A 69,064-nucleotide genomic window follows, 5' to 3' on the forward strand; every position below is an offset into this window, starting at 1 on the left:
ACGTAGATCTCCTGGGACCGGTATTTTCTTGACTTGAGCTGTGCTGGTCTCTCGCTTGACTGTTCTCATGTTCACATGCACTCTTCCACTGCCTCTGGTTTACCTGGCAGACAGAGGGATGCTTTGAAATAGAAATCATTACATATCTCTTCCTTGCTTAAAACCCTTCAGTGGGCTCATGCCCATTCCTGGCACTGTGGGTGGCCCAACTCTGCCCAATTTTGGCTCCGCATCTTAGCAATTTCTCTCTCTTCAGCCCCTGAGGGCTCTTTTCTGCCCCAGGGCCTTTGCATATGCTCTGCTCACAACTAACCATTGCAATTCTACTTGTTTATTTCACATCTGGTTCCCTCTTGGGATGTGAGGGAAGCGGAGACACCGTGTCTGTGTGCTCCTGTCCCTGGGCCCAGCACCGTGCAGGGCACAGAGGGCCCTCGGCTCTTGGCATGGGAAGCTTCTGGCCTTCTTCCCTGTGCTAGGCAGCACTGCCCACACCAGAGCCGCTGCGCCTCAGGCATGGTGCCAGTCCTGGTTCCCATGTACCGCTCACCCTCTGGTGCCATCCACTTCCAGGCACGGGGGCCTCCATTGCTTCCTTCATGAAAAGAGGAGGGGCTGGCTGATGCCAGGAATGGGGATGGGGTTGGTAGGCATGGAGACTGTCCTCCGCAATGCTGTTCACCATGTGCATGAGTCTATGTGTGTGTGAGTGTATGTGTGCACGTGTGCATGTGTGTGCATGTGCATGCATAACTGTGTGCACATGCACAAGCAGGTTGGTATTGGGGCTTGAACTCTTGACTTTTTTTTGTTGTCGGTCCTGGGGCTTGAACTCTGGGCCTGGGTGCTGTCCCTCAGCCTCTTCAGCTCAAGTCGAGCGCTCGACCACTGGAGCCACAGCGCCACTTCCAGTTTTCTGGTGGTTCACTGGAGATAAGAGGCTCGCAGATGTTCCTGCCCAGGCTGGCTTTGAACTGCGATCCTCAGATCTCCGCCACCTGAGTAGCTAGGATGACAGGCGTGAGCCACCAGCGCCCAGCTTAACACTTGACTCTGGCTTGGCGTTGCACTCAAAGCTCAAAGCTGGCACGCTGCCCCTCCAGCCACACCTCCAGAGCCTCCTCCCCGCTCCTTCCCAGCGTCCTTGGTTCCTACGTTCAGGTGGGACCACGGAGGGCCAGACACGTTCAGCCGTCTGCCGAGAACTCGGTGGCTCAGCTGGCCACGGCATCGTGTGCAGAGCTTGTGTCTGTGGCAGGAGCAGCAGGGGTGTCGCCCAGGCCCGGCCTGAGACCTGATAGGGTAGAGAGCTGAGAAGCTCCCGCCTTGGCCTCCAGAAGTGAAGACGCGCTGGCCCTGGCCCGGGTCCTGGTCCGGGTCCTGGTCTGGGTCGCCCAGGCGGCAGCCGCCCGTAGAGCTGGCCCCAGAGGACAGGCGCTCCTGCACGGGGGCCGGCAGGGACTGACCTACATTCCTTGCCTGTGCGATTCGCTGTCCTGGTCCCCCCACCCCACAAACACCTCCATCCAGCCAAGGACGTTGTAAAAATAAAATAACGGCAAGCGGGCCCTCCCCTCTGGGACCCTCCGCCCTCCAGCCGTCCTGCTCGAGGTGAGCCAGGGATGGTGGGGACTGAGAGGCCCAGATTGAAGAAGGGAAGTGGCGGGCGCGGGGGAGACAGGGAGGAGGGAGGGGAGAGGGAGGCAGGGGCTGCCAAGACACAGGAAGGGGTGCAGGTGAATGAGGGGAGATGAGAGTTCAGCAGAGGAGAGGGAGAAGAACTAGCAGGAGGGTTGGGGGTGGGGTGGGGATGATCATTCAAGAGAGAAGAAAATTCGAGAAAGAGCAAGTGAAAGAATAATAGATGGGCCGGGAGCCTGTAATCCTCACTACTCAGGAAGCTGAGATCGGAGGCTCAAAGCTTGAAGCCAGCCTTAATCTCCAATTAGTCAGGAAAAAGCCTGAAGTAGAGCTGTGGCTCAAGTGGTAGAGTGCCAGCCTTGAGCAAAAAAGCTCAGGAACAATGGCCAGGCCCTGAGTTCAAGCCTCAGGACACACACATACACAGACACACAGACACAGACACATACATAGACACACAGACACACACAGACACACACACACACACACACACACACACACACACACCAATTAGATGGTCCCAGGGCAAGAAGATTGGGTCATGGAGACAATGGTAAGAGGAGGGAGATGGGGACAGTAAACAGTCAGATGACAAGAACTGTCCCCAAATAGGTCAGGGCTGCTTGTCGAAAACAGAAATAAAGAAAGCGGAAGGCGAGATTCTGGCAGCAGGCTCTGCCTGGACAGGGAGCATCAGCCTACAGAGGCCTGACTTGAAGAGGGCCTTTCCCTTCCTCCACACCTGCCCTACCTGGGGGCATTTGGTCCTGGGACCCTGCTGCTCAAGATCAAAGACCCTCCAGGGCCAAGACCACTGTCTGCCTCCCTCCCCAGCCTGGCACATGGGGACTGTGGGCAGACCATGCTGTCTGGGCAACCTGAGTCTTTCTTAGGTTCATCCTGAACTCTGTCTCCAAATGGGCAGTGAGACCTTCAGCGTGCCTGGTTGGGCTCTCCTGGTGGTTGCGTTTTCTCACCGCACGATGAGGGCCTCTGCAAAGCTGTGTCACCTTCTAGGGAAGCAGACGTCACTGCCGCTGTCCTCCACCGGCCATTCTGCTCCACTCAGCGCTATCATAGATCCATCCAGGCTCAAGAGAAGGGCAGTAGACACCCTGTTTCTCTTTGGTGGTGCTGAGGATCAAACCCATGTCCTCATGAATGCTAGGCAAAGCCCTCTACCATCTGGGCCATGCCCCAGTCTTTCTATGTTTAATTTCTTCCAATAGGGTCTCATGCTTTTGCCCTAACTGGACTTGAACCCTGATTTTCTTACTTGCACATCCAAAGTAACTAGGAATATAGGTATGAAACTACCAGCCCAGTTCAGAAAGTGTTTTCAACCTATGCTTAGAAGTTCTTGGTACGTATAGAAGAGTCTAGATGACACCACAATAGATCTTTCTGAGGTCTCTCCCCAAACCTTTAGAATCATGCTTTAGGGGTCAACTGTTTTCTTAGTTGTGATCCCAGCTTTGTTCTTTGCTTGAAGTCATTTCTTCAAACCTTTCTCCAAAGTCAGTTCTTTTCAGAATTCTTCCTCATGTGAGAGACTAAGAATGAAATAAAAAATAGAAGTTTCCAAGCTCAGCAAACTTGGACTCCTACATGTGAACCTAGGCTGCCTCAAAGCTTGTACTCTTTCTGGGAAGCTCTGTTACCTTTGCTCAGTGGAACAAGAGGGATTTCATGAAGTGCCCAAAGAAGGGTGGGACTTAAGCAGGTGTGAGAGTGAAGGGCGTGCCAGCCAGTGAGGGGCTCTTGGACTCCACCGCCCCCGGCAGAGAAATGGAGGGAAATGCAAGGTTTATCGGTAGGCAGCCGGGCAGCCAGCGAATGGTTCCTTTTTAGTCTCCCTTTCCTATGTTAGTCAAACTTTCAGTTCCTAGATTCCATTTCCTAGAGACCCCTTTACGTGTTCCTTTTGCAGCCCAGCCCATCTTTCTGTTCTTCGGAATACAAGGCTTCTACCTTTCCCAGATATTCCTTTCCTCCACTGCCTATGGGCACAGCCACTCCCCAGCTTACAAGTTGGGCTAGGCTACCTGCTAGAAATAAAAATGCTCCTCCAAGTCTCAGTGTCGTAACACAACTAAGGTTTCTCACCCAGGACTGAATGAAAGTTGGCTAGGGTATGGCTGGTGGGGTTCATTCCACAAAGATATTGGGGAGGGAGGGACATTCCTTCCACCCAGTGGCTCCCCCATCATCTAGGTTGAAGGCTGGCAATTCATGGTTTGTAAATAAAGTTTTATTGAGACCCAGTCATATTATTCAGTTACATTCTGTCAATGACTGTCTTAGCACCACAATGACAGGGACAGTGTGGTCCAGAGAACCTAAAATGTTTGTCTTCTGGTCTCTATAGTGAAGGTTTTGCAGACCCTTGCTTTGGTAGGCCTGTGAAGAGACAGAGTAGAGGACCCTGAGGGAGGATTCTGTGGGATGGACAGGAAGTACCATTTATTACTTCCTCCCTCATTCTATTGGCCACCGCATGCTACAAGGAGACTGGGAAATGTAGTCTTCCTGGGTTCCCAATAGGACACACAGCCTTGTCCCTCTACACATCTCTTCCTGGGCTTTGCTTTTGGGCTCCATCTTCTTCTACCCTACCTCCAGAACTTAGGGTTCAGGAACTGTCCCTTAGCTTTGTCTGGTTGGTCATGGGGCTTGAATTCAGGGTCTGGGCACTGTCCCTGAGCTCTTTTTGTTCAAGGCTAGCCCTCTACAACTTTGTGCCACATCACCACAACTGGTTTTCTGGTGGTTTATTGGAGATAAGAATCTCACACATTCTCTTGCCTGGACTGGCTTTGAACAGCAATCCTCAGATCTCAGCCTTCTGAGTAGCTAGGATTACAGGTGTGAGCCACCAGCACCAGGCTCCCTTAGCTGTTTTTGCTTACTAATAACACTACTACTTGAGCCACAGCTACATTTCTGGCTTTTTGCAGGTTAATTGGAGATACCAATCTTACAGACTTTCCTGGCCGGGCAGGGCCTTGAACTTCAAGCCTCAGATCTCAGCCTCCTGAGTAGTTAGGATTACAGGCATAAGCTCCTGACACCTGCCTTACAGTTTTAATTCTTGCTGGAAGCTTTTTGTTATGCTGCTGGCCTGTAAGACCCATGCTGGAAGAAGTGGAGGTGCATGCTTCCCTTCCATCCCTCACCACTGCGTGGGAGCTCAGGGACAAATATTCCAGCTTTCACGCCCCTTGATGTGTAATTCTAGGTATGCCCCCCAATACTACCTCCCAGAGACCCTGGCAATGAAGGCCCTGGAGAAGGGATGGCCCCCATCCTCTGGGTCTCATGGTCTCCCCTCCCTTCAGTGCTGCTTGGATCACGTCCTAAAGCAATCACTTGGCTCTGAGCCCCTGTCTCCCTGGAGGAACCAAAAGGAAGTTACTGCTACGTATCCATTCACTAGGTGGGGAAACTGAGGCATGACGAGTACAGAGGAAAGGTTGCACTGAAAGGTCTTTGAAAGGAAAACAGTTAACGTGTGGATGAGCTGGTGAGAGGAACTCAGCAGAGACTCAGCAGGGTAGGGCCGAGGACCCCAGCTAGAGACACCAAGTAGGTCAGAGAGTGTCTAGCATGAGGGCCTCTCCTTCCCCCCCTCCCCCACATACTCCTCTTTCTAAGGAGAAAACACCTGTGCCTCTGTCCACTCCCACCCACCCCATCCCACTTGCCCTCTTAGGCCAGAGACCCCATACCCCACCTGGGATATGGGAGAGGGTCTTTGCCAGGAGCTGACTCCCTCTGTGGCCTGGTCTGGAAATGGTGGCAGGCGGCCAGCCAGGCCTCTGACCGGCCTCATGAGCCCAGAAGCAGCACGTGGCTGGCCGGGTGCTGCCATTTCTGCCCCAGTGCCCTGCCTGAGCAGATGGTCTTGGAAGCCAGTGCCCTCAAAAGGGGTCAGGAGGGTCTGCCAGCCACACCTTCGCTCCCCTGCCTCGTCTGGCCTCAGCCGCCCTTGCTGCTGTCATGGAGGGGCCCAGGGGCTCAGCTGGCCAGCTGTGAGGGGTGGGGGAGGGGGGCTGGGTGATGGATCTAGGGGCTCCGTGCAACAGTGGCGGGTAGAAGAGGCAGTGGCGAGGGGCTGGCCTGCCCTGTGCATGTGACGAAGCCCCTGGCTGCACACTGACCCTCACGGGTGGCTCACCGTGGGGGTGGCAGGACCTTCACAGCACCCCATAATCCCTCTTTGGGGTGGGAACCCCACCTGTGTCTAAGCAAGGAGGGGTGAATGGAAGCCCCTGGGAGAGGCACTTCACCGACACTGGCCGGCCCCTCCCCCTTTCATATGGTGGCCTTTGCCACCCTCCTAGTGACTTCACCCAGGAGACAGGGCCTGAGATTCAAAGCAAAGTCATCCCTACGGAGGCCACATAAGGCCCATGGACTCCAGGGTGGCAGGGCAGCACAAATAAGACCTATTCCGGGGGGCGTGGCAAGACGGACAGGGCGTGTCCTGGTGGGCGTGGCAACGCGGGAGGGTGGGGCGGCTTGGGGGCGTGTCCGCGGTGGGCAAGGCAACACAAACGTGTGTTCCCCAGGTGGGCGTGGCAACAAGGAGAGGGCGTGTCTGAGTGGGCGGGGCCTCGTGGAGCATCTTCTCTACAGATCAGAGATCCACCGGGCCCAGGCCACAAAGCCAGTGGACACAGCCCCTCTATTGGTGTGTGCAGAGCCAGACCTCAAGCATATACTTTAGTTTTATCTACTCTTCTCAAGCTTGAAATAAAGTTTAGTATTTAAGCTACAGCAAGGAAGAAAAGCTGGGCAGGGGGGTGGGAGGGTAGGGGGAGGAGACTGGGAGGAGAAAGCCGGGAGGAGGCAGCCAGGAGCAAAGCAGGTCAGCCCTGTCCACCTTTCCCTGCCCTTAGCCAGGCTCAGGATCGGTGAGCCTTTGACCTTGGCCATTCAGACTCTGTACCCCCCCCCCCCGGAAGAGTGGGCTCCTGCATGGTGGAGGAGCTCTGTGGACCAGCTCTGGAGCTCCCAGCACCGCTGGGCTGCAGCAATTTGGTTTTTTTTTTTTTTTCTTTTTGCTGTCAGCCGTGGCAGCCTGCTCCCGATTTCTCTGGAAAAGCAGCTCCTAATTAGAATGGATCGAAGAGGCTTTGCTTTGACTTTGTTCTTGGCCTTGATTGCATTGCTGCTTTAGGGTTTAATCTACCTTCAGCCACCAGTGGGACTGCACCCCTGGACTCTACTTACACCCCACTGCCCTGACAAGTGGACAGTTGTTTGGGGGTGCAGAAGGCTCCATGGGGCCACGTGCTTCTCTCATCCCAGGCCTCTCTTCCAGGTCCTTTTCTGCCCCTTCAATCCCTTTCATTAGTAACTGCAGGCTGTCCAGGGAGCCACTCCCTGCTGGTTCAAGTGTGAATAGGTACCACTTTTTATGGAGGGCGATTAAAACTTTAGAAAGAGTCCTAGGCTTTAACCTAGAAAGTTCCTGTCTCCACTTCTATCCTGAAGAAATAACTGGACAGGTTCCATAACAAGGTACAGAAGGGCAATGCTCACTCAAGAGCTCTTCTTGGGCAACACCTAGTGACCTGTGACCTGTGACCTTCAACAGATGATCATTTAAAATGGCTTACTAGCCAACTGGGAAGACCCTCCTGGAAGTGACCATGAAGACAGGAATATGGATTGCTTAGAACCTGACCAGAGGACTTACTGTTCATTTTATTAGCAACAATTTGGCAACAGATTTGTTTGTTCATTGTGCCAGTCCTGGGTCTTGAATTCAGGGCCTCATGATCTTGTTTGGCTTCTTAGCACAAGGCTGGTGCTTTGCCACTTGAGCCACACCTCTACTTCTGGCTTTTTGGTGATTAATTGGAAATAAGAGTCTCAAAAACTTTTCTTCCCAGGCTGGCTTTGCACAGAGATCCTCAGATCTCAGCCTCTTGAGTAGCTAGGATTAAAGGTGAGAGTCACCAGCATCCAGCTCATGTTTGGTTTAAACCAGGGATAGGAAACGTTTTGTTCCCTAGCTCTGTCAGGTTACATAAGGCCCGCAAAATCACTCGATTCATGTTAAGACAGATCTGCATGGGCTTTTGGTCAGCTGCCCGTGGCTGACTGCCTGCGTTTGTAATTGTGTAGAGCCCATGAATTGTGTCATGAGTATCCAAATGCAGAGCCAGATGCTGGCGGGTTATGCCTGTAATCTTAGCGACTCAGGAGGCTAAGATCCAGAAGATCATCATTCACAGTCAACCTGGGCAGAAAAGTCTTGTGTGATTCATTTCCAATTAACCAGCAAAAAGCTGGGCTGGAGGCATGGCTCAAGTGGTAGACTGCTAGCTGAACAAGCAACCTGAACAAGTATGAGGCGCTAAGTTCCAACCCCAGTACTGGCCAAAAAAAAAAAAAAGTTCAAATGGACCTTTACAGAAAAATCTTCTCATAGTTTAAACTATGAGCCAATAACAGTAACAGACATAGAACAGGACAAGCACATGGGCCCAAATCCCACAACTTCTATTGTGCTCATGGTGGGTGCTGTGCTGTCCTCTTTATAAAACAAGGCCACTTCCATGATTATAAAAGAATTCAGTAAGCAGAGCACCTGTGGCACAACACCTGTAATCCTAGATACACAGGAGGCCGAGATCCGAGGATCACACTTGGAGGCCAGTGCAGGCTGACAGATCCTTGAGACTCTTATCTCCAGTTAACTATCAGAAAGGCCAAAGTGGAGGTGTGACTCAAGGGGTGGAACACCAGCCTTGAGTGAAAAAGCTCAGGGACAGCGCCCAGGCCCTGAGTTCAAGCCCCACCATTGATCAAAACACAACGAACTCCAAACACTACCACAAGACATGAAGTTAGGAGAAAGAGATAGGATGCTAATAGTAAGGAAAGCTTCCTCAGATTTTTTTTTTTTTTTTTTTTTTGGCTTTGAAAACTGCACTTCTGTACAGAGATGGCGGGAGAGAACCATCTGCCCAGGGACACGGCGACTGTCCTTGGGATTGGGATCATTTTCCGATTTGCACTCGCGTTCCTTTTCCCCTCCCCCTCCTTTTCTTCTGGCTCCCCTCCTTTCTTCCCTTCCTTGTGTTTTCTTTCTTTCTTTCTTTTCTTTTCCTTTTTTTCTCTCTCGCTCTCTTCTTTTTTAAAATTAAGCATGTAATTCAGCATACTTATAGAAAATAGGGACATCAGCTCCTATGCATTGAGCCTCGTGAAAGGTTTTTTTTTTTTTTTTTTTTTTGCCAGTCATGGGCCTTGAACTCTGGGCCTGGGTGCTGTCCCTCAGCTCTTCAGCTCAAGGCTAGCACTCTACCACTTGAGCCACAGCACCACTTCTGGCTTTTTTCTGCTTATGTGGTGCTGAGGAATCGAACCCAGGGCCTCATGCATGCAAGGCAAGCACTCTACCACTGAGCCACCTTCCCAGCCCCCTCGTGAAAGGTTTTATATTGAAAAAATCAGTCGGGCTGGTAACACTCTCACTTGAAGCACCAGAGAGGCCAAGGGTCTTGCCTAAGCACACACAGTTGCACGTGGACTGTGATCTTTTGATCAGAAGCTGGCATTTTCCCACAAACTCCTGTCTCTCTGGATGATCCGAGAAAGGATCCCATAGAGGCCCATGCTCCAGAGACCCACCAGATTGGGCTCCCCGCCCTGCCCCCAGCCCGGGTCCCACCTGAGCCAATCCCCTCCACCCCAAAGCTGTTTCATAATGACTAACCCACACGTTCCCCTCCCAGCACGGTGAGACCTAAAACCAGCTCGATCAATATTTTCTCCTATTGAGCTTGGGTGCTCTTGCCTTTTTGAGATGGAATGGAGCTCTCCACCAGGGTCCTGTTCAAATTCATCAGCTCTGCTTACCTGTGGAGAGGACAGTACAGGCAGCCGATCCACAACTACCATGAGTCCACCGCTTCATCCTGGCCCTGTCACTAACCATTTGCAACCTGAAGTGTCTCTCTCTCTCTCTCTCTCTCTCTGTTTTCCGCCTCTGAAATAAAGGACAACGCACTTAAAAAGTCAATCAGTGCTCTGGAGAAAAAGGATGTGTGTGTGTGTGTGTGTGTGTGTGTATTAGGGAGCGCAAAACTCTAATTTGGGATGAAAAAGGAAACAACTCCCAAGTGTGGAGCCCCAGGGCCTTTGCATTTGCTGCCTAGGGCACAGGAGGTAGGCATTTTGTCCTACTTTCTAGGACGTTTACCCCAGATGGTCACATGGCTGTCAGATTTCAGATGTCACTTCTCTTCAAAGTCCTTCCTGCCCACTGACTCAATGGCTCCACTTAGCTTTCTGTACCATCAGAAATGCTCTCAGCTGTTTATCTACTTGTTGAGGCAGCTTACTGAGTGAATTGCAAAACAGTGAGCTCCAAACCCAAGCCATTTCCTTCCTTCCTTCCTTCCTTCCTTCCTTCCTTCCTTCCTTCCTTCCTTCCTTCCTTCCTTCCTTCCTTCCTTCCTTCCTTCCTTCCTCTCTCCTCTTTTTATATGGTGGCTGTGGTGGGAGGAGACTGGGTTTGAACTCAGGGCTTTGTTTAGCTAGGTAGGTGCTATGCCGCTTGAGTTATGCCTGCAGCCCTTTTGGCCTTGTTTTTCACGTAGAGTCTCATTTGTTTTTGCCAGAGCTAGCCTCGGATCCCAATCCTTCTACCTCTGCCTCCCGAGCATCTAACGTGACAGGCATGTACCCAGCTTGTTTTGTTGAGATGGGAGTCTTGCTAACTCCTTACCCCAGCTAGACTTAAACTGTGATCCTACAGATCTCCACTTCCTGAGTAGCTGGGATTGTAAGCTTGAGCTACAGTGCCCAACCCACTTCATGCCAGACTGCTCTGCCTTCCCGCGGGTTTCACAGCAGCCTGACCTGGTCTATCTGAGCCTCTCAAGTCCTTACAACTCGGACCAGCCTGTTCAAAAATTGAGTCTTTTGTTCAAATCTCATCTCCCCTCTTCTTTCTGGGGTGCCTTGGACTGCACAGCACATCTCCCTCTCCCCTGCCCCACCCCCCACGTTTACAGTCTGACGCTATTGGCTGCAATCTCTGAGGACTTGGGGTTGGGTCTCCCCAGGAGACAGGCAGTGTCCTCTTTAGTTCTGCCAGAGGACCAGGCCCCCTTCCCCCCCCCCCCCCCCCCCCCGCCCGGTTCTCCAGGCGGGAGGCAGCTCTTGCCTGGTTCTGGCCACAGGATTCCCCTCCCCGCGAGTCCCTGTCAGAGCCCACTGCATGCCACCTGCTCCCTTTCCCGACAGGCATCCCCAGCCTCCCTGCGGCAGCACCAGTGCCACCTGGACGTCCCTGCTGAGGGCCTGTCCAGGCTCCCTCAAGGCGGCCTTCTCCCTGGCCGGCAACAGCGTGCGCTGGCTCTGAAGCCCCGCCAGCGTCCAGCAGGGGAGCGTGGCGCCAGCCGCCTCTTCCTGGCAGTGTCCAGTTGCAGGATTCTCTGGGGGCTTCCTTGCAGAGTTCAGCGGGGTGGGGGGAGGGGGAGGAGGGCAGGGATAGTGGCTGCGGCCACTGCGGCTCCTCATAGACAGGAAGATGGGAGCTGAGAGACCACGGTGCTCACGGGCTCCTCTGTACTTCCTGATCCATTCTGGGGAACAGAAACCCCCCCCCCCCAGCCCCACCACGTTCCTTGGCTGTCTGCTGAAGGCCTTGTGTGGCAGCCTGGTGTCCTGTGTGCCCAGACACACGTCCTGCGGGGGTAGCTTTGTGATGGAGTGCAGTGAGGAGCCTGCCACGAGTGCAGGATGGGGGTCTGTGGGGGCCTGGCGCCGGCGGGCACCCCGGACGCCCCACTCACAGAGACCCTGGCTCAAGGGTAGGACTGCCATGGGCTCCTGCCAAGGCAGAGGTGGCGGGAACAGGCTGGGCTGGGCCTGGATGCCCTTTGGGGCCTCATTTTTTTGGAGGGGAGGGGGCTGGTACAAGGGCTTGAACTCAGGACCTTTTGGTCTTGCTTCAGCTTTTCCCACTCACGGCTGGTGCTCTACCACTTGAGCCACACTTCTACTTGTAGCTTTTCACTGGTTAACTGGAGATGAGTCACATGGGACTGTTCTGCTCAGGCTGGCTTTGAACCGTGATCCTCAGACCTCAGCCTCCTGAGAAGCTAGGATCACAGGCGTGAGCCACGGGTGTGAAGCATGGCCCTTCATTATTATTATTATTAACAGGGATGCCAGCAGACTTCACGCAGTAGAGGTGGGACTCGCCTGGCTCAGCCCCGTGGACCACGGTTATAAATGGTGACCAGAGCAACTCCCGTTACTGCTACCACCGCTGGCGTGCGCCCAGCAGTCGCCCCAAAGCTAGTGTTCTTGGCACAACACCCCCTTCCCACCTTGCATAGGGGCATGGTGAAGCCCTGGGGGGCGCTGAGGCTGAGGAAGTGGGGCGCCCGGGGGGAGGTGATGGTCCCAGGAGCCCTTGGGTCGCTGCCAGCTCGGTGCGCCTGCTGTCCGAGGAGAGACAGGACTAAAGGGGTGCTTTACAAGATTAATCTGGCAATGGATGCAGGATGCAAAACAGCAGAGCTGGGCATGCAGCTGGCTTGAGGCGGCCACTGCAGGCAGAGGTTGACTGGGCTCTTTGGTGGGGAAGAGGCTGGCCGGGCTTGGGGCCCTTCTGCAGCCTGCAGGGTGGACAGGAGGCCCCCATCCCCGAGTGTTTGGAGGTGTAGGGGGGAGGGAAGGGGAGGGTGCAGGCAGAGTCCCACCTCCTTCCAGGCCAATGGCGCTGCTGTGGCTACAGTCAAGATGCAGAATGGAACCAGATGCCCAGGGCCAAGGACAGGAGGGGGCGTGGCCACTACGTTCTGCTCTCATTTTATTTACAGCGGTCAGGACACAGGGGGAGCGTGGAGACATCTCACCCTCCAGTGCCGGGGCGGGCCTGGGAGCTGGGGGCAGCCCCGAGCTGGGGCAGCGGAGGCTGGGGCCCTCAGACCAGGGCGTGGAAGCTGTCCACCCTCTCCCGGTACAGGTGGTGGAACTGCTTGGCCAGGCAGTGGAAAGGGGCTTCGTAGTGGTCCATCTCCTTCTGGAAGACAAGAGAAAGCCTGGTTCTTTCCCATCCACGGGAGCCAGCGCCCATGCTGGGTCCCTTGCTTGGCCTCTGCCCACATCTGGGCCCCTTTCAGAAGGTGCTGGGTTACAGGAGGAAACTGAGAGCCAGAGATGACCAGGAATGGGAAGACAGCCACAGGCTGTGTGGCAGGATGTTCAAAAGAGACCCCTTCTTGGCTCAGCTGACAGGTAGATTGGGGCCACCCTGCCTGGAGGGTGGGAGTGAAGAAGGGGGACCAGGAGAAGCAGGGAAACCACATGGCTGCACAGGAGCCTTCCTGACCCCCAGACCACGGGAGGTATCAAGAGGGACCAGGCAGCCCAGGCCAGGAGGCCCGGGCAGGAGCCAGCACTGACGCCAGCCACGGTTCCCTTACTCTGAGTACGCCTGGGAGCTTTTTTTTTTCTTCTGTGGGGGAAGAGGGCAGTCCTGGGGCTTGAACTCAGGGCCTGGGCACTGTTCCTTAGCTTTTATGCTTAAGGCTGGTGCTCTACCACCTGAACCACAGCTCCAAGTCCAGCTTTTATGTGGCTAATTGGAAATAGGATTTCCTTGGATGTTTGCCTAGCTGGCTTCCAATCACAATCCTCAGATCTCAGCTCCTAAGTAGTTAGGATTACAGGTATGGACAATGAGGAGAACCAGGGGCCTGGGTCTCTTTCTATACAGCCACCTTTCCTGCGACGTGAGACCCTTTTTGGGATTAGCTGAGAGAGGACGGAGGCCCCTCCTAGGAGCTTTTTGGTTCTTCCTTTGTCGTCTTGAAGACAGGATCTCACGATGTGAGTCAGGCTGACCTGGAATTGATGATCCTCCTATCTCAGACCCCGAGAGCTGGGATTACAGGCACGAACAACTACACTCAGCTGCCTATTTGTTTTCTTCAGAAGTCGGCACAGAGCTCACCACAGTCCTGACGGTGGGAACCTGGAGGCATCATTGCTGAGCGGCTGGCCAAGGCGTGCCCTGAGCAGAGGCTGTGAAGTGTCCCCAACGAGACGGGGATGCCGCAGATGCATCATGTGCATTTCACAGATGAGTAGACCAGGCCCCGGCAGGTGCAGAGCCCAGCTGGCTGGTGAGGAACCCAGCCTGTCCCAGACCCTGGAGCGGAGCAGCCAGCCTTCCCAGGATGCAGTGGGAGGCTCAAGTGCACCGAGCGATGAGGGCCGGGCAGAAAGTCCCAGGGACCTTCCAGCCAGGGCCACCAAGTGGAGCCGAGGGGGGGGGGAGGGGTTGGGGGGATGGCAGAGGGAACTGGGGAAGGGGCAGAAAGATAGACTGCGTGAGCAGAAGGGCTCAGACCCTTGCTGTGCGGAGTCTCCCATCACTCAGTGTAGCTCGCCATGGCTCTGAGCAGAGCGGAGGCCCATGTGGTGCACAGCAGAATGGACTTGGGTCTCCCAGCAAAAGGAGTAAGGTGGGCAGGCCTCAACAGACACCCCGGGTCCTCCTGATGGAAATGGAGTTGCTTTCCAAACACTCCTGACTGTGGCGGGAGTCCTTGTGTCACATGACTAATCATAATCTCATGTACATAGTCTGGATGCCGATAGATAGGCCTATTTAAAGCCAGCATCCCTTACAGTGAGCCCAGATTAGCCCTCAATCTAGTTTAGGATTCTGGCCTCAAGAGCCCTAAGGCAGTTAAATCGACAATGGATGTCTGGCAACCGGAGGCAGAGTTGAAGGGACTATAATTCAAGGCCAGCCTAGGGGGAAGGAAGTGAGACCCTATCTCAAATACAAGCTGTGAGTGGTAGTTCATGCCTGTGATCGCAGCGGCAGGAGAGCTAGAAAAGGAAGGAGCATGAGGCTAGGAGGCCAGCATGGAGGAAAGCAGTAGATTCTCTAAACAACAAAAGAAAACAAGAGGGCTAGGGGTGTAGCTCAAGTGCACAAGCTTGAGGCCCTACGTTCAAACCCCAGTCACCCCCAAACAAACAAAATGATAACATGCGCAAAATACCTACCACATAGTAGACCCCCCACAAATGTTGCCGACCGCTAGAGGTTGGGGGAGGGGGCAGTCACCCCCAGGGAGTGAATGTGAATGCTTGTCGATTTGATACTGTCCTAACAGTGACCAACAAGGGATTTAAAATTTTCCCCTCACTTCTGTTGTAAGAAAATCTTTTTGTCTGTTTTGGCCCAAAAATGTCAAACACTGAAGGGCACGAGGAAGCCAGAGAATCACTGAGGACCCTCCTCTGGGCCCCACGTGTAAGAACAGGCCAGGTCGGAGAATGCCTGGCACTGCGGCCTGGCTGTATCTCAGACAGCGTGTGGTTACGTTTCCTTTTTAATTACAGCTTTCTGCACTGAGCTGCTGCTAGTACCAACTCAGGGGGGAGGAGTTAGCTGGCAGTCAGTACTGAGTACTTAGCCCGGCCTCCTCCAGCTCCATTCATCTCTGCCCACTGCAGCACCTGAGGAGCGTGGAACCCGCAGCCTGGGGGCTCTGGGTGAGGAACATGTGGGGCGGCTCTTCATTTCCGAGGCTGGAGACACGGGGGGCTCTTTGGGGGGCTCTCAAGAGTTGTGGGTGCAAACCCCCCCCAAGGTGGGCTCGACGGATGGGGACGGCCCTGCCCAGCACACGCTCCATTAATTTAACATTTGTGATCACGGGGCCAGAGGCATCGGTGGCATTTGTCTCTGTAGTAACAGTAAAAGCAAGATACTGGGGAGGCGTCTGCGCTAGACAGACAGCCGCCGTCTCCTGTGTGCTGTGCGTTGGATATTGCTAAGTGCTCTTGCCCTTCCCTTCCTAGGCTAGCGCTTTGCCGGGAGCTGGTCTTACGTCCTCGGCCTGCAGGGGGCGCCCGAGGCACCGTGCTGTCCATCACAAGCCAAGGGCTGCAGCTACTTCTGACTCCTGGTCCTTCTGAGGGCGGGCAGGCAGCACTGACTGCCACATTTCTTCCTTCCGGAAGTGGCCACATGGGACACTGAGGAAGCGCCTGTCTACATGGCCACTGGCTGTGGCCTCAATGGGTCCGGGGCAGAGGCCGCAGCAGAAGGAGGCCGAGAAGATGAGCCACTCCTGGAGGCCCAGACAGGGCATCTGGTGGCCCCACACTGAGCCACACTTCTGATCACGGCTGTGCCAGGCCTCCAGGCCTCTGGGCCACGCTGTCCAGGGCCACCCTTGTTCCCACAGGGCAAAGCTCACCCTGGGCACCTGACTAGTGCAGCCAGTGTCAACTGTTGGGCCTTGGCTGCAGGAAGTTGTGAGTCTAGAACCGCCCCCCCCAACACAGGAGGGGGTTCCGTGGTGCGGGGCAGCCTAGATCAGATCATGGTAGGAGTATGATAGCTGGTGATTGTCCGGCTTTGGGGGCTCCTGCTCAAGTGTGCTGGGCACTTTATGAGGTGGGGGCCTCCAGGGGGCTGCAGCAGGGAGGGACGAGAAGGAGCAGGAGGCCACGTGTTGCGGGTGGCTGGCTCTCGGCAGAGAGGAGGCCGCTATCCCGCACGAACTGGACGAGTGAGTCACTTTACCGCAGGACTGACTTGGGAAAGACCCCCAAAATACCACCGGGCCCACACTACCTCTCCCTCCCACATCTCCTGACAGAGACGCAGCTGTCCCCTGGGCGGGCCGCCTACGGCTTCAGTCAATCTTGCTCCACTGAGTGACGATCTGGAGCTGGAAGGTCAACGCCAGCTCCAGAGCGACTCTGCCAGGCTGCCTGGCATGTGTGAGGTCACCTGAGGGCCCTTCCTCAGACGCCCACTCCAGCTGGGGTACTCACCACGGACGTCTCAAACCATTCCAGCCCTTGGCCCAGCGCCCACGCCTGTGCCTGGTCTGCATCCACTGTGCGTCTGCTGGCTAGGTCCGTCTTATTCCCCACCAAGACACCTGCTCAGAAGAGAGAGCCCCAGTGTCGCACTGACCAGCGGCCGGCCATGAAGGCGGCTGGCAGAAGACAGGAGCCAGCTCGCTGCTTCTGACTGGGTGGGGAGGACCAGCAGGGTCCCTCCAGCTGCACCCCTCCCCCTCCCCCAAGGTCCGCAGAGGACAGGTGGCTGTTGCTTCTTTAATGGGCAGCTTTCTGCTTAGCCTTTTCTCAGGGCTTCATGTGTATCTGGGTCTTGACTTCTTGAGGCGAGGGCTACGATTTCTGTGAGCATTTGTGGTTAATTCCTGGCACATGGGACAAACTTACAAAATGGTCATTAGTGCTAATCTCGGGGCTGGGCTCAGAGTCAGGGACGCGGAGGTAAGCTGGCTGAGACCAGCTGTGTGGGCTGTGGTGAATGTCTTAGCCTGCTGTCCGGCCCGCTAATGAGAATCTGTTGATCTCACATAGGGATGAAAAATGAACTGCTTGAAAGCATTCAGAAGTGACATCATGACTGGACCCCCACATACAGGAAAAAATGAGGCTCTTTCAAGGAGCCTTCTGGAAGTATCAATCCATGTTACAGCACCCCCCGTCTTAGGATCCAGGGCCTCATCCCAGCCCTGCCAGGTGAGTAGCATGGTTCCTGCCATACCGAGCGATCTGAGAGGGCTAGGGTCTCACGCATGGCCCCCACAGAGCACAGCCAGGCCCAGTGCCCAGGCTCACGACTGTAATCCTAGCTACTCAGGAGGCTGAGATCTGAGGATTGCAGTTCCAAGCCAACCCAGGCAGGAAAGTCTGTGAGACTCTTATCTCCAATTAACCAGCAAAAGGCTGGAAAACAGAACCATGGCTCAAGAGGTACAGTGCCAGCCTTGAGCAAAAAAGGTAGGGAACAGCATCCAAGCCCTAAGTTCAAGCTCCAGGACTGGCACATGCACGAGTGTACACACACACACACACACACACACACACACACACACACGCAGAGCAGAGCTCAGGCTGCACTCGCCACCATGTAGGCCATGACCCTGTGCCACCTGCTCAGGGGCTGGCACTCCTACCTGGGAGTGTCATGCCTGGGATCTGGGACCGGGCTTTCTCCAGCCACTTGCCACAGTTGCTGAAGGATGTCTGGCTTGTCACATCGTAGACCAGGCACAGCACGTTGGGGTTCTCCCACTGTGCAGGGCCAGAGGACACGTCAGGAGCATGCAAGGGACTCCTTCCTGCGGCCGCGTGAGCAGGGGACATTTGGCTTCTGGGTTAGGGGTTGGAGTCAAGAAAGGTCACCCCAGGGGTGCCACAGCTCACCCCGGGGACACTTGGCAGCCAGGCTTGGTGGCAGGCAGGGGAGGAGTGGGAGGGCTCCTGTCTGGTGTCCATGTGGAGGTGCTGGGCAGTGTCTGGCCCAGCCAGCAGGCTTCAGAACAGCTGAGTGGAGAGGCTGAGGCTGCGCTCTGCCACCATGAAACCATCAACAGTGGCGAAACCTCCACCCTCAGCTCTGCCGCAGATAACAAAGGGGAAGGCCATTTCTATAAAATGTGGCTGTCCTTTGAAAGGGAGAGAAAAGCGGGGCGCCGGTGGCTCACACCTGTCATCCTAGCTACTCAGGAGGCTGAGATCTGAGGATCGAGATTCAAAGCCAGCCCAGGCAGGAAAGTCCGTGAGACTCTTATCTCCAATAAACCACTAGAAAAAACGGAAGTGGCGCTGTGGCTCAAGCAGTAGAGCGCTCGCCTTGAGCTGAAGAGCGTAGGGACAGCGCCCAGGCCCAGAGCTCAAGCCCCACGCCCCACAAACAACAACAACAACAACAATGGTGGGGGGGGGGGAGGAAGAGAAGGCTTTAGAAACTCAGGTCTTTCTCATGAGCTCTCTGGCTGGGGTTAGGGAGTATCACCGTGGAAGGCTCGCTAGTGGGACAGGATAGTGGCTGGTGGGCACAGTAGAGAGGTACTCAGCAAACCCAGGAGAGGGCATGATGGGAAGAGAGTCTGGGCCACTCTGGACAGGGAGGGCAGGGACACGTGGCGCCGCCTGGAAAGCCTGAGATAGGGACCTGAAAGGGATCTTCAGGATGGGGCTGGGAGGATCTAACCTGCAGCTTGGGGGTGGGTGTTCCCCGGAGGAGCTGGTTCTTTCAGTGACTTTCTGGGGAGCTCCATCACGGGGCACCTCTGGGTATGGGGGGGGCAGGGCAGGGGTTTAGGATGGGAGCTTGCTACTTGCCAGTCTGTCCAGCATTTCAGAAAACAGCTCCTTGCCCGCCGAGTCGAATATGAAGAGCTCCTGGAGAGAGAAGCAGGTCCCAGGAAAGACTGGGGGGGGGGGGTGGCACCCCGCTGTAAATCCTCCCCGCTCCCCGGCAGGAGACACGTATGTCCACGACCATGTGGAGAAAATGGAGTTCCCGTAGGGGTGGCACTGTGGCTCCTGCCTCACCCTGCGTGCGACACCCCGCCTGGAGAACAGGGAACTAAACAGCAGGCACAGGTGACCCTCCATTCCAAAAGGCCCTTCTGTACTTTCTCCACCAAATTGGTTTTCCAGTCTTAATAGTTCTTTTGAAAAGAGGTCACGGGGGGGGGGGGGGGGGGGGGGAGGTGCTGGGGGACTGAAGGCATTCAGCACCCATCTGAGGATGCAAAGGAAGGTGTAATGCTCCTTCCCACCAGTGTCAGCCTTCCCTAGCCCTGGGAGCCCCCCAGCCCACACTGCAGGACCCCCACCCCCCTGCATGGACACTGCCAGGCCAGCTTCTGGCCCTGGCTGTCTGTGCTGGCCACTTGTCAGCATCAGGGTCCGCCCTGAGTGCGGCTGCCTGGGCCTGGCCTAGGCCTTTTCTCACCTTTCCCCCGCTCCCTTGCTCATGGACTCTGGGATCGCCTCACGGGAGAAGGCCATACAGACACAGCATCCTCCAAGGTCAAGTTCAAGAGCTCCCCATTCACAGAGAGGGGAACCCACTCTCCTTCCTTCCCCTGGATCCCCTCGTGTGCTCAGACCATCTAGGCCTGGGCCTACCACTGTGGACACATCCCTCCCCCCGCCCCCCGCCCCCACGTGAGAGACCAGACCCAAGGAGCAGCTCACCACACTGTCGCCCGTGTCGGGAACCGGCACTGTCTTCACCACCAAATCCACCCCTGTGGTCTGTGGGATACCAAGAACACGGGCGTCAGGGGCCATAGTGGGGGAGACCCTGGCTCCCTGGGGTACCCCAAGCCTTCGTGTTTATGCTGTGACAAAAGTGCACAAGCCGGAGGCCTCCCTGGCGGCCACGGGGTGTCCCGTCATCGGCAGATTCTAGCGTGTCTTCTAGGAATTCTGCAGAGCCCCTCCCTCAGGGCCAGCCACTTTCTTTTTCCTTTTCTTCTGTGGCCGGCACAAGGGCTTGAGCACAGGCAAAGAGCCTGTCCTGCAGCTCTCTCACTCCAGGCCAGTGCTCTACCACTTGAGCTGCCACAGCTCTACTTTTGGCTTTTTGGTGGTTCATTGGAGATAAAAGTCTTCTGGACTTTCCAGCCCCGGCTGGCTTCCAACTGTGACCCTCAGCTCTCAGCCTCCTGAGAAGTTGAGGGTTACAGGTGTGAAGGCCAGGTGCCTGGCATCCCACTTCTTTTTAAGCCAGGGGTTGGAGAAACTTTTTTCTGCCAAAGGCCATAACTGTCATTGAAGGCCACACAAAACTGTTGGTGCTGGCGGACGTCCATCCGGGGCAGAGGCCGGGCAGCCGTGTCCATCTGGTACCAAGTGATTTCTCAGTCCTCACATGGCCTGCCCCTGCCCCGATGCCCCTCCCCCTGCCGCTCCCCGCACAGCCAGGCCTGGGCCCGCAGCTTACCAGAGTGTAGTTCTTCTGGAAATGCGCTCCGTCGCTGCGGAAGATCTGTGCCAGGGCAGTCTTGCCCACCGTTGGGTCTCCTGAGGAAAAAAAAAAAATGTCACTTTGGAGCCATCAGACTTGGGAACCGCCTGGCCCAGGGCATTGGTCTAGAAACCAAAAACCAGTTAGAGTTCAAAGCCGTGGTCCTCGGCTTTTCTGGGCGCAGGGAGGTCGCAGGCAGGGCCCTCCTGAGAGCCAGCTTCAAAGCTCTGAAGGCCAGAGCACATCTCGACATGTCCCACACGCCTTCCACCCAGGAAAGGATCCAGAGGGGAGCAGAGGTTCAGGAGGGTCCCGGAGCCCCCACAAAAGCAGCCACCGTGAGACACATCCCTTGGGGGAAGCAGTCACCTGACACTGGATGTTACTCGGGAGTCTGGATGGGAGAGAGGAGGGGGTGGGCTGGCGGGTGGCCTTGCTTGGCTGAGCCCACCTGAGTCGGCGCTGTCATCAGCTGTCATCAAGTATCTGCGGGCAGGGACTTCACATCTGGAAATCCACCGCCAAGTGACACGGTCTGTCTCCACCTTGGTGTGCATGTTTACAGCCGGGGAGCTGAGGGGAGCTGAGGGCCTCGCCAGGTTCATCTCCTGCCTGCTGGGTGTGCTGGCTCCCCTTGCCAGCCCCAGAGACCCACGCCTCAACACTAAAGATCTGCGGGGCGCCGGTGCCTCACACCTGTAATCCTAACTACGCAGGAGGCTGAGATCTGAGGAACGTGGTTCAAAGTCAGCCTGGGCAGAAAAGTCTGTGAGACTCTTATCCACTGAACCATCAAAAAGCTGGAAGTGGAGGTGTGGCTCCAGTGGTAGAGCTCCAGCCTTAGGTGAAAAAGTTAAAGAACAGTACCCAGGCCCTGAGTTCAAGTCCCAGTACAGGCACAAAACCAACCAACCAAACAAACAAACAATCAACCAACCAAACAAACCGAAAGATCTACAGGATTTATCTGAACCCTTCCTGAGACTTTGAGGGCAACTGAGCCTGGAGCTCCTCCCCTGCCTGACCTCCACAGAGACTTGCTTTGATTTGTCGATCTTTCCTACCTTGTCTTACCCATCACCCTGCCCCGCGCCCCCAGCACGTTTTCTTTTTTTTTTTTTTGTCTGTCGTGGGGCTTGAACTCTGGGCCTGGGCGCTGTCCTTCAGCTCTTCAGCTCAAGGCGAGCGCTCTACCACTTGAGCTACAGCGCCACTTCCGGTTTTCTGGTGGTTTATTGGAGATAGGAGTCTCACGGTCTCTCCTGCCCGGGCTGGCTTTGAACCGCGATCCTTAGATCTCAGCCTCCTGAGTAGCTAGGATTACAGGCGTGAGCCACCAGCGCCCGGCTATAATGCTATGACTTTTTTTTGGTCGGTTGTGGGGCTTGAACCCCAGCACGTTTTCTGCTCCACGATTACTTGGCCCTGGGAGGGGGTCTCTGAGTCGCTCCCTATTTCACCAATCATAACGTGCTGCTCCATGCATGACTTCTTGTCTGCCGCTCTGTTCGTGGCTCCATTTTTACTTTTCCCACCTATAATTTTCTCTTGTGAGATGATTACTTGACTACAGGTAGGATTTCGTTGTATGTGACTCCTCCAGGCTGGAGAGGGCCAGTCAGGACTTTTCTACCTGCTACCAGCTTCCTGGGAGGAAGCCAAGGTGTGCCCCCACCATGAACCGGTTAACTCCGGCCATGCCCCACTGCCACGCCCCCTCCTGTCAGCCCCATCCCCCACAGCCACTCAAACACCGTTTCTAGCCCATGCCAGACACGGCCCTCCAGGCCTTCACCACTGGAGCCCTCAGGGGTCCCAGACATTTCCCCTCCTCTGCCCCTTGACTGGACCCACCTCCCAATTCCAACTGGATCCAGTCAGACCTGGGCTCTTCCTGCCTGTGAAATCTCCTGGATTGGCTCTTTCCCTGCCTGCCGGGCCCGGAGGGGCGAGAGCCTGGGGAGGCGGCGGCATTGCTGATAAGCACATCCGTAAGAGGGACTGGGGGACAAGACGGGGTCCAACCAGTGCATCGTGTGGCCCACCCTCCAGGTGTCCTCGCAAGGCGGGGCAGCAGTTCTTAGTGGCCTCAGCATCCTGCGCTCGCCGGGCGTTCCTCCACCCCCCTGCCACCACTTTTCCATCCTCTGCCTCCCCAAAGGTGGACCTTCCTGTCTCTGTCCAGGCCTTCTTTGTTGTTGTTGTTGTTTTTTGGCCAGTCCTGGGGCTTGAACTCAGGGCCTGGGCACTGTCTCTGAACTTCTTTTGACTCAAGGCTAGCACTCTACCACTTGAGCCACAGCACCACTTTTTCTGTGTATGTGGTACTGAGGAATCGAACCCAGGGCTTCGTGCATGCCAGGCAAGCAATCTGCCACCAAGCCACCTTCCCAGCCCTATCCAGGCCTTCTTGCGCCTGCACCTGCCCCGGCCCCCTGCTCCTGGCATCATTTCTTGGCTGTCATGCTCAAGGCAGGATCCCCCTTCCACGCTGGCTGGATTGCTGGTGACTGTGGAAGCCTCCGAGGGAGGGGTGGGCTCAGGCCACGCCCCAGTCCCCCACCCATCTCAGCAGATGCCACCACCTTCCCCCCCGGCAGTCCCCAGACGCAACCATCACCTCCTCCTGCGTCCACATCCCCTCCTTCCTCTGCCTGTCCTTGGCTGTCCCCGCAAAACCTGCACACACCCCCTTCCCCAGGCCCCCTGCTGCTATGCTCCACCCTGCCCTGCTGGGATTGGGGCTCTCCTGCTTTCCTGCTGTCACCCCAGTGCCATCCGGGCCGCAGCCTCTGGCTGCGGTAGCGGCTGGTTCCCGTCCCTGGTTCCGGTTCCACATTCTATGCACTCCCAGCTGGCCCCATCCCACTCTTACAGGGCCGGCGCGGTGCGCAGCGCCCTTCTTAGGGCTCTGCCCTCTGCTCCCAGCACCCTCCTGGAACTTCTGGTTCTGATGATCCCACCCTCTTCCCTGTCCCCAGCCAAGAGACGGTGCTCGTTCTTGTGGTCATGCCCACGCTGCCTCAGTGGTCTGTCTTCTCTGATCCGTTTAATTTCCATCCTATGGGAGTGCGCGCTGTTCAGCCTGGCTCCCACCTCCCTCCTGAACTCTGATATGTGTGCTCAGGACAGGCCTCAAAACACAGGCCCCAAGCTGGGGTTGGGCTCCATGATGGGGCGGTGTAAGGGACAGCAGGCAGTGCCCCTCCTCAGAGGTGGGCACTTGGCTCTGTGGGGTCCCTGTTCCTCCTTCGTGCTCTTCAGGCTCCCCCAAGCCTCCGAAGCCCGTGACTGAACACTTCCCTGCAGCAATGCCCAAAGCACAAGTTAGCTTTGTTTTGCGGGTGCGGTGCTGGGACTGGAACCCAGGGCCTCAGCACGCGAGGCCAGTGCTCTGGCATGGAGCTAAGCCCTTCGCATTCTCCTGACAGGGCCTTGCCTGCGCACGCCAAGCCAGCAGCCCTCTGGCTTTGATTCTCTCCTAGCACTACCTGGCCCAGCCCAGCATCAACAGAGGGGCCCTCACACAACAGAACTGCGCTATGGCACCTTTCCGTGTGTGTATGTGTGTGTGTGTGTGTGTGTGTGTGTGTGTGTGTCCTGGGGCTGGAACTCAGGGCCTGGGTGCTGACAAGGCTGGTGCTTTACTGCTTGAGCCCCAGCTCCACTTACGGTTTTTGTGTGTTTAATTAGAGAGAAGAGTTTTACAAACTTTCCTGTCCGGGCTGGCTTTGAACCCTGACCCTCTGACCTCAGGCTCCTGAGTGGCTAGGATGACAGGCGTGCGCCACCGGCGCCTGCCTGTGGTTTCTCCTTTCAAGTCAACCCCTCACCACCTTGCGACACAAACCCCGGATTCTGCGCCTGTCCTCTCTCAGCCCCCTGGACTTGTTCGCAGCCACCTCCTTCCGGGCTGCCCGCTCTGGCCAATAAAGCCAATCAGCTTTTCTCTGTGCCACCAGAGGGCGCCCTGCCCTCTTTTGTCTCTGCCCGGGTGTCCGTTGCAATCCTGCTGCTAGTATGAGATCTAAACTCAAAACCACCCTGCAGGGTGGCACACCTATTATTATTATCCTTGCATGCATAGATTCAGCATGTTACAGAACCCAAGGAGACTCAGGAGCCAGTGCCAGCTCTACCACTCACTTGGCTGTGCAGCATCAAGTCAGTTACTTAGTCTCTCTGGGCTTCAGTTATTATGTGTATAAAATAGTAGCAAAACCGCTCCTGCTTCCCAGGAATATGGGCATCTGAGTTACTATGCGAAGTGCTGGGCACGATCAGGATGACTGATGTACTTTTAAAGTAAATAGAACACAGAGCAATGCCCACCATGGCTTTTCTCCTCATCTGACAGCACAAGTGGCAGCTGGTCCCTTGGGTGCTCCATGGAATGTGACTCCTGGGAGGCACTGGGACGTGTGGTGGCCTCACTCTAGCTTGTCACACACATGGAGTGGGGGCAGGGCTGACTCACCCATCACCCCTGGCACAAAGGCTCACAAATAGTAGATGCTCAAGAAACAAACACACCTGTCACTGAACATCAGGTTCCCTGATGACGAGTTATGCCACAGAGAAAAGAACTACAGGCCTCCAACGGGTGAGAGGAATCAGAACTAGCAAGTGTGCATACATGCTTGTGTGAGCACGTGTGTGTGTGTGTGTGTGTGTGTGTGTGTGTAGGGGGGGGGCTGTTTTACTGGGCTGGGGTCTTTCTGGAGACATCCAAGGGGAGAGGTCCTTGAGGCTTAGAAAGGAGGCTGAAGATGGAGGTGGAGGGCCAGGCTGGAGGTCAGGGGCCTCTGGTGGAGGCTGGACCAGTCCTATGGGGCAAGGAGGAAGGAAGAGCAAAAGGCGGGGGGCTTGACAGACACTAAGCTGTGTGACCAGGACAAGTATCCTCACTGCTCTGGGCCTCATGTGCTATCTGTACACAAGGATGACTGTCACACAAGGAGGGAGTAACAGTCTGTCCTGTCATGTGCTGGCACGCAGAAGTGCCAGGGGAGAGCTCCATCACACAGGCTGAACTAAAAAGGAAACAAGAGGAAGAGCTGGCACACAGGGGAGCCTACCTGAGTGAAAAATGGGACCTTGGGAAATGCAACAGGTGGGAAGAACAGCAGGCAGAATTTGGCAACAAAACACGGTGCTCTGCCATCTTGCCAGAGCCTTCATTTTCTGCTCTACCAAGGCAAGAGTTATGACTGTCAGCCATCTTTTCTGTGTGACCCTTTCTTCTTTCAAACTTGAAAAGTCACTTTAATACCATCTCTACCCTCAGTCTGTACAACAGGAATGACAATAAAATCTCCCCCCCCACCCCCCCCAATACAACTTCTTGCTGCTTCTTGGACCTTCATCTTCTTACTTTGGCCTCTCTACTACTGGGATTACAAATATAATGAGTGTCATCATGCCTAGCTCGTTGGTTGAGGTGAGGGTCTTGCTAACTTTTCCCCAGGCTGGCCTCAAAAGAGGATCCTCCTGTCTCTGCCTTCCCCAGTGGCTAGGATTACAAGTATGTAAGACCCAACCCAGACCTCATTCTACAAGTTGGGACCGCGCACCTACTATATTCCAGGCGTTGTTGTGGGTGTTGGGTGTGTCGGTCAATAAAACAAGGTTCCTGTTTGGCAAGGCTGGGTGTTTTCTGAGAATGGACATTGCAGTAACCTGGGGTCTTAACCAACCAACAGGGGCCTCTCGGAACTCACTTCCATCAATCACTGCTCCTACATCTATCATCAGAGGGGGCCGGTCAGGAAAAGAATCCTTATAAGACTACCGAGTGGCTGTTGCCTAACCTCGGGTGCTGCAGGCGTCCCCGCTGATGCCCGTCGGGCCTCCAGCCGGCTGCACGCGGGGAGGCGGCTGCGGGGGGCCGGGGAGCGGGGACCCGAACCTGCAGCGCTGGAGCAGCTCATTCTGCCCGCCTGATGCAATGTACTCCGTGGGATTTTGCAGCAGATCGCCTTCGGGACGAAGGAGGGGAATTTACTTCAACAAAAAGCTCGCGGGGCGCGCGGACCGCCGCACTCAAGACTCACCGGCCAGGATGCACTTGGCGGCCAGCTTCACCATGGCAACCGGCCCCTCCCCGGACCAGGCCGAGGCAGGCGGCGGCGGCGGGCTCCGCGGGGACGCAGGACCCCCGGATCGACCGCGGGGGACGCCGAACCCTGGACTCCCGGTGGGTCGGGGCTCCGCCGACTGCGAAGCTGGGAAGGAACAACCCGATCAACCTCACACCCCAAAGCGTCCCGCCAGACACGCAAGCTTTGCAACTCTTGCCCCGCCCTTCCCTCCTGCTATACCTCAAGTGGCTACTGCCCAAAGCTCCCGCCCACCGCAGGCACGCATAGACCTATTAGGATCAGGGGGCGGGACTAATAGACGTCGCACGCGAGACAACTGGAAACAGTGTCTGCTTTTCGATTTCACCCCGCTTGGCAAATGGTCTGAGATGATGTCAATCATTCTTATCTCCCGCCCCCACCCCCTCAGGAGAATCGGGGGAGGGAGGGAGGGAAAGAGTAACTCCATGGAGGCGGTGTTAAAAGAAGCTTTCTGATTGGCCAGAGGATGGTTTGTACCATCTTGGAGAGAAATGGGGATTCGGCTCATCCCTACTTCTCTCGGAAGTGGGTTGGCCCTCATGAGGGGGGGGTGAGGTTCCGGGAAGTCTAGCGCCGCGCCTGCGCAGTAGACGAAACCGCCGTGGCGGGAACGGCGCTGTCTGTGGAGTCGCTGCGCCGTCCTGCTCTCCCAGGTGCGGCTAAGAGCGCGGCTCTAGAATTCTTCTTCCTCTTCTTCTTCTTGTCATTATTAGTTTATTTCAGAGACAGAGAGAGAGGCGGGGGCGGCTGAGAAGGCCGGGGCGCGGGGCGCACAGGGGAGTCGCAGTGCCGGGAAGTGGGGAGGTGGACGCGCGTGGCGGGGGACACGCGCGCGGGGGGGGACACGCGCGCGGGGGGGGACACGCGCGCGGCGGCGGACACGCGCGCGGGGGGGACACGCGCGCGGCGGGGGACACGCGCGCGGGGGGGACACGCGCGCGGCGGGGGACACGCGCGCGGCGGGGGACACGCGCGCGGGGGGGACACGCGCGCGGCGGGGGACACGCGCGCGGCGGCGGACACGCGCGCGCCGGCTTCGCAGCTTACAGGGAGGAAGCTTACAGACGAGGGCCTCAGAGCCAGTACTGCACTGTACCTGCCCCAGCCACGGCGGGCCGGGCCCCTGCTGGGCCTAGGGGTGGGAAGTGCTCTCCAGCCATCTCCAAAGCCAAATGCTGCCCACTGGCACCCTAGAGGGGTCCACTTGTGAGCTCCAGAAAGTGTCTTTGTAACAGATACTTAAACATGTTGTTTTTTGCTACCAATTACCTAAAAACAAATGAAGCTTGACATCCCCGGAGTCCATTTCGTATATGCTTTGGCCTAAGCCATTATCTCCACTTTGCCATCACCTTGGGTTCCAGAAAAGTCAGGACTGAGCAATAGCATCTTTGATGACAAAGTGCTGCGCCCCCCCCCTCCATAATGAATAGCACAGAGCCTTGCAGGACAGACACCCCCCAAATGAGGATAATCACCTGTGGTGATCAGGCTGCACCCTGGAACTGGAGGAGTCATCTCCTGGGAACCAGATTTCTCTCCTAAAGTGACGTCTCCAGAATCCAGGAAAATCAGAACCAACACAATGACCAGTCTGGCCACACCTGTAACAGGGACTCCAACTATGTGTGTCTTTGTCCTCTGCCCCTTATTCTTTCTTTCTAAGCCTAACACTCATATCAGTACCGTGAAGACAGCTAGTGGTGAATGGAATCCATCTTCTTGTGGCAGCATGCCACATAAATATTTATTTATTTTTTTATTTAGTGCCAGTATTGGGGCTTAAACTCAGGACCTGGGCACTGGCCCTTAGCTTTTTCACTCTGGCTGGCACTCTGCTACGTGAGGCACACCTCCACTTCCAGCTTTTTGTGGTTAATTGGAGGTAAGAGTATTTTTCTCTCTGGGCTGGACTTGAACTATGATCCTCAGATCTCAACCTCCTGAGTAGCTATTATGGTATGAACCACTGGTACCTGGCTCTCATATTTCTTTTCTAATCAACTTTTCTATCATTTAGACTATGTCTCATGTCTTGCCCGACTTCTCTACTCATGGTAGATGGCTGTGCTTATTTTCTGGTAACATATTCATTACTCATAAATAAATTGAAAGAATAAAGAAAACTGTGGAAATAGTTGAGGTAATGTCTAAATGGAAGGGAAGAAAATAAACATGCCCTGGGGGATGATGGGAAGTCATCCTTTCTTCTCAGCCTACTTCCTCTGATTTGAAATGTACCATGCGTCCTAGCCTATGTATAGTATGATAGCATGCAGGCCAACTCTGCTTCTCCCTCTGGAAGGTTCTGGAAACACCAGCTGACTTCCTGGGGAACCTCTGGTTTTGCCATCAGAGGCCAGGGCCAAACCATTGCCATCTTCCTGGCCTGGACTCTAAAGCTAGAACCTACCTTATGTGAGGAACTGAGGAAGAAAGGGAACCATGACAGCACCCACTCCTAGTCAGCTCTGTGTGGCTATTACAAAATACCAGAGAGAAACGATTTACAGAGAAAAGATTTCTTTACAGAGAAAAGTTTCAGAAGTTTCAACCCAAGGTTGGCTGGATCCATTGCTTTGGACCTACGGTAAGGCAGAATATTACAGAAGCAGGAGCAAGGGGCAGAGGCTGCTCATTTCACGGCAGCCAGGGAGCAGAGAGGCGGGGAGGGGAAGGGGATAGAGAGAAAGGCAGGGGTCAGACCTCAAGGATACCTGCCCTATCCAAAACCAGGATAGTCTGGACACTGGTGAGCAACAAGTGACGCTGAGTGAGGGATGAGAAGGATTTGCATAGGCAGATTCCACTGATCATCACTGCCATACGTTGGCCACATTCTGCCTGCTCTCACTCTAGCTGGACTGGGACTGGGGGAGCCATCACACAACAGAAAGGGCCTCCCCTCTAAGATGCCTGTGCTAAGCGGCCACCTGCCCTGAAGGGGGCTTCCCACAGCTGCTTGGTGCCTTAGAGTGGTTGCCAGCCTCGTGCAGGGGACACACACACACCACACATACTGTATAGATAGCTGTCAAGTTTCCAGCTCTAAATGCAGAGTAAGACAATGTAGCCTTCGCTTGTGATTCATGACTAGCATCTCAGTAAAGGCCTCTTCTTCATGGCTCCTTCCTGCTTCTCCTCTGTCTCCCTCTTAGAGTCCTTCTCCAGGATAGCCTGTCCACTCTGACTGACCTCATTCCCCTGTACCTATCAGACTTCAGGCCACTGTAAGAGAATATATAATATAAATGACTTCAGAGGAAGGAGGTGTTTATATGAGTTAACTCACAGTTAGAGAGGCTTCAGTCCCCAGTCTCTGGCTCTGTTAGTTCTGAGACACCATGGTGGCGGGGGAGGGTGGCTGTGGTAGAGGCTGCTCACTTCATGGTAGCCAGGAAGCAGAGAGGAAAGAGAGAAAGAGGGCCCTGGGACCAGAGAGAGCCCCCACGATACACTCAGTGACCTACTTTCCCTGGCGAGGCTCCACCTGCTGAAGTTCCCAGAACTTCCCAAAATAACACCACCAGCTGGGGACCAAACCCTGAGCCAAACCAAAAATATATGAGCATTTTTGGAGGATATTTTCTACCCAAACTATCACACTCCTTAAAGGACCCCTTTAGTGAGCCATAGGAGCTCCACAGAGCCACAGCCCTGGGTCACATCCTCTTGGAGCCTTGTTTGTCCCTCCTCTTGAGGGAGGGCCTTGAGGGGCTATGTTTCTTCTTCCCAGGGCCATACCCTCCCTTCTGTGAGACTTTTCTGTGTGGTTCTAATCAGCCCATCAGGGGAGCATTTTTGGATCTTTCCAGAGAGATGAAAAATCCTTTTATAGTGAATTCTGCCTCCTCCCCCACAGCCTTTCCCCCCCCCCCTTTTGGTACTGGTTATTTTATTTTACTCTTTTCCTTAATCATGGGACTTGAACTCAGTGCCTGGGCACTGTCTCTGAGCTTTTTTGCTCAAAGCTAGCACTCTACCACTTTGAGCTACAGCTCCATTTCTGGTTTTCTGGTGGTTAATTAGAGATAAGAGTCTCATGGACTTTCCTGCCCAGGCTGGCTTCGAACCTTAATCCTCAGATTTCAGCCACCTGAGTAGCTAGGATTACAGGTGTGAGTCACCAGCACCCAGCTTGTATAGTTATTTTTGAGGCAAGGCCTTGCTTCCGGCCTGCGTTTCGATCTGTCTATTTGAGTTCCCGTTGTAGCCGAGAGGAGTGGCACAGGCCGCCACGCCCAGCTGCTTTCTGTTGGGAAGAAGTCTCGCAGGTCTTTTGCCTGGGCCGATCTGCGTTGTGCTCCTTTCACTCAGCCTCCCAGCTAGCTGAGGAAGGATAGGCGTACCCACCGATGGGTTGGGAAAGGGTCTGTCCATTCTTCTGCCTGTGTTGGTCTGCCTTCTGACTAATGGGTTGCAGGTGTGTCACCTGGGCCCACAGGCTTATGTGTCCTCAAGTTTTGGTAATGGTTTTTAATGAATTAATTAGTGTCAGTACTGGTGCTTGAACCCAGGGCCTAGCTGCTGTCTGTTAGCTTTTTCACTCAAGGTTGGTACTTTAGCTCTTGAACCCCAGCTCCGCTTCTGGTTTGTAGTGATTAATTTGAAGATGAATCTCACAGGCTTTCCTGCCCTGGATGCTGGCTTCGAACCTTAATCCTCAGATTCCAGCCACCTGAGTAGCTAGGATTACAGGTATGAGTCTCAAGCATCTGGAAAACACCAGGCAGGTAAGGGGTACAGTGAGCATTTAGAGGGGGTTTCCTGGCCCTGGGCCACCTCCCCTCATCTTGCTGCCAGACCAGGTAGACCTGGATGCTCCTTGCAAGAGGATGGGCCGACAGAGCTGCTTCCGCAGCCAGGGTGATGAAGCCAGGGTGTCAGGAAAGCATGGAGCTCCGGGCAGTACTGACTATCACTGTGGACTGCTCCACCACCCTGAGCTGAGCCTTGTTTCCCACAGCTCTGACAACAGTGTGCAATGAGCTGGGGCTCAGCAACGGTGCCCACTGATGGTCACAGTGTTCCCCACACAGCATGGGTAGCTGGGGTCTCCTGCACTATCAAGTTCCTAGGCATTGTACAGCTGGGGGCGGGGGGCAGGGAGGGCTGCTCCTCCCTCTGCCTGGGCTGGATTAGACCTCCATCTTAGTTGGTATAAAAGTAGGATTGATTGCTGGGCACAAAACAATCCCTTTGGGTAGGTAAGATCCATTTTGAGGAATGGAGAAGCCCCTTAGCTATGGTGTATGGCCCCAGGAGGAACGTTTGCCTTACACGCACAAAGGCAGATTGGCTGAGGTCCTCAGAGAAAACAGAGGAGTGTATACTAAGGTTTGTAGGAAATATGTGTATTTAGATCAGGACTCTTTACTATGTCATAGCTGATCCTCTCCCTTTCCTTCTATCCCTCTCCTTCTCTCCCTCTCCCTCTCTCCCTCCCTCCTTCCCTCCCTCTCTCTTCTTCTCCTTCTCCTCAAGGAGAAGATGCAAGATTTAAAACAGAAATCTACGAGGCCTCCGGACTTGAATCCCTGCTTGGCCCTCTGCTCTCTGAGTCCATGTCAGCCCGCCTGCTGCTCACATAGACCTGGGGTCTGGAGTCCTGACCAGCACCAGCTGGGATGAGCTTGGGTCACGATGAGTCCCCAGGGCCACACAAAGCAGTGGCTGTCTGCTTCAAGTTTGCTGGCAGGTGCCCTGTCGTCTCTGGTGCCCTACCTTGGGTAGCAGTGACCTTCCTGTCTGCTGACTGTTTCTCTTTGAGGACAGCACTGGAGGGCCGACACCTCAACAGAGGACAGAGGATGCCAGGCTGGCACCTGTGTGGCAGGAATGGGAAGTGGAGGGCCCCTGAGCTGTGACCAGGCCTGGCCTGGAGGTGTCATGTGCCGACTCTGTCAGCAGGGGGCAGCAGCCACTGAGGAAAAGCTGCAGGAGGGTGCCCGGGGCCTGCTTCCCTTTTAGATTTATCTTGTGGCTGTGTTTTTTGAAAGTTGAGCAAATCACCCCTCTAGTCCCAGGCCTCCTTTAACAGCCATGACAGCTCTTCTGCAGGAGCCAACTGCTGCTTTTCTAGAACATTCCAAGATTAGTGTTTTTCACACATTTTCAAGGCTGGCAGCAGGGTTGGGGAGGGGGGAGGGATGAGGTGGGGGTGGGAAGTGGTCACTCAAGCTAGGGTCTCTGGATTCACATCCCAGGGTCTAACCCAGGGCCCTGGCAGTTCCTTTGGACTGTGTGTGTGAACTTTGGTCCTTGTACTCAAGCACTGGAGAAAAAAATTCTAATGGCTCAGTCTGAACCCGGGTCTAACTGCAGGCTCAAGGTTCAGCTACTCCCTCTGGGTCAACCTTGTCCCCCCTCTTCAGCCTCCGCCCTACTGGATCTGGGGGACAGACTGCCCCTCCCCATCCCCTGCCCCTGTTTGGGGGTCCCCTTAGCGTGTATCTCAGCTCCCTAAAAATCTTAGCCCAAGAATCCACCCTTGAGCCCTTCCATTCTTTTTCCTATTCAGAAGCTAGCATTTTCTTTGAAAAACTGAACATTTTAAATAGGCAGTCTCTTCCTTTTTATTTTTACCTTATTTATTTTTTTGTGCTGGTCCTGGGCGTCTCCCTCCCCCGCCCCGCCCCACCCGCACCCCAGGGCTAGTGCTCTACTTCTTGATTCGCAGCTCCACTTCCAGTTTTTGGCTGGTTCATCAGAGATCTGAATCTCACAGAATTTCCTGCCTGGGGCTGGCTTTGACCGTCAATCCTGATCTTACCTCGTGAGTGGCTAGGATTACAGGCGTGAGGCACCGGTGCCCGGCAGAGTCCTTGCCATTATCCACGGCTATACACTCCTCACATGATTGAGAATCCCGCTAAGGTTTCCGGGGTGAAGTCTGACTTTCCCTCCTCCCCCTCCGCTGTCAGTCCTGGTGGCAAGCGGTGCCCCTCTCTGCCCTTTGAACTCTGCCCAGGGCAGCTGGGGATCTGCCTCTGTGGGATCTGCCTCAGAGCCTTTGATCCTGCTGTCCCTTCCCGACCCACTTACTCCTACTCCGATCTCTCAGCTCAGCACCACTCATGCTTGTGCCCTGCATATTCCATGTTGACAGTGACTTTCTTTTGTAGCTCCTGGCACACACAGTGGTGAGGGCAGAGGCTTTCTCTGTGCCCTGTGCCCTGGGTAGGGTGCACAGAGGTCTCTCTGCTAAGTGGGGATTCCCTAGGACTCGGTTCCCAGTCTCCCTCCCTCCAGAGTTCAAGCAGACCATGATTGGCTGGCTGTGATTGGCTGGCAGAGCCTGTGCCTGCAGCCCACACAGGGCAAACCTCCAGCTGTAAGCCGGCTTTGACAACAGTAGGATGACCAGAGACGGCCCCGAATCTTCTGACTTACCACGATTCAGATATCGGAGGAACGGGAAGTTGGATCAATCTGGGTTTACAGTTGAACTTGAAGCAAAATTTATGACTTGGAGCTGTGCGCAGTTGCCCCTGTGCCTGGTCCCTGCTAATCAGGAGGATGAGGCATGGGGATTGCTTGAGTCCAGGAGTTCAAGGCTAGCTTGGCAACATAGGGAAACCTCAGATCAAAGTAACAATGATAGCAACCCTATATCCCTGGGCCTGCCTCAGTGTCCCCATGAGAGCTTTCTGGGAAAGTTCTCACAGCCTGCTGGTTGGATCTCGGTTGGGATAAACCAGCTTGGCAGATCTAAGGAGCAGAGGCCGGCAGAGGTTGTTGTGTGACATGACTGGCTCTCCTCTCCCATAGCTCTCACCTGTTTTCCAAGTTTGTACTGGAGGCATGCCCATTCTCTAGAGAAGGAAACTTCCTTCCTTCCTTCCTTCCTTCCTTCCTTCCTTCCTTCCTTCCTTCCTTCCTTCCTTCCTTCCTTCCTTCCCTCCTTTCTCTCTCCTTGCTTGCTTGAGGAGCCTGACTGCAAAGGCCCAGGATGTGAAGATGTCACTGAGTTACAGCAGTGATTAGAAGCTGGGCCTTGCCAAAGATGTAAAGTCCCCAATCATTGTTCAATTGATTGATTCCCTGCCCCCTGATTCCACAGGGGCTCAACCGAGATAGCTCCTGGTCCTCCTTCCTGCAGCCATCACAGCATTGGAAGTTGGGTCCCCTGAGGGCCCCCGGGGCCCCCATGTGGAAATCTGACCTGTGCTGATCCTGATTTGTCTGGAGCACAGGTGGTCACATGTGCCCTGCATCTGTTCCCATGTTCACGTTCTCATCCATGGCTCTCCCTCCCTCTCGCTGCCTGTGCTTATTTGGCACTGGCTATGGCTTGAGATCAGCTCCTAGTTAGGACTCATGCCTGGACCTGCTGGCCACTCCACACAGGACACCCTAAGGTGAAGCCCTGTCCAGGGAGGAGAGCCACAGAGTCCTGCATGGCCACCCCCCTTCTGATTTCCACAGCGGTGTCTCTCCACATCCGCGGATGGAGATGATCCAAAGTGCCCAATCAGGTTGTTGGGGGGGATGAGGTAGGGGGAGAGGCAGAGGTGGGGGGAAATAGCAGAAGGCGAGTGATGTACATTGCATCTGTCTTTGAAAATGGCAGAAACAATCTCAATGGAAGCTGAAGTGGCCCAGCCAGGGTCCCTCCTCCTGGCCACTGTGAAAGATGCACAGAGGGACACAGGTTCCAGCGGTGGCTTCCTGAGCTGCAGCCCTGGTTCTGCCATTTTTGTGCTGTGTGATCTTGGACAACCATTTGCCCCCATGTGCCTCAGGTCCCAGACTACAGAAGGGCAATCAGGATCCTGTTCATACTTCCTAGAGTTGCTGTGCACGTTCACTCCTGCAGAGGGCGCCACAAAGAGCAAAGAGTCCATACCCATTGGATACTGCTTTCAAAGAGACGAAGTTTGGGGCCCCTGGTGGTGTAGTTGAGAGAAGAATTATTTCTTCGTTGGTCCTGGAGTAGACATACCTGGGGGAGTTTTGCCATCGTGAGGGGAGAGCCTACCTGATAATACGTCTAGCACAAAGGAAAGCGTGCTCTCAGACAAGAAAAGAGGAACTGTGTTATCAGAACCTTGATCTAGCTATTCTTGAAGCCATTCAGCCACATAAGCCACATATATCTGTCTCCTCTCCTCCTCCTCCTTCTCTCTTCCTCCTCCTCCTCTTCCTCCTTCTTCCTTAACTTACTTCAAGTTGGGTTTCTGTCATTTGTAACAGGAGCCTCTAAAAGGGCACCTACCCATCCATCCATAGATGTGCTCAAAACCGAGTCCTAGCTGTGCGGGCCCCACTTCCCACATCGCCCCCCTCTCCATCTACTACAAGATGGGGTTTAGTTACATCACTTACCAAGTGGAACACGTTCCAAGGATTAAAGGGAGTGAGCCCTGCGGTTCAACCTCTAGGTTGAGCCCTGAGGAGAGGCCCAGAGGCTGCCCTTCCATGCCCTTCCCTCTTTGCCTCCCCCTCCCCACCCTGGCGGGGGAGTCCGCAGCTCCAGCACCCACCAGACCTGGTCCTCACACACAGGCAGAGTCTGGTTGGTACAGACTTTATTGTTTCTCCAGCATTTTCCAGAAGAATGGTGTCATTCCAGGGCCGCAGGGGATGGGGGAGTAAAAAATAACATAAACAAACTGAACAGAAACGCAGGAGGGCGGCAAGAGGGGCTGAGATGGGGCGCTCGGGGCAGAGAGGTGGCAGGCCTGGGCCAGTCAGAGCCGTTTAGCTTTCAGCCACCAGAGTGGAGAATTCTGCAAAAGAAAAGGACAGGCAGTGAGTTACAGTGAGCAACAGATAGGGGGCGCCAGAGAGAATGCTCCGCCCGCAGGGTGCTTTGACTTGGTCTCTGTTCTGTTGTTTTGAGATAAAGATTCTTGCTCTGCGGCCAGATGAGCTTCAAACTCGTGGGTTTTCCTGCTTCAGTCTCCTAAGTGCCAGGAGTACAACCATGCACCACCGTACGCAGCCAGGCACTATTTTAATATCTTATTTAACTCTGACTACAATTGTATCATTTATCATCACTCCTAGTCCACAGATGAAGCAACAGGCTCAGGGACCTGCAGTTTTTCTGAACTTCGTTGCTGAGGAAAAACTGCCATGATAAAGAAGAGTCACCAGTTACCACAGCCCAGGCCTGCCAAAGCACAGGGTCTCTGCTCAGTCCCTGTCACCTCTGGAAAGTGCAGTGCTGTGATCAGGGAAGAGCCAGCTTGGGGAACAACAGTGAGGGGTTTGGCCAGGCATGGTGGCGAATGCCTGTAGCCCTTGCTACTCAGGAGGTAGAGACAGGAAGATGGAGAGTTTGACCTCAACCCAGGCAAAGTTAGACCGTATCTCAAAAACAAAATGTACAAGAGCTGGGGTGTGTGGCTTGAGCAGTAAGGCCCTGTGAGGATCTGGGTTCAACCCCGTGTAGTGTAAATAATAATGAGAAGGGAGAAGGGGCTGTAGGGCCTGAGCCTCTCTGTCTGTCCACTCACTGAAGACGGGAGGCCATTCCTCCTGGGGGACAAGTGAAAGGCAGGCTGTGACACAGGCTGTGACAGAAGCCAGCCGCTCACACCTGTCATCCTAGCTACTCAGGAGGTGGAGGCCCAAGGATTGTGGTTCAAAGCCAGCTTGGGAAGACAAATTCAATAGACTCTTAGTTCCAATTAACCAACCAAAAGCTGGAAGAGAAGCTGTGGCTCAAGTAGTAAAATGCCAGCCTTGAGCAGGAAAGCTGCTAAGGGGCAGCGCCCAGGCCCCCGACTTTAAGTCCCAGCACCAGTGCGCATGGGTGTGCGCACAGCCCTGAACTCCTTTGAAGCAGAACGCCTCTGTGGCACCCGCCATCCCGCCGCCCCCTTGTTCCCCACTGTAGCCGCAGCTCCAGGTGAAGGTGAGAGGGGACGCAGAGGTCAGGGGACTCCCCTGAGCACTGCCACAGTTCTGCAGGTCGTGATGATTCAAAACTTAAAAAAGTCAAAGAGCATAAAGCAACCATAGCAACACCTGCCATGCGTATCCTGGAGCTGGCTGGGCCCAGCCCCATCCGGGAGAGGGGCTGCGTACCTGGAAAAGAAGCGCCGCTTTCTCCCGTCCCTGAGCTGTCCCAGGACGGGGAGAGGGTGATCTGGATGTGGGGGTCTGGGCAGGGACTCAAGCTGGGAGACAATGAGGAGGCCACTTACTTGAGTGAGGGTCCTGAAACCCTGAGGCTCTTCGGCGGGCAGATATGGAGCCTCGAAAAACTACTGAGACACCAAACGCTCTCAGAGAACCCCTCCCCGGGCCAGTACCATAGGCTTGTTTCCTCGCCCAGGAGCCTCTGTGAGCCTGTGGGACCTTGGTTATTTATCTCCAAAAGGGCAGGAGAAGGGAGGGACTAAGAGAATGCACAAGAAGGGGTGAACTGGTTCAAGGTATGCATCCATAGAAATAGTGCCACGACCCCTTGTCCTGGTCTAATGAACCACCGTGCGTGTTGATGGTTTGTGGTCAGCATGGCCTTGGGGAAGAACGGTGCATCCAAGAGCGCCTGGATTTCCCCCCAACTACCTGGGGAGACACACTCACAGATGGGGAAACTGAGGCCCAGGGGTTTAGCTCCACCACGGTCACCACCACAGCAGAGGCGACGCAGCGGCACGCACGCTCGGCTCCCCGTCCACCCTGGAGAGTCTGACCTACTTTGTGAGGTGTAGAGTGACACCTGTCCCCACTCTGGTGTCACCGCCCGGCGGCTCTGTCGCGTCAGCCCTTTTTTATTTACTTCATGGTACTTATCACACTCTGAAATGATCTTATTTATGTACTTATTTTTGTCAGGCTTCCCCACAAGAATGGAAGACAACTCTTGGAGGGCGGGGAAGCCTGGCTGGCTCACACCCCCACCGCCAGCTGCTGGAAGGTTCTGGAACACTGAGAATCCTGCTAAACAAGTGGCGAATGGAGGTGGGGGGGGTCTCATGACCCCCTCCTCAGGGTTCAGCAAAGGGGTGCTGCACATGTTGCAAATGGGGAAAGAGAAGGATGGAGGCGTGAGGGGTGAGGATCACAGAGAAAGTAAGGCCCAGAGCCACTGCCTGTCCTCTGGCCTCAGGAAGCCTGGCCAGCTGGCCCCCCCCCCCCCCATGCGACTGGGGACCCAGTTCCTGCCAGGAATCGAGCACGGTCTGTCCAGCTTCTCTGGCAAAGCCAGCCTGTCCTGTCTGGGGCGCGGGGGCCCAGGGGGCTGGGCGCGGTCACTGCTGGAGAGGGGCCCATGGGTGCCCAGGCTGCTCACTAGGCAGGAAGGGGGCTGGTGGGGTCCCAGGCTGGGAGAAGCCGGATGCCCGGGAGCCTGAACCTCAGATGTATTTGGGGCCTGCGGGTTCTTTATGTGAAGCCCTTTCTCTGTGCACCCTGGGATGGCTCAGAAGCCTTCGGGGTGACCACAGGCCTGACTTTTATGCATTGGACCCAGGATTCTAATGAGCCTGTGACAGGGCTGGGGTGCGGCCCCCTCTTGGGCATTGTGTGTCCCCACAGGGCAGTACGGTTGGGGGCCCTCTACTTGAAGGGCCTTCTCCCTCCCTCCCCCCACCCCACCTCTCTCTGTTTTGTCGGTCATGGGGCTTGAACTCTGATCCTGGGCGCTGTCCCTCAGCTCTTCAGCTCAAGGCGAGCATTCTACCACTTGAGCCACAGCGCCACTTCTGGTTTTCTGGTGGTTCATTGAAGATAAGAGTCTCACGGCCTTTCCTGCCAAGGCTGGCTTCGAACCACAATTCTCAGATCTCAGCCTCCTGAGTAGCTAGGATTACAGGCGTGAGCCACCAGCACCCAGCTGAAAGGCCTCCTCTTGAACACCTTGTCTTGTCTTAAAAGCAAAGACAGATACCAAGGACCTGGAGGCGGGCCAGGCCCTGTCCTGAGACAGGGAGTAGGGGGTTGGAGGCCTAGGTCCTTGGGTGTCTGGACCTGGTACCCAGCCCCCTTCTGGCTCAGCTTTCTTGTCTATAGGATCTAAGAACACATTCTCTTGGCTCTAATGGGGGTGTTTGGAACCTGAGAACTGGGGTCCACTCCCAGCTCCCATCTCTTCCTCCTGTGATCTAGGTTCCCCATCTCACTGTTCATCTGAAAGGCGGTGCTTTGAGATTACCTAGTTTAGAGTTTGGAGGAGCCAGCCAGATGTCAAGGCCCACCAGAGCCGGCACTCAGAGCTGGTGCCCAAAGACCCTTGGGGGCCACTTGGACACCAAGCTTAGCCACTGCCTGGCATAGACAGGACGCTGGCACACTGGTTTATGAACATCGTTACTGCCAGAGCTACTGTTCATCTCCACAGTTCCCCAGCCATTTTCTGTCTCCACCTGGGCACCTGCTACTCTCAGCCTGCTGGCTTACGTTAGTGCCACTGTCCCTGGCAGAGCCCTACAACTAAGTAGGACAAGAAAGACCTAAACAGGAGACACAGGAAAGCTAAATCGCAAGCAGCTGACGGGATTTAAGTTTCCCAAGCACCATCTGAGTTAGCATCCTGCCTCAGTTTCCTCATCTGTAAGATGTAGGGCAACAGGAAGGATTCTGGGAGATGAGGGGTGTGGACGAACACCATTGAGATGAGGGGGCTTGAGCCTGGAGAAGGATCAAGAATGTTCTTCCTTTCCTTGTAAGACTTACAGGGACGGTGCTACCTTTGCGATCTGAACCTCTTCCCAGGGCCCTGCAAATCCCTGGTCCGGTGTCCTCGTTGGCTGATCAGAAAGAGATGGAGGAGGTGGGGATGGGATGGCAGGAGACGGCAGATGGAGGGCTGGCAGAGGCTCCTCTTTTCTTTCCCTCAGGAAACTGAAATTAGCCTAATGAGGTCTGCCCTAGTCCGAGGTGCTGGGGGATTGGACAAATTTAGAAGCGCTTGACAGGTGATGCTGATGGCCCCGAATGAAACTCAGAGACATTGAGTCAGCTTCTGGAAGGCCTCGCCTCTGTCCCTCCGTCGTGATGACCAGGAGACAGGGCCTGGCCCACTCCCGGTTTATCACCTCTCCTGGAAATAGCTCCCAGGCTGGGTTTCATTTACATAGCTATTGCACGCAGAGATCACTTTCCTATCTCGCTAAGCCAGGAGGCAGGGTCATTTGGGGTCAAGCCAGGCAGCCCCGAAGAAGGAGCGTCAACAGTTCTCTGGGGGACTCACTGGTGTCATTCCATTTCATCCCCATTGGCTCAGACCCAGTTTCTTTACAGGGAAACTGAGGCAGGACGGCTCCTGTGGGAGGATCCTCTTGGCTTGTGTCTCCTGCTCGAAGGTGAGTGGAATGGTCCTGCACCCTGACTCTGCATCCTGACTCAGCTGTGGCCTCCAAGGTGGAGGGAGAAGGATGGGTGGAGGAAGGACGGAAGGACGTCTCGTTCTGCCCTGACCGCTGCTCCATTTTCCCAGAGGCCAGTTACATAAGCAGCCTGCACCGCATCCTCTCCCGGCTCTGTCTTATCTAGCGCAGCACAAGGCTAGAGCTGGTGAACATCCACTCGGGAATTCAGAGGAGCAGATGGCTTAGCACAGGACCCACTTAGAACCCCAAAGGCTCAGGAGGAAGAGATACGATTAAGAGGCCCAGATCCAGTCTTGGATCTGCCCATAACCATCCACCAGGCCTCGGTTTCCACATCTCTCCCTTGGCTTTTTCCACTCAAGGCTGGCACTCTACCATCTGAGCCACTGCTCTACTTCCGGCTTTTTGCTGGTTACTTGAAGATAAGAGTCTCACCGGCTTTTTTTTTTTTTTTTTTTTTTTTTTTTTGCCTGCTCTGGCTTTGAATGGTGATCCTCAGATCTCAGCCTCCTGGGTAGCTGGGATGACAGGCGTGAGTTCCATTTCTGTGAGGCTAGGTCTCCCACACATTGCGAAAGGCTTCGAGGCAGCTTCTACACAAAGCATTCCCATAACTTGAGAGGAAAGGACTCATTTCTCTGACGGTCGCTTTCGGCAGTGGGGGATGTCCGGCTTTGGGCCTTACAAGATCATTTAGTCCAGCCCTGCCAAGGCCACGGGCAGGACTCGAAATTCAATAAATCTACGAGTTGTTTTTTCTCTCTTTTTCTGTTTTTTCCAAAGTGAAATTCAATAAATCTTGGCCCCAGCAATGTTGCTGTAAATACACAAATGGCCCTTGGCAGGAAAAAGTTCCCCAGCCCTGCAAGCAACAGAACTGTGAGGCGATGATGCTGTACCCCTACTTTATCGATGGGGGAATGGCTGCTCTAAGAAGGAAGTGGGGAGGGGAGGAGACCTCCATAGGGCTGGTACCCAAGCACTTGTCTATTCCCCTAGTTCTGTGACCTTCAACACCTCCCTGCTGTACTGGAATGCTTAAGGATGAGTGAGAACATTTGTCCCCCAGAAGGAGCAGCTGGGCTGGCCCACAGGTGGAGGTGTGGTCCGTGGTCTCCACTAGGGTATGAACTATAGGCACCTCTCAGCAACAGGAAATGCAAAGCCCAGGCTCTTGAAGTGGGACAGGTTTCAAACACATAGGAAAGAGGAGCCATCAAGGACTGGGTGGGCAGGAAAAGGATCACTTGTGCTGTGTGGCACTGTGTGACGCTGTGTGTGTATGTGTGCATGCGCGAGTGTGCAGACAGGGCCTGAGTGTGTGCAGGTGTGTAGGGGGTGTGTGTCCACGTGTGTGTGCATGAATGTGTGAAGGGGCCTGTGCATGAGAGGGGGGGCTGCAGGAATGCGTGCACATGCGTAAATGTGCCCATTCTCAGCTGTAGCTCAGAGAAGATCTTGTATTTAGAATTGGATACAGGATCCCAAGCGTTGTGGTCAACTGTTGGTCCCCTGGGCCTCAGTTTCCTTGTCTGTTCGTGGGGAACCCTTGTGAGGTTGAATGAGCTGAAAGAAGTGAATCTAGTTGGGCGGGATGCAGGTGGATGCTAAGCTGAGTTCCTGTCGACCGTGTGGTCCTGACGCGTGGTATTGAGTTTGGGGAGCTGGGGCTACCGACCCTCAAGCTCAGGGCTCTCTACTACTGAGGGACCCCAGGCATGCTCCTTAACTGCTTGGTGCCTCAGTTTCCCCATTTGTAACATGCAACCAGTGATGGCCCCTACTCCCTAGGGTTCTGGTGAGACACTGGTTCTCAAAGTGGAGTTCCAGGGACCACCAATATCACCTGGTTACTTGTGAGAAAAGCACACACTTGGGCCCCACCGAGAGATCAGAAACTCCAGGGAGAGTTTCTCTCCAGGACAGTCTGTGGCCCTCAGAGGTCTGGAACCAGCTCTGCCCTGGATATTGCTGGCTAGGACAGGAAAGCCCTGGAGGATGGGCCTGCCGCACTGCATTGTGGGCCTGCCAGCCTTTGCACACGGCCTTGGTGGCTGTACCAAGGCTCTTGGACAGCCTCCACTCCTTCCTAACTTCTCACACCAGCTCGGCCCCAGAATTTCTGGGCGGAGGCTGTGAATCAATCGATCACATCTCTAAAAGTCCGTCAGCTTCCTGGAAGTACTTGCCCAAAGATGAGAATGTGCAGCACTATTATTAGAATGCGGCCTTCCTTCCCACTCCCTCCATTCTGGAATCTTAAAGAACCTGGGCAGTGTGGCTCCCCTTAGAGGGACAAACAGCTGAGCGAGGTGCCGAGCCTGGCTCTGAGCTTCCCTGAGACCCCACGGGCAAGAGCTCCCCACCTCCAGCCTTGGCTTGCAGACAGCCTCTCCCTAAATGCAGGGACCTCCCCTCCTCCTCCCTGCACCTGGGGAGGGAGCAAGAAAGGTCTTCATCTACTTCCTTCATCCATTCACAGATCCACAAAACCAACTTTCCACTGTTTTCCCCCTGAACCCCAAGCCCGATTCAAGATGCTGGGGTGAGAACCGGGGAGCAGGCAAGCCTCTGCTCTGTAGCACTGGCACAGGTTGGGAGAGACACTCAAGCAGTAAATCAGCTAAACTCACTAGATTGTGAGCAGAAGAACAAAGCAGTACCGGGCAGGAGTGTTGCGTCCACAGACCTGAACTCACATCCTGACCTTCTCTCTTCCTACCCACAGGGGTTTAAGGCAAACCCTCAGGTTCTCTGAGCCTCGGCATCCCGACCCATAACCCCAGATTGTAACAACACCCGTTGGTGCCTGGCACCAATTCAGGCCTCCACGAGCTTGGCCATCTCTCCTGTCATTCAAGGTCATACAGCTGGGCCGCATCAGATTCCCGGGCCTTGGTGATCCACTGGAGTGCCTGTGGAACCCCCAAATTAGGAAGAGACCCCAGAGATTGGCTGGCGATCTGATCTTGGTTTTAAACACAAGGCACTTTGCCTTGGGCAGAGGCCCCCTGGCTTCAGAGAGTGTGCTCTGGTAAGTGGGGCTCTGGGGCTCTGGGAACTGAACTTCCCGAATCTCCCCCACCCTTGTTACATCACCACGTCGCCTGGCCCTGTGTGGGCATGGAGGAAGGGTGTCTGTCTGTCTCCCCTCTGAAAGCACGGGCTGTGGGGCCCGCTGCCTGACGAGGGCAGCTATAACCATTGCCCATTCCTTTGCCCCTGCCTTCGGTGTTGAATCCTAGCTCTCCTGCTTGCCCGCCACATGACCTTGAACCTCAGAGCTGTCCTTGATACTACCACCCCACAGACTCTGCCATCCTGAAGCATTATCTACCTCCCCTCCCCACTCCTTTCTTTTGGTGCCGGTACTGGAGCGTGAACTCAGGGCCTCAAGCTCTTGCTTGGCTTTTTCCTTCAACCTGGAGCTCTACCTCTTGAGTCACACATACCTCCATGGCTGGCTTTCTAAATGGTGAATTGGAGATAGGAGTCTCATGCACTTTCTTGTCCAGGTTGGCTTTGAACCGTGATCCTCAGGTCTTAGCCTCCTGAGTAGCTAGGGTAACAGGTAGCACCACCAGTGCCTGACTGTCATCTACCTTTATAGAGCCTATGCCAGACGCACATCACATGCCCAAATAGTTCTCTTACTCCTGGCAAGCCAACCATCTTCTGCCCCTTTCTAAGCACACTGACTGTTGCTGCCATCCTGCCTTAGCAGATGCCAATACCTGGCCTAAAGCTGCCTCTGCTGCCCAATCACGGACATTCCAGCCCGCATTCTCCAACTGTGTACCCCCAATGTGCACGTATGCATACGCGTAGAGCTGGAAATATGAGATGGAATAAATTCTAGTGCAGCCTCTGTTACTTGAGCACATACTTAATGCTCAGCGCTCAGTTCTCCCCTGCTTTTCTGGGCAGATTATGGAGGAGGAAGCCAAGAGAGAGGGTTAGACAGCCACTACTCAGGGCAGCCAGCCTAGCAATGATCTAACTCACCTCTGCCTTCTCCAATGCTGGCACTGGATTGAGCTCGGGAGAAGAGAGGCAGGAAGGCAGGGAGGCAGATCAGAGACTGCCCCGTGTTCCCTCACCATTTAGGTAGTCCGTAAATAGCCCGGCCATGCCCCAAGCCACCATTACCTCTCAGCAACTTCCTTGCCACCTTGGAAAACCTCTTCTTTTGATCCTAGCCACAAGAAGAGCAACTGGGGTCAGACGGCCAGGGTCACCTCTGCACCTGACCTTGGCAGAGACTCCACATTCTTGTTTCTGGCACCAACAAACTCTCCTACATCAACTTCTATCCAAGGTGTGCACAGGGGCGCCCGCTCCAAAGAAAATCTGTATCTCTAGACACTTAATTTCTACAACACGTCCAAGCAACTCAGAACAAGCTTGTGCACCTGGGTGCCAGGCAGAGGACCCAGGTGTGGCCAGGTGAGGCGTGCAAGGTTGCAGGTGTGAGGGGCACAGCGGAACGATGGTGGGGGTCTGTGCCTTGCACTCACTCCACAGGTGCTTGCTCACTACCGGCTCCATGTCGGGTAATGGCTAGATACCTGTGATCAGAGGCGCAATACCATCTGGTCTCTGTTTTAATTCACTTGGCAGTCTACCTTTCCCATTTGCTGTGCGCCTGACCTGGTTCTGAGCACATTCACATGAGCACATCTAGTCTCACAAGGGCCTTGCGAGGTCTCAGCCATCTTTAGCCTCAATTCAGAGATGAGAAACCAAGGCCCGGAGTGGTCACAGAGCTAACAAGGCTGGGGATTTGATTCCCAGAGTCACCTGTAACCAGTTTTCTCTTAAATTGGCATGGGATGGCCTCAGCAGGCTACAAAGATGTATTCAGATCTGTTTCTAAGTTCCTGCTCTACCACTATGTCCTAGCTCTTTAAAATGGACCAAACACCCATCTGCAAAATGTCAAGATGCTGAAGATAGCTGAGGAATGTACCCTGCACCCCTGCCCCCAAATGCCAGGCAGGCTTGAGGGACAGGGATCCCGCCCCTGTACGCAGAGCAGACCTGGAGAAGCACCCTTCCTCATTCCTGGGTGAGAGGGGCTGGCTCTTTCTCCTGGCTCTCCTACAGGGCTGGCATGGTGTGTGTGTGTGTGTGTGTGTGTGTGTGTGTGTGTGTGTGTGTGTATACAGTATATATACTGTATATATATATATATACTGAAGGCCAAACTGGAGACTTGAGGTACAGGACATCAGGAGAGGATGGAGAGGAGATAAAGAATTTCCACCCCTGGGATGAGACACTCTGAGGGGGTCCTTGGGGACCCGCAGGTCTGGTTTCCTCCGGCTCAACAGAGAGGCCATGCAGGGTCACACAGCCTGTGGAGGCATAGCCTAGACCAGAGCGTTGGCAAAGAGGAGGAAAAGCCAGCGTCTCCTGTAATATCTGCTCAGTAGGGAAAAGGGGAAAAATATATCTATTCTTCTGGGGTCAAATTTAGGAAAATATAGCAGCTTTTGTTTGTTTGTTTGCTTTTTGTTTTTTTTTGGTCCAGTTGTGGGGCCTGAACTCTGGGCCTGGCTGCTGTCCCTCAGCTCTTCAGCTCAAAGCCAGCGCTCTACCACTTGAGCCACAGCGCCACTTCTGGCTTTTTTCTTTTTGCTTATGTGGTGCTGAGGAATCGAACCCAGGGCCTCATGCATGCAAGGCAAGCGCTCTACCACTGAGCCACCTTCCCAGCCCAATATAGCAGCTTTTTATTGCCTCACTGCGGCTCAGAGATCTCAGACCTAACCTGTCACCTTTGTTTTTTCCCCCTGCAAATGTCTCTTTCTTTGGAACAAACACAGCTTCAAACCATTCGCATCCACACAACTTGGGATCCACAAGAGCCCAGGCCCTGGCTACGCACCTTCAACTCCGATCTTGCCGTCTCCATCCTTGTCCCCTGCGGCAAGCAATGTCTTGGTTTCTTTAGCAGACAGGTCTCTGGCATCCGAGGAGAAACCCTTTAGGATGAATCTGGTGGGAGGAAAGGGAGACAGTGGGGAGGGAGTCAGGTGAAAGGTCACCTTGCCCCCTCCCCCATGGCACGGGTGTGGCTGGGCCAGCCCCAGGTCACTGGTCTGCCTGGTGGGGGGGAGGGAGACCAGCTGTCCTCCACAAGTATCCACCACAGGTCTCCTGGAGGGTCAGGGGGTCAGGCTGTGTGGCTTTTGGGGGCCTCGTGGCGATCTTAGGATGCCACCTGGATAAAGGAGAAGTGGGTCAAGGACTCGGGGAGAGCACAGGGCATGCTGGGTAGTATTGGAGGAAATGGAGAGGGTGAGGCAAGTGTCAGGAGGTTCCCTGGAGAAGGTTTTACCTGAAGGACAGAGGTGGCCTGGATGTGTACCTGTGCATGTTGGACATGGATGGGTGGGAGAAGGTTCTAGATAGAGGGGGACCCTGTAGGATGCTTTGGGGGAATGGATACATAGGCTAGATGAGGGAAGTTCTGACTTAAATGGCTTCTCCCCAAACCCTTCTTGTCCCTCCTTCCCTCTCTTCCCTCCTTTCTCCCCCCTCTCTGGCCCCCACTCCCTCTCCCTCCCCCCTTCTTTTTCTCTGACCAAATGCAAAATAGTCTTGGCCACTGCGTGACACAAAGCACAGATGTGGGCCAGGTGGGCGGAGGTGAGGGGGATTTGCTGCTGACACAGCTTTGCATTTTTTTTTTTGTTTGTTTGTTCAAAGCTTCTCCTGAGTGCTTTGCTCCAAGGACCCTGGACCCCAACATCTGGCTCCCAGTCCCTGGCTTGCCCAGAAATTGCTCTCGGTGGCAACTCTGAGAGTGATGGGGTCTGCTGAAGGGCGAAGGTGCCTTTCAGATGCATGAAAAAAAAAATCAATAAATGCTAACAAGAATGCCTCCTGCCTGGCCTGCGGCGTGAAGCAGTCCGGACAAATGCTTGTTCATATGTATTCAATTATTAAGTAGCAGCATTCCATTAGCAATATTAAGTGGCTATCATTTAACCTAGTTAGTTGCACTTTGAGCAGAAGGCTTGATTTTTCCGGAAGCAGCGGTGCTGGAAGTGAGCTTCCCCTGGCACCCAGGGGTCGTGGGGGGTCAGATCGGAGCCTGCTTGCTGTGACAGATGGAAGGGCATCTCGGATGGGGACAGGAAAAGCCCAAACACCAGCCCTTCCCCTTCCCAGTGCTTCCTCCCTTCACCCCTCAGGCCTCAGTTTACCCCAGCTCATCCTCCTCAATGAAGCCACTCTTGTCTTTGTCCAAGATGTGGAAAACCTTCTTCACCTCGTCCGCACTCTTTTTCTTCAGGCCCACCATCTGGAAGAACTTTTTGTGGTCGAAGGATTCGGCAGCTGGGGGGAGAGGGGGGTGGAAAAGAGGATCAGGTTAAAAAGAAGACAGAGATGGGGTGTAGGGCAGGGTGGGGGTTCCGGCATTGGTTATCCAGCTCCCCCCTTTCCCAAAAGGACAGAGGGAGTCCACACCAGGCCAGGTGGCTCTGTCAAGGTCACAGGCTGGAGGTCCTCCCCCCACATCGCACCCCTGTTCCCCCTCCTCGCACCTCTTGTCAATGGTCTGATAGCTTTTGGCTTTCCTAAAACTCCTTTCTACACAGTCCTTTGGGTGGGAGCCGAGCGGAGTGGCCTGGGATGTGGATGGAGGGGGCACGCGCAGGCGTGTGACCTGCTAGAGAAGGGACAACCTTCCCAGGAAAGCCACAGTGAGAGGGAAAGGGTTTTTTTTTTTTTCTTTTGTCAAGGTCAAAGGAGGAAGATGGGAGGAAGGGCGAACCCAGACGTCCTGGCAATGAGGCAGAAACCCATCTGTGGATGTGTGTGTGAGTATGAGTGTGTGTGTGCGTGTGAGTGTGTATGTGTGTATGTGAGTCTGCATGTGTAGGTGTGTGGGGTGTGAGGTATGTGTATGTATGTGAGTCTGTATGTGTAGGTGTGTGAGGTGTGTGAGTCTGTATGTGTAGGTGTGTGTGTATGTGTGCATGAGTCTGTAGGTGCATGTGGGTATGAGGTGTGGGGGGGGAGAGTGTGTATGTGGGGGAGGGGGCTCCCCCTTTCCCTGGTTTGGTGTGGTGGTGGGTGGGTGGGCACAGCTCCCTGGCCATCTCCCACAGCTTCCCCAGTGGGAGAGGAGGTGCCCGGGAAAGAGGGAGATGGCTGTCTCTGGCTCTCCCTAACTTTCTACAGGCACCTGGTGGGTGGGTGTGGACGCGAGGCCATTGAAGGGAAGGACCCCTCTCCCTCCCATGGGGCTGAGGGATGGAGCCGGGCAGGTCATCCTGCTCGAATCCCTCTTCTGCTGGGCTAGATGACCTTGGACCAGCCTCCCCTGCTGCCCAGCCTCAGTTTCCCTACCTAGGTGGCAGAATGGGGAAGGCTGACAACTAAGCTAAGGTTCCCAGCAGGGTGGTCTGACAGCCGGGGAGCTCCCCCCCTTTCTTGGCCACCCCCTTAAGGGGACTGGAAGCTTCAGGTGCTCAGGGCTTCACTCAGGTCTGGACAGAGCACCTGCTTAGGGAAGGTCACCACGCCATCGGGGCACCTCCCCCCGCAAAGGTGAGGAGATTTGAACCCTAAGGGTCAGGGCGCTGGGGCAGTCTGCCTTCCAGGAAATGTCTTGTCCAGAATAAGGATGGAGAAAAAGAGTGTCGTGGGGAGAAGACACGGCTTAAAGGGAAAGTCCTCCCCACCCCTCCTCCGCTCCCCGCACCCAGAACCCCGGCGGAGGTCCCTCCTCGGACCCAAGTCCTCCCAGCGAGGCCACCGTTCCAGTGCCCACAACTTTGTGCATCAGCCAGGGCACCCACCTTCCCCATCGCACCCTGAAAAGCTGAGGACCATCGGGGGCCCCCTCCAGGCAGGGGTGGGGTAGGGGAAACGATGCGGGATGCGGGAGCGGAGAGGGGTCGGCTGGGGCGGGCTGCAGGGGGGCAAAGGTGGCAGCCGGGTGAGGGCAGGGGGGCGGGAGGGGGGCTGCTCACCGGCAAAGGCTCCTATCGCCTTCTTGATGTCCTCAGCGCTGAGCAAGTCTGTCATCGACATCCTGCAACTGTTTGAGCGGGCAGAGCAAGTGCGAAAAGATTAAAAAGTGCTCTTCTCATCATTTCTGCTCATATGACCAGCGCTGCAGTGGCGCGCGCCAGGCGCACGCACCGCCCGGCCTGGCACCGGGCCAGGGGCGCCGGGCTCAGCGCTGGGCTGGGCTCCACGGGCCGTGGGGGCAGCCGAGGGGTCCGCGGCACCCCAGGAGGTGGGGGGAGGGGGGCTGTCGCCAAAGTGCCAGCTCGGGAATTGAAGGGGTTTCCCCTGCCACCAGCCGGGACTGGAGAGATCGCTGGCCCCTCAAGGGCAAGCAGGAGGTTTGGGGCATCTCTGATCTGGATGTGGGGAGTGATGCACCCCCCCCCCCAGTGGGACCCAGGCCTGCAGGGGCCAGTCTGTCCTCCCCGGGGGCCTGTCTGTACCCCTAGGGGAAGGGGTGGGGAGGCTCTGGCCTTTACCCATTCCTGCTCCATGTCTCCCTTAGTCTCTTCTCTCCTGGGCTCCGTATGCCAAGATATGCTGCAAAAATCTGCCTGCTGAATTGTGTGTGTGTGTAATCTGAAACCTCACCCTCCAGAGGTGCAAGCTTGGCAAGGCTCCTCAGCTCCACTCCTTTTTCTCCAGGTCCCCCAAATCTGGGGCCCCCCACTCCCCTTGGCTATGAGGACCTCCCAGGTGGAGGACACTGTTGAGGGTGGTGCTTAAGCACCGCCTCCCCAGGAGGCCGGTGGGACTTGGGGTGGGGGTGGGGGAAGGGAAGGCTAGCACCTTTCGATCACACTTTCTAGGATCTAAGCAGGCTCTGTAGCCTGGGCTCCACCGCTGGGGAAAGTGATGCTGGCTAATTTTCATGCAGTCAGCGACTCTGGCTGTGACCCGCGGAGCACTGTATGGGGAGTCTGGGGATCTGGGCTCTAGAGGTGGGTGCGGAGTGCTACGTCCCTCCATGGTGACCTTGGGCAGTGACCTTCTTCATAGCCGGGGCTTTTGTCCCCCTGTGTTGTGGTTGGCGTGAGGGTGGTCTCCTGCCCAGGACCACAAGACTCTAACTTAAGGTCCAGGAAGGTGGGCAGCGGTTGGGGCTGTGGTAGGGGACCAGGGACAGCTGCCCAGCTGTCGGGAGCTCAGGTTCCCTGACACTCGCTGTCAGCACAGACTCCCTGGCTGGGCCCTGGACGGCTGCCCTTCCTGGAAACCTTAGGAGTGGCTGGCTCCAGCTGCCCGCTCCCGGTGAGTCACCTCCTTCAAGGCCATCCCCTGCCAGCTGGCTTCCAATACGCCGAGGCTGCAGCTCCTAACCTGCTATCTGCGGCCATGAAGCCCCCCCAGAGCCCCCAGCCGCCCGTGCAGCCCCTTCTGTGGCCACTGCCACCTCCGCTCGGGCGTGCTGCGAATGCAAGTCCCGGGGCTCTGCTGGCTCTCAGGCCTAATTGGAGCAGATATCTCTTCACCCTGGGGACCCTGTGTACTACAGATGGGGAAACAGAGGCTGAGAGGGTCCATGAGTACCCCCAGGACATGCCAGCGGGGCATCCTCCCAGGCTCCTCCAATGCTAGGGCTCAGTGACCCACTAATGCCCCTTCCTGATACCCTCGGCCCATGTATCTGAGCCACTGCCCCCCCCATCCCTTCATCTCCATCTCCCTCCCTGCTGCTGAGGACCCCGTGGGTCTGATGCCCAAGGCAGGGCATCAGACATTAGCATCTCTGGACCAGTGCAGCGGGCCCCTTCCTTCTGCCCTTCTGAGTTCTGGATTCCCTCTGTGGGCCCACGTGTGTGCGTGGCCCCGCCCTCTGGGTCCTAGAGGGAGAGGGATGGATCCGGGTCACCCAGGAGCCAGGTGGAGGAGCTGGGAATTCATTCCCTCAGGCCCCGGGCTTCCTTGCTGTCCAGCCCTGGTCCCCAGGGAAGGAGGGATGTGCTGTCCCTTCCAGCCGGCTCCCTCCCTCTGCATGCCCAGCATCGGCCTCCGAGCTGGGAAGCTGCCACTCACCTCGGACGGGGCAGAGGCCGGAGCCTGTACACGGAAGTTGGGTTAGTGGGGGATCCTGTGGGAAAATGAGTCTGGTGGCAGGGTGGCCACTTAAATAGTCTTGGGACCTGGCTATTTTGGGAGGTGGTGTCTCCCCCCCCCTCCAGTCCCCGCCCCCTCCCCTTCCGGTGTCAGGTAGTCCCCAACCCTGGGGCTGCGCCTCTGTATCACATTCACCCCCCCAGGCCCATTGGGCCAAGCCTATTAATAACCCTTGGCCCCTGCCTTCCTCCAGCACCCAACATGGAGGCCCAGGCAGGACCTGCGTCTTCCAGGAAGCCTTCCATCCCCAAATAATGTAGCCACAGGGTTTCCTTCCTCCAGAGCTGGCTAGGAAAGGAAGAGAGGGAGGCAAAGGGGAGGAATGGAATAAAAACTGCCCTGTGTGAAAGGCTGGGCCGGATTCCCACGTGTGCACGGTCACATTGTCACAGCATGGGGTGATGGTTCTTCCCCGGAGAGGAGAACAGATGTGGTTGTGGGTGCGAAGGCTCTGCTGCACACGGCTGGGCATCGGAAATGGAGACTGCAGTGGATTCTTCTATTCTCTGTGCGTCCCCAGCTCCTCCCGCTATATGCCGCAGCCTCCCAGCTAGAAAATGCACAGCAGATGAGCTCAAGGGGGCAGTTAGGGCCCTGGCATCACAGCAGAATGCCCCTTGTACACAGCATGAGTTGAAAGGCGTCTCTATTGTCTCCGTCCCGGACCGGAGATGGGGGTCTAGAGCAGGGTTTGAGCAGCATGAACGAGTTCAAGTGGTTGAGTATCTAGCAGGCACGATGCTCAACTTTCCTCTCCCCATTCCTAACGCTAGCACGGATCTCCAGGGCACTGAGATGCTGGACCATGGAGTCCAGTTGGTGGGAGGGGCTGAGGAGGCTGGGCCTCCATGTGGGAGGCTGTGAGGGCTGAGGCTCCTTCGCTGACCAGTGGCTTCATGGCTGGGAAAAGTGCATGGAGAACTGGAAGAGGAAGCTGGGGCTGGAGCTGCACTGGGGAGCTGGGAGGATCCTAGGGATAGATTTCAATCTCCCAGAGAGAAGCTTCTGGACTCAGGGCTGTGGGTGGAGCCGGGGGGAGGTCATGCCTGACTAGATTCCCCAGAGAGTCTTGTTAGGGAGCAAGATGGATCCCCAGGGGCAGTAGCTCCTGCTCCCAGGTACAGGACAGGAGACTGACTCCTAGGAACTCGGGGTGGGGGCCCCCACTAATGATCAGCCACAGCCTACCACAACCCACAGACCTAGCATCAAAGTGGCTGACTCGGATCCCAGGGTTGTGTGCTGGGGTTCGGGGTACCTGGGAGTGAGGCCAGGGCTGGTCCCGAAGTTCCAGGTAGAGCGGGAATTTGCCCCAGGCCTGGCTGAGCTAGGGGAGGGGGGAGCCCAGCATTGCTGAGGACCAGCCAGGTCTGGGGCTCTGTTTGTGGGGCACTGTCCCCGAGAGCAGATCCAGCCTCACACTTCCATCCCTTATCCTCTCAAGAGGTTGGTCAGGTCCTTTGCCCGCTTCACCTACGAGAAAGAATTAGGCTCAGAATGGTTAGACTACTGGCACAAGGTCACACAGCAGAGGCATGCTTTTAACTCAAGTCTCTTTGACGCCGAAGAGTATTCTCCTTTCTGCCACACGGCCTGACTTCTTGAAGAAGAACCAGGCAAAGACTGGGGACCGCACCATCCGGAAAGAGTCCTTCCTCTGGCTTCTTTGGAGACTTGTATTCAAGCAGCTCTAGGTGGGCTGTACCATGTGGGAAGGGTGCACTTCGTGACATGATTTCACTTTGCCCTTGCAGGAGGTTTGAAGAAATACAATCTCAGAGTCGCACAGCTCAGAAAAGCACGCGCAGAGCTGGGATTTGAAATCAAGCATCCAGTTCTGAGGCAGCATCTTTTCTCCCATTTGAGGAAAGTCAAGGATGTCCTAAAGCCCGGGGAGAATTTCCTGCAACATTTGCTCTGCAGCTTTGCTAATTCAAGCCGCCTTTGCCTTCTTAGCCTACTTGATTTCTACAAGGGCCTCCATGCCAGAAATTGAGTTTTCAGTCAAGCCTATTTTTGACTAGCACGCATCAGGCCCTGGTTTCCATGCCTAGTCCTGAGGAGCCAGGGGAAGGTCAGGGGAGATTTGACCTGTGCAACTGAAACACCCTGTAGGGTTTCAGGTATGGCTTGATCCAGAGCCCTAATTCTATCCTAAGGATCTCTCTCTCTCTCTCTCTCTCCCTCCCTCCCTCCCCCCCCCCCCCTTCGTCCTGTGGGGATGTAGACTAACTTCTGAGAAGAGCCATTCATCCCCCATGGATGTCATAAAGGACTGCGCCCTGCTGGGCTGTGAGCCCCCCGGGCCCTTCTTGTGGAGAACAGGGCTTCCCCACCTTGCTGCTTGCTGAGAAGGCTCAAGGCCAGATCTGCTGGCTGTGAGCATCTGGCTGTTCACCCTTTCTGTCGCTCACCCCTGAGCTGGGGCTAGGCAGGGACCGGGAGTGGGGGCTGGGAACCCTGCAGGCCTCGGCCTTTCATGAGGAAGGCACAGAACAGTCTGGCAGGTGGGTCTGGAAGCAGCCCACTCAGTCGAGTCTTGGGGGGCCCGGGTACCAGGCACAGGGAGGTGGGCCAAGCCCAGGTGAGCTTTAAGGCAGGGTGCATGGAACTCACTTTTCTGAACTTGAGGTCCCCAGCGCGCCCCCCCTCCCCCCTCCTGCCCCTCAGGACGGCTGCCAGGCAGTCAGAGTGCAGTGGAACTTTCTTCTAGTTTCAGGGTTCCTTGTTCCTTGATAGAGATGAGATCCTGGGGACTTGGTGGAAATTGTCACCCCACACCAAGCCGTCCCTTGGCTCCTCATATTGGCTCACAGCCCTCAGAGGGACATTTTATGTAGGCTCCAGTCATGTGCATATATGTTACTGAAATGGACCTCATTGTCTAATTGATTTTCACCAGTGGACAAAACAAGTTCAGAGAAGTCCAGTCACCCCTCCAAGGTCACACAGCACCCTGGGACCAGAGCCTAGTCTGTCTATCTGCCTCTGCCCTGGTCCAAAGCCGGTGGAGGGAGGGAAGGCAGTGTGTGCGGATCAGCAGTGTCCCCGCTGCTGCCGCTGCTGCCTGCCAGCAGACGGGCTGTGGCTTCGCTGGGTGGCTTCGCTGGTGCGATTTCGTTAGTTCACACTATTTCCACCTGCTGTGGCTGGGAACAGGATACAGTGCCTCACGTCCAGGGTCTGGCGGGCAGGGGCCGCTGCAGGATCTAATGATATTTATGAGGTCAGTCCTGCGGGGTGACGTGTATTAACTCGAAAGAATCTTGGCTGCACCCTTGTGCCCTCGCGTCCCCTCTCCCCCTCCCGCAGATTGAAGCACAGTTTCTCCACGGAGAGAGCTTGGGGGGGGGAGGCTTGGGGTGAAGAGCAGACCCCCCTGGCTCTGCTCACTCAGCCCCTCGTGGCCTGGAGCCCGGTATCTTGCCTCTTGGGGCCTCAGGATCCTTAGCGATGAAAGGGAGCAGGAGGAGAAGCCGGAGGGGTGACAGGAGGAGGTCAGTTGTATTTATTTATTAACACGTGTGTAGTTATTATAAAGGTGAGGTCTGGAGGGGTTGCAGGTCAAGGAGACATTTCTTTTTGGACAATGTCCCCCCACGCCCTCCCTCGCTCTCTCCCAGTGTCTCCCTCCCACCCCCACCCACAAGTTCATTTTCCACAGCGTGTCCCGTGAGGACCACTGCTGCGTTTGTTCACCCCCGTCCCCCCATTTCTGTGCTCCCCCTTGCTCTCCCCAAGACAGATAAACGTACAAGACAAAAAGAAAACCCAATTCGCAGAAAAGAGACCAAAAGAAGCCTCCAGCTTCCATTTCCTGGCGATCGTTTGGATAAATCTTCTTTCGTACGACCAGAGGCACGCAGGCATGGCGCCTTTGTGCTCCTCTCCTGAGAGTGTCCTCCTTCGGGCTCACTGTGTGTGAATGTCTACAGTCCTGTATCACTGATCACGTCCCGGCGTATTTTAGATCCAGCTTCCGCCTTGGAGAGGAGGCACGCACCGTTGGTGTCTCCCAGCTTGGCTTCCCTGGTTTAACACGATCTGGTGGAGGGCGGTGGTTCTGACAGGGGCCCCCAGTCTGCGCAGTCCTAACGCCGATGCCGGGCAATTGTCACTGAGGGGACGTCGCCCTTGACTCTGTCCTGCCACTGAAGGAGGAGACGCAAGAACCAGGGACCACCGGCGCCTGCCTCATCTGGCCATTCCAGGGGTCTCTGAGCAAAGGGGGGAAGTGAGGAACCAGCCACTGAGGAGGTTGGAGACTGAGAGCTGGGCTGGGGGCTTGGCGCCATTGTGGTCTGGAAGGGGCTGGGGCTCAGGGAAGGGAGACCAGATGTGGTCATGGAAGGGAGACAAGATGGAACTGAGAGAGCCCCGGTGGTGGTGAGGGCCCTGTCCGCCGGGGGTTCCTGGAGGAGGGGACCAGGGCTGGAGAGGGGATGGACAGCTGGCCTGGGAGGGCATGGTGGGGCCCGGCAGGCCTGGGCCTCGCTCAGGGGTTGGACTAGGCCCCAGGAGATGCAGGGAGGAGGCAAATGCAGCCCAGGGGACCGTGAGCCCTCCGGTGCCCAGGCACTGGCCGGCAGCAGGGAGCAGAGGATGCCATGCCGGGCTCTACTCAGAGGGATGGAGGTGTCCTTCTTCACCCCAGCCCCTCTCTACCCTATAGTCAGACTTGAGGAGACCATGGAGGTGTGTGTGTGTGTGTGTGTGTGTGTGTGTGTGGTACGTGTGTGTGTGCATGCATGCATGCATGTGCTAGGGGGAGGGAAGGGTCTCCATGTATCTCTTGGGGATGGATGGCCAGCCATACTCTCAGTTGGTTTTCTGATGGTCAGTGCCCGCCCAGCTCGTGCATGGTTGGGCACAGTTGGGGGATGCCAGCATCTAGCATCTGTGCATGAACATGGGCAGTGTGGGTGCTGTGACCCCCATAGCGAAGTGGGAGACACTTGTCTCTCATCGTGATCTGTGCCCCGGGATTTTGGGTCTTCCTTCCTCCCTCCCTCCCTGTCTGCCTTCCTTCCTGCCTCTCTCCCTCCCTTCTTTCTTTTCTCCCTCCCTCCTTCCTTCCTCCCTCCCTCCCTGTCTCTCTCCCTCCCTTCCTTCCTGTCTCTCTCCCTCCCTTCCTTCTTTTCTCCCTCCCTCCCTCCTTCCTTCCTCTCTCTCTCCTTCCTTCCCTTCCTTACTTTCCTTCCTCCCTTCTTCCTCCCTTTCTCCTCCTCTCTTCCCTCCTTCCCTTCTTCCCTTCCTTCCTTCCTCCCTCCCTCCCTGCTGCCTTCCTTCTTTCCTTCTTCCCTCCTTCCCTCTCTTCTTTCCTTTCTCCCTCACTCCTCCCTTCCTCCCTCTCTCCCTCCTTCCCTTCCTTCCTTCCTTTCTTTCCTCCCTCCCTTTCTCTTCCTCCTTCCTTCCCTCCCTCCCTCCCTTCCTTCCTTCCTTCCCTCCTTTCTCCCCTCCTTCCCTTCTTCCTTCCCTCCCTCCCTTCCTTCCTTCCTCCCTTTCTTCTCTTTCCTTCCCTCCCCCTCCCTCTTTTCTTCCTTCCTTCCTCCTTTCCTCCCTTCCTCCTCTTCCTTCTTTCCCTCCCTCCCTCCCTCCCCTAAATTCCTAGGTTCAAGTCTCAGAAAGCCTTTACAGTGGTCTCCATGTGAGCAGGCTCTCATCCAGCCTGACTGCCCTAATAAGAGAATGGCAGGACACAATCCGGCAAAGGTCCCTCGGGTTGCCTGGGGGGATGGCCACCGTGCCCAGCCCCAGCCCCAGGTGTTCTCACTTGGTCTCAGCCTTGATGCCGTCTGCCCACTTTCCATTGCCAATTCTATTATCGTCTAAGGCTGAGGAAACGATCTCGTTGGAGACGGCAAGGAACTTGCCCCGATTTGCCTAGCAGGTCAGTGGTGCAGCTGGGATTTGAAGCCGGGTACCTGGGCTCCGGGGCCTCTGCTCCTTGTCCTGTTCACATCTGGCACTTGCTCACAGCCTCTGCTTTACTCGTTTGCAGCCTGCATGGGCCGCCCCTCTGCTGGTGGCCTCTGAGTGCCAGGAAGCCCCCAGGCCAGCCGCTACCCTCCTTGCGTTGGGTTTACACCATGCATGTCTGGGCCTCTCATCCTTACAAAGCCCTCTCTGTAATAGTAAAGATTTTCCTGCGCTAAGCATGGTAAGGGTTCTAGCTTCAACTCCTTCCAACAAAAGCTTCCATGTGCTGGCTGCCAGTCATCCTAGCTACTCAGGAGGCTGAGATCCGAAGATCGTGGCTCAAAGCCAGCCCAGGCAGGAAAGTCCATGAGACTCTTATCTCCAGTTCACCACTAAAAAGCCAGAAGTAGAGGTGTGGTTCAAGTGATAAAGCACCAGCTTTGAGCCAAGGAGCTAATAGATAGCACCCAGGCCCTGAGTTCAAGCCCCAGGACTGGCATAAAAAGCAAACAAATAAAAGCCTCCATGAATTCAGTAGATCTTGGAAACACATAGGATGAATTATTCTTTGTGGTTCATTATGGTTTTGTTTGTTTGCTTGCTTGCTTGTGGGGTTCTTTTCAGTCCATAGAGAAGACAGGATTCAGAGATAGAATCTCAGACTTCTTGCCATAAATCCTGGACTCTGAAACCTTTTGTTTCCCTTCAATCTGGCCAGTTCCATCTGGGGCATGTTTGAACACGCCGCTGCCCTGTCCTGGCATGACCCCCACTCAGCCTCCTCGGGAAAGTCCCCTGACATTGCTCCCTGCAGTCCACGGCCTTCGGCTCTGCCAATCACCTCTCACCCCTGCCCCGCCCTCTCTCACTGCTGGACCACTGGCCTGTGGGCTGCTGGCTTGCGGCACTATAGTATCATTCCGTCATTGAGGAAAGCAGCATTACCATCGCATTCCTATCCTAGCTGGTCATCTCTTCTGGATTCCTGGGTGTGGACACGTCTCTGCCATCACTTGTGATGGGGATCTGCCACTCTCAAAATGTTACCCCTGCAGGTAACAGGTGCCTGAATTCCCCAAAGCAGGTTCATCTGGCTAAACCCAGATCTGCTCAGTGAGTGTGCACAAGCGGCTCCTAGAACCAGGCATGCTGAAATCACTTTAGGCCAAAATCACAAACTTGTAAAACTTGTCCTGAAACTTTTAAAATTGAATGAAAAGGGCCTATTGGCACCAGCTCTCACCCGACCTGTCAGTCACCCGCCTCCAACGTGGGATTCGACCGACTGGGACACATCACCCCAACCATGAGCGAAAGCGCCAACTGGGATATTATCCCAGGAAGGAGAAGAGAGCTCTCGGATCTACTGGGACAAAGCTGGTCCTGGTGATGAGGGACCACATACCCAGAGGCAGTTGGGAAGAACTGCTTGGATAAGAGGGGATGGCATCGGAGCCTGAATGGAATCACTCATGCTGGTCCCTTCAAAAGTAACTAAAGCCAAGAGGTAAAACTAAATAGTTCATACACATGCCTGTCTGATGCCCATATCTGTCTACCTTCTGGACTCAGGGTAGTTTGCCTTGGTGCCTTCCTGGGTCTTCCATCCATACTCAGCAGATATCTATCGCCCAGTTACAGAAATGATGACGGGCTTCCTCTTGGCCCGTAACCACTCCAATCCAGCCCTGGCTTCTGACTGCTGGATCTGTACAAAGCCAGGCCCCATACAATATCTGGCTTATTCTTTTTTTTTTTGTTGTTGGTCGTGGGGCCTGGATGCTGTCCCTCAGCTCTTCAGCTCAAGGCTAGCACTGTACCACTAGAGCCACAGCGCCACTTCCGGCTTTTTTCTTTTTGCTTATGTGGTGCTGAGGAATCGAACCCAGGGCCTCATACATGTGAGGCAAGAGCTCTACCACTGGCCCCACCATGCTCTCCCCGACCCAGCCGCCAGAAACCCTAGACTCTTCCTTCCTGACCCCGGTCCAGTTAGATGGAAATTCCTCCTTCCCTGTAATGGGACACATGTGGGTTTGTGTTCCAAATGGAACTTTTCCGGCTTGTGACCAGGGTGTGTTCTCCCATGTCATTCCTATCGACCTGTCCTGCCACCTGGTCAGCCTTTTGCCTGACCTCATAGTCCTCCAGCCAGAGGAGAAGCCTCCTCGCTCATCTGGAGGCCTCCTTACATCTCAGCCCTCTCCCACGACTGCCATCGCGCTCCTCAGGGGGACAACTAACCACATCAGGCACGGGACTTGGAGCCACCGAGAGGCTGACCCAGCCAGTCACAGAGGATTTTACAGCTCTCAGCCAATCAGCCCCAGCGTTACAACGACAACTCACTGGCCGCCGGTCACAGATTTTACAGCTCTCAGCCAATCAGCCCCAGCGTTACGACAACTCACTGGCCGCAGTTGTCCACAATAGACACCGGCGTGACTCACTGCTGCACAAGGGGGACGCTGTGCCTTTCTTTCTACAGCACGCATCATCTCTGTGGGAGTCCCTCCAGTGGATGTCCTAATGGGGTTCCTCTCACAGGGGTCCCCCTGGCTGGCTCTTCTATTAGCACCTTTAACAGTCATCCTCTTCCTCCTCCTCCTCAGACCCTGTTTTCTTAACCTTTTGCAAAAGTTTCTGTTGAACAGGATAAATGCCCTCACCCAGACCACCAGCCAGGAGCAAGTCAAAGTCTATTACTGCAGGCAATTGGAGACTTCTCTTACACCATCCTGCCCTGCCCAACACAGACGCAGACCCTGAAGACCCCAGCCCCAGGGACCCCTTCAATGCCATCAGGAAATAGCCAGAAAAGATGCCCCTCAACCTTTTGTATCCCTTCAGGGTCTCAAATGACGGGAATCTGCCATCCCAAAAATGTGAAAGTCCACTCTCCCACCCCACCCTTAGGTAACCGGTGCCTGAATTCCCTGAAGCACGCCACACCTTGCTAAACCCAGACCTGCTCAGCAGGCTCCCGGAACCAAGCATGCTTAAATTACCACCAATTCACAAAGCGTGTCCCCCTACCTTTTATATCCTCCGGCCACCTTCAACCCTACCCAAGTCCTTCCACTCCTGCCGCCGTTCCTCCCTGCCTGAATCTCCTGACTCCCCTCAGGTCCCCCTGGCGTCCCTCCTCAACTTTCCATTAAAGTTGATCTGGCCCGTTGAGGTTGCTTTCTACTCTTTCTTTATTCTAACACCATTGTGACTCGGTTTCCTAACAACTTGTCCCTGGGGCACACTTTTCCATCCAGGTGACAAGAGCTCAAATGTGCCTGCCAGCAGCAACCATCTGTCTGCCAGGCTTTCCCTTTCTGGCAGTAGAACTCTTCCTTCCTTCCTTCCTTCTTCCCTCCCTCCTTCCCTCCCTCCCTCCCTTCCTTCCTTCTGTTTATGTAGTACTGTGGGTTGAACTCCTCAGGGCCTTACGCTTGCTAGACAGACACTACCACTGAGCCCTACCTCCAGCCCCTTTATGCTCTGGTTATTTTCAAGGTCATGTGCCCTGGCTGGCCTGTGTGTTTCCATGTTGCTGAGTAGGACAGATATACACCACTGTGCCCAGACTTTGTGCTTCTCTGGAGCTGGAGTAACAAATACATGCTACTTGCCCAGCTATTGCTTGAGATGGAGTCTTGTGAAGCTTTCTGTGAACTCTTGAACCTCAATCCCCAGATCTCTGCCTCCCAAGAAGGATTACAGATAGACTTGAGCCACCATACAAACTTACAATTTGTTTTTAAGAAACAAGATGTTGCCTAGTCTGGCCTTGAACTTGTAATGGTCCTACTTCAGCCACAGGAGCAGGTGGAGTTACAGGTGTGTGCTTTGCAGCCACAGATCACTTCAGTACACCTGATGTCAAGCGAGTGCTCTGTCAGTGTCTGGATCAACCTTTCCCATCAGTCTGTTTGAAGCATCTCAAACCCTTTATTGGGATACCCCACAAAGGTGGCTCCCATCCACTCATCCGTGCGCATGCGTGAGTGTGTATGTGTGTGTGTGTGTATGTGTGCATGTGTGTGTGTGTGTGTGTGTGTGGTGTGTGTGTGTGTGTGTGTGTGTGTGTGTGTGTGTATGTGCGTGCTCATGACCTGGAGTCTCTTCTTCCCCCTCTTTGCTGGGTATAGATGATTGGCCATGAACTATACAGAATCTGGAGCCTGCATCTTAGGACACCATTGGGTGGACCATGGACAGCATTTGGAGAAGAACTGCCCAGCTCCCTGGGTATTTAGCTTCTGACATAGGACGTTGTGTGGTCACATTCTGATGGTAGCACAGTGACACCTACAATCCCACCTGAGCAGTCCAGGTGACATCACACGGAGCAGAGGAACTGCCTGCATACCAGCTCCGTGAACCATCACAAAGATATACACACAGTTGAGGATCTATTTGGGGAAGATTTGGGGATGCGTTTTCCCTGCAGATACTTGGAATGGACCCCAACTATTTCCCTTTGTTGAGGTCATGATTCCCCCAAATTCTCTCTAAAGAATAATCGGAGACGTGGACTTGCCGGCTTCTCCAGCTTTCTCCCTCTGAGGCCTGTCCACGGAAAGGACGCTCTTGCTGTCGGCCTTACAAGGCCAGCCCAAGGAGTCCACGAAGCCCTGGAAACCACCCTGGCAGTTGCTTTAAAAAGAAAACAAATCAAAACAAAATAAGACCCACAGCAATGATCACAAAGCCCAAACGTCTTACTATCTGACCTTTGTAAAAAAAAAAAAAATGACCAGTCCAGACCCTCAGTGTGGAATGAGGGAACATCTGGCTGTTCTCATAATTTCTAAATGACTTGGTTCAGGCAGACAGACCTTGATGAATAGAACGTGCCATGAAAACATTTGAGAAAGGCACAGTGGGGAAGTGAGAGGTCACGAAGCATCCTTAACTGTCTTCTGTGCAAGGGGGCCTGCAATATGCCATTTTCCTCCACCTGCCAGGCCCCTCTCTACTGGGGCCTCTTCCAAGAACCCTGCCCCTCCCCTGGCTGGGCACATCTGGTCACCAGATGCAGCAGGTACCCTTGAAAGATAGGGGGAGACTCTCTGTTCTGTTCATCATCCCACCTTTTCTGTTTTTGTTTGTTTGCTGGCTGGTACTGAGATTTGAACACAAGGTCTCCCACTTGCTAGGCGGGTGCTCTACCACTTGAACCACACCTCCAGGACTGTTTTTTGCTGGTTATTTTGGAGATGAAATTTCATGGGCTTTTTGGCTAGGGGCTTTTTTTCTAACCATGATCTTCCAGATCTCTGCCACCTGAAGTAGCAAAGATTACGAGTGTGAGCCACTGTTTGGTTTTAAACTGACACATAGTCATTGTACAATATGTATATAGTATGTTTTGGTGCATGTATTCATTGTATCATTATCAATAAGGGTATCTCAGACATTTATTATTTCTTTGAAATACAGACATCCAAAATCCTCCCTTCTATTTTTGAAAGACTCAGTGCCATATTGTATACCATGGTGACCGTACTGTGCAATAGCACACCAGATTGCCTTCCTCCTATCTGTGACTTTGTATCCCCTGGCCACCTTCTTCTCAGCTCTGATGCATACCTACCTATGAGCTCCTACCTATGAGCTACCGTGCTTCCATGAGAACAACTTGTTTAGCTTTTACATGTGAGTGAGATCATGCCTGGCTCATTTCCTTCAATGCAATGTCTTCTGATGCCATCCATGCTGCTGCAACAGAAGGAGGTCCTCCTTTTTATGGCTGAGTAGTATTCCATTGTGTATATAGATTACGTGGTCTTTATTCATCAACTGCTCACAGAAAGGTTGATTCCAGATGTTGGCCACAGTGAATAATGCTGCAGTGAGCAATGATCCAGGTGTCTCTTGGACATACTGTTAATTTCCTTTGGCTATATTGACCCAGTAGAGGAATTACTGGGTCATAGGGTAGCTCTAGTTTTAATTTTTCTGAGGAAGCACCAAACTGTTTTCCACAATGGTGATACTACTGTGGCTTTAATTCCCAGCAGCATGGAAGGCAGCCCTTTCTCCCTTCATCTTAACCTTTGTGGCCTCTCTCCTTGGAGCTCTCTGTCTGACCATTTGGTCAGACAGTCTAGTTCAGACTAGAGTGTGAGAGACTCGGAGTTCTCAGGGGGCACTGAGGAAGGGATAAGGAGTCAGCTTTCACAGAATGACAGGAAAAGGCCCTGTTGGGTGTTATATGCGCACTTGCTCACTTGCTAGCTTTTTTTTCTGCATCGTGATCAAAGCTGTGATTTGCTACTCAGCATCTCTGTCCTGACAGGTTTGTGGTTTGTTAGTGGTGCCCTGAGCAGATTTCCTGGGGTAAGAAGAAATGTCGTGTGTGAGAGGAAACTCACCTGCTCAGCCTTGTCTCGTATTTATGAAGCTCGGCAGGCTCTTCCACCAGGGCCCTTTAACCTCCGGCGCATCCTCCTTCACCCATCAGAAGCCCCACGGCTCAGCTCCGTCCCCTAAACCCGGTGGCTTTGCTCCTGTGCTCCTGGAAAGAGTGTTATTTTCTCGTTGGAAAGCTAACTTTGTTTAGAGGAAGATTAGAGTTTCTGCTTAAAGAAACCGTGGCTGCCTTTTTTGTTGTTGTTGTTAATGGGGCTTGAACTCTGGGGCTTGGGCACTGTCCCTATGCTCTTCAGCTCAAGGCTAGTGCTCTAGCACTTGAACTACAGCAACACTTCTGATTTTCTGGTGGTTCATTGGAGATAAGAGTGTCAAGGACTTTCCTGCCCAGGCTGGCTTTGAAGTGCGATCCTCAGATCTCAGCCTCCTGAGTAACTAGGATGACAGGCATGAGCCACCAGTGCCTGGCGACTGCTGCCTTTGATTTTTAATCGACATGAGTTTGGTTGGAGATGGGGCTCAAGCAGTACAGCACCTGCCTAGTGCAAGCAAGAAGTCCTGAGTTTACACCCTTGTACCATCAAAAAGAAGATAATTACAATTAAGGGACAGTGAATCTCATTTGCCCCGTGATACCCTATTTGCAGGTTGCACTAGTGGTAAGTTCTATGTGTGTCATTTCTGCCTAGGCTGTCATTTCTTGGAATGCTGAATGACAGAGCAAATCTTATGGCAATGATCACTCTGAATGTTTAGTAAGACTCAGAGTGACAGACTGGGTCTGGGGGTGGGGGTGGGGGCCTGGTAGTTGGAGTGGAATTGCTTGGTGGGATGAGCTTAAGGATGGAATGATGGGAGAGCAGTGTGTGTGTGTGTGTGTGTGTGTGTGTGTGTGTGTGTGTGTGTGTGTGTGTGTATGTGTGTGCATGACGTGGTTGTCAAGTCTGCAAACTCTAGTCATACTGCAGCCTGCATGGTTGGACAGGGAGCCTGGGGGAAGCCTTGCTGCCACCAGGTGCTGCCCGGTGCTTTGTCACTGCTCTTCCAGCAACCTCCTAATGAGCTGGCCCGGGGCTCGTGAGTGTCTGGCTCAGCTCTGGGAGAGCTGGCCAGATCCATCAGCACAGAGGGCCAGATGTGCTGTGCGGCGGACTCTGCACAGAACGGTCATTTCCCTCCCCACCAGCCCAGCCGGTCCTCAGAGGCCAGGCGGACTGCAGAGGCCGAGCACGGGGAGACAGGACCACAGCAGGAGCCAGCTGGATGTGACAGAGGGACCCAGGCTGGCAGCGGATGGCCCTTCCTGCACCATCACCGTGTCCATTGGCCCAGATGGAGGGAGCAGCACCGTGCGGAGGGTTTTCTGCTCACCCCGACAATTGCCAGGAGGTGCTCAGAGGCTTCCGTCATCCCCATGAGAGCTGCATGTACCCCCCCCCCCAATCACTGTGCCCCACACAAAGCAAATGAAACCCACTGAAGATGGAATCGAGATCACACATCCCAGGCCTTAAGCCTCCTGTCACCTCCCAGCACCAGCACAGTGGACGCGGTCTACCCTGCCTTTCCGCCCTCGCCACAGGCCCAGGCATGCGCAGTTCCGTCCATGTGGTCATCGCGGACCTTTCTCCTCCCTGCTGCTCCCTGAGCCTAGGACCTCCCTCCCTGGAGCCCTCCACACAGCTTGCTCATCCGAGAACCCGTCTGGACCGGCACGTGGCAAGAGGCTGTCCCTCCTCTCCTCTCCCTCTGCTTCTTCCAGACGCTCCCGTGGTCGTGTGCCTTGCACGCTCATCTGTGCACCCGTGTCCCCTCCACCAGCCACAAAAGCACCAGGCTTTCCCCGGCCCCCGGCGGCCCCCGGCAAATGCCACAGACCCATGCTGAGTGAACGGCCGAGCCCTCGAGATGGGAAGGACGGCATACGTGGTGTCCCGATGCCCATCCTGTTTTGGAGGGAAGGGAGAGGCCACGTTTTGGAGCGTTGACCCCCAGCCCTCAGGACAGGCGGGGCGTGGCTGCTCCCACCACAGCTCACCCCGGCGCATCTGATACACCGTGTCCACCACTCCAGAGTTTAATTTAGCTCATGGCTTGGCTGCCATCGGCAGCTGGTAAATTTAGTTGGAGGATTAAGGAACGTATAAGATGCATAGCTCCTTAAAAGGAGCTGGACATCGGGGAGAACCGAAGCCGGGGCACCCCGGAGTTGGCCGTGAAAGGTGAGGGCAGCAGCCCTGTGCACCCAGAGGCCCAGGGCCGCGGGGGCCGAGTCTTCTGAGGGGCGGCACGGGGTGGCGCAGGGAGCCTGGATGCTCATCCAGGGGCTGAGTGGCAGAGCAAGCAGGGCTATCCCTTCAACTTGCTGACAAGGACAGCCATGAAGCCACCGGGCTACCTCGAAACCAGAAATAAATAGATTGACAAGGGCCACTGTGGGGAATGTAAACCTTCTGCCAGATCAAAAAGGCCAATGATGTAAAAAAAAAAAAAGTGATCAATAGTATGGGAAGAAAGATACTCGAGACCCCATGAGAGCAAACAAGGCCCCGAGCATTGATGAAAGCGAACTAAGCAACTCAAGGGCAGCGATGGGAGGGAGGGAATGAGAGGGAATGAGAGGGAGCAGCTCACACTGAGCAAAAGAAACGTACTTAATCACCCAGTTTGGAAGAAACTGTTGTATTGGCAAAGTTCATAGGGTTCATAAGCTTTATAGACCATGATAATGACAACTTGCCTTGTGAAGGTTAAAATGTATTTGTGACTTTAGCTAAGTATCTCTATCCCACAATACTGTGAAATGTATGTAATCACTTAATCTCAATAAAGAAATTAAAAAACATTTAGCCCGGAGCCAGTGGCTCACACCTGTAATCCTAGCTACTAAGGAGGTTGAGATCTGAGGATCACGGTTCAAAGCCAGCCTGGGCAGGAAAGTCCATGAGACTCTTAACTCCAATAAGCCACTACAAAAAACTGGAAGTGGCTCTATGGCTCAAGTGCTAGAGCACTAGCCTTGAGCTGAAGAGCTGAGGGACAGCGCCCAGACCCAGAGTTCAGGCTCCATGACTGACAAAAAAAAAATTAAATTAAATTTAAAAAAAAAAAAAACAAGGACCCAAGACTGTGGGTTTTACAAAGCACTCATCAGTATAAGGAAATAAAAATAATCTATTTAAAATCCACTAGGGCCCTGGGGTATAGGTAAGCAGGTAAAAGGAAGAGAAAATATAAATGCATTCCCCCCCCCCCCCCCCCCCGCAAAAGAAAGTATAAACCCATGCTCTGCCTCCTTTGCCATCAAAGAAACACAACTCAAAATCAGATATTTGATGTCACTCGCCAGATGGGTGGAACTTTTTGAAGTTCAGTTGTACTCAGTAATGAAGACAAGGTGAAGCCACTCAAACTCCCATTGAAGGAGGAAAACTTGCTGATTTCTAGCCACATAAAGAAATGTGCTGCTGGCTCGCACCTGCATGTAATCTCAGCTACTCAGGAAACTGAGAGCTGAGGGTTGTGGTTCAAAGCCAGCCTGGGGAGGAAAGTCCATGAGATTCTTCTCATTTCCAACTACCAATAAAAGCCAGAAGAGGAGGAATGGCTCAAGTAGTAGGACACGATCCTTGAGTAAAAAAGCGAGGGAATAGCACAAAGGCTCCAAGTTCCAACCCCAGGACCATCAAATACCAACCACAATAAGAAAATCAAAAAATCAGAACATCAAACCAAGCAAAGATCAGAAGCACATGAAAAAGTGTGTATTGGCGGTAAGCTGAGCGGAAGGGTGATTAACTCATTTTTCTTTCGTGACTATAGCAACATACTGCAGAGCACAGGGCAGCAAAGATGGCGCTGAGAGGGAGTAGAGTGGGCAGAGCCCAACTTGCCTTACATTCAGTGTGTAACCAGCCCATGAAAGCTTAGGGGCATCATAGGGTGTGACCTTGACAGTGATTGGTTCCTCTTCCTCCCCTGCCATGCCACCCGCCCTTTTTGGCTTTAAAAAGGGCTGCTCTCTGTTAATAAACGAGTTTTCTTCCTGCTTGACTTGGCTCCCTGCCGTCTGACTGTCTCCTGGGCTGAGGAGACCGGGCGAGCGCGCTGCACTTACCTTTCCTCAGACCCCGTCCATCTTTCGTGGGACGGACGAAGACCCAACATCTGTCTCCCAACGTGGGGCACGAAAGGAAGATACCGGCCGAGGCTAAGCGGTCTCTCGGGGTAAGTGAAACCCTTAGTATGGGTAATGCTATATCACAGAAGAAGGAGGAGGAGGCAACATTAGGCCTAGAAAGAGTACAGGAGGACTTGGGAAGTGAGAAGGAAAAGGAACGGGTCAAATTCAATCGAGAACGCACTGACACGTGCACAGTGGAAGTCAAAACAAGGGTGAAAGTTACCCCCTCTGACCCAGGTGATCCTGACGGTCCTAGGCCCCCTCCCTATTCCCCCGATTGGAGGGGAGGTATGTCGCCCTACGAGACCTGCGAGAGGGACTTGCAAGACCTAGAGCCCTACCCCATGGAGGAGCCGAGGGCTGGGGAAGTAACCTACTCGGAGACCTACCCTGGAAAGGAAGGGCCACTCGAGAGCCCAGACTCTCGGCCACAGGATTTGCTTCCCCAAGCATATCCGGTCAATCTGGCGCCAGGAGCTAACAGGCCCTTGGAATGGTATCCATGGGAAGCTAAGGATCTTAAAGAGCTCCGCAAGGCGGTGGCGGAGGATGGCCCAAACTCTCCTTGGGCCCAGACCCTATTACAGGACATTGCTTATCACCC

At 54.7% G+C, this 69,064-nt stretch overlaps 2 protein-coding genes across 4 annotated transcripts; both read right to left on the reverse strand.

The window, feature by feature from the left end:
• Positions 1-12,479: 12,479 nt before the first annotated feature.
• On the reverse strand, positions 12,480-26,748 carry Ift27 (intraflagellar transport 27). 3 transcript variants are annotated; one of them, XM_042693211.1, is made up of 7 exons: positions 26,506-26,748; positions 20,429-20,508; positions 19,678-19,737; positions 18,814-18,873; positions 17,643-17,760; positions 16,483-16,592; positions 12,522-12,694 (listed from the first exon to the last, which is right to left on the reverse strand). In XM_042693211.1, the coding sequence occupies exons 1-7, from the start codon at positions 26,537-26,539 to the stop codon at positions 12,599-12,601; spliced, it is 558 nt and encodes a 185-aa protein (XP_042549145.1). In that variant the 5' UTR covers positions 26,540-26,748; the 3' UTR covers positions 12,522-12,598. The 3 variants fall into 3 exon arrangements, with proteins under 3 accessions (XP_042549146.1, XP_042549145.1, XP_042549143.1); XM_042693209.1 differs by having other exon boundaries at positions 12,522-12,697; XM_042693212.1 differs by lacking the exon at positions 16,483-16,592 and having other exon boundaries at positions 12,480-12,697.
• Positions 26,749-36,087: 9,339 nt separating this feature from the next.
• On the reverse strand, positions 36,088-50,003 carry Pvalb (parvalbumin). Its single transcript, XM_042693251.1, has 4 exons — positions 49,853-50,003; positions 48,077-48,209; positions 46,753-46,862; positions 36,088-36,305 (listed from the first exon to the last, which is right to left on the reverse strand). Exons 1-4 carry the CDS (start codon positions 49,911-49,913, stop codon positions 36,277-36,279), a joined length of 333 nt encoding a protein of 110 aa, XP_042549185.1. The 5' UTR covers positions 49,914-50,003; the 3' UTR covers positions 36,088-36,276.
• Between the last annotated feature and the right edge of the window lie 19,061 nt (positions 50,004-69,064).

Source organism: Dipodomys spectabilis, unplaced genomic scaffold, assembly GCF_019054845.1.
Source record: "Dipodomys spectabilis isolate Male_0828 unplaced genomic scaffold, ASM1905484v1 ptg000163l, whole genome shotgun sequence".
In the NCBI taxonomy this organism is placed as follows: domain Eukaryota; kingdom Metazoa; phylum Chordata; class Mammalia; order Rodentia; family Heteromyidae; genus Dipodomys; species Dipodomys spectabilis.

What these genes read in the sequence shown, in the direction of transcription:
- Ift27 (XM_042693209.1), bottom strand. Translation starts at nt 26,539, where the DNA reads ATGGTGAAGCTGGCCGCCAAGTGCATCCTGGCCG. An exon ending in TCCAGAAGAACTACACTCTG is followed by an intron (nt 19,738 to 20,428) that starts GTAAGCTGCGGG and finishes GGTATCCCACAG; the next exon opens with ACCACAGGGGTGGATTTGGT. An exon ending in AATGGTTTGAGACGTCCGTG is followed by an intron (nt 12,698 to 16,482) that starts GTGAGTACCCCA and finishes CTTGTCTTCCAG; the next exon opens with AAGGAGATGGACCACTACGA.
- Pvalb (XM_042693251.1), bottom strand. Translation starts at nt 49,913, where the DNA reads ATGTCGATGACAGACTTGCTCAGCGCTGAGGACATCAAGAAGGCGATA. An exon ending in ATTGAGGAGGATGAGCTGGG is followed by an intron (nt 46,863 to 48,076) that starts GTAAACTGAGGC and finishes TCCTCCCACCAG; the next exon opens with ATTCATCCTAAAGGGTTTCT. An exon ending in CGGCAAGATCGGAGTTGAAG is followed by an intron (nt 36,306 to 46,752) that starts GTGCGTAGCCAG and finishes TTTCTTTTGCAG; the next exon opens with AATTCTCCACTCTGGTGGCT.